At 54.5% G+C, this 60,948-nt stretch overlaps 1 protein-coding gene across 3 annotated transcripts; it reads right to left on the bottom strand.

Moving 5' to 3' along the window:
• Window positions 1–3,449: 3,449 nt before the first annotated feature.
• SRC (SRC proto-oncogene, non-receptor tyrosine kinase) lies at window positions 3,450–60,063 on the bottom strand. 3 transcript variants are annotated; one of them, XM_032605461.1, is made up of 14 exons: window positions 59,759–60,063; window positions 38,248–38,315; window positions 25,700–25,867; window positions 24,169–24,455; window positions 22,336–22,435; window positions 14,671–14,769; window positions 14,392–14,495; window positions 12,356–12,505; window positions 10,725–10,880; window positions 8,445–8,624; window positions 7,445–7,521; window positions 6,329–6,482; window positions 6,035–6,166; window positions 3,450–5,728 (listed from the first exon to the last, which is right to left on the bottom strand). In XM_032605461.1, the coding sequence occupies exons 4-14, from the start codon at window positions 24,449–24,451 to the stop codon at window positions 5,520–5,522; spliced, it is 1,644 nt and encodes a 547-aa protein (XP_032461352.1). In that variant the 5' UTR covers window positions 24,452–24,455; window positions 25,700–25,867; window positions 38,248–38,315; window positions 59,759–60,063; the 3' UTR covers window positions 3,450–5,519. The 3 variants fall into 3 exon arrangements, with proteins under 3 accessions (XP_032461352.1, XP_032461350.1, XP_032461351.1); XM_032605459.1 differs by having other exon boundaries at window positions 24,169–24,458; XM_032605460.1 differs by lacking the exon at window positions 59,759–60,063 and adding an exon at window positions 50,099–50,191 and having other exon boundaries at window positions 24,169–24,458.
• Between the last annotated feature and the right edge of the window lie 885 nt (window positions 60,064–60,948).

The raw sequence follows: 60,948 nt of genomic DNA on the forward strand, positions 1-60,948 counted from the left end.
TCTAGTTGGAATTTTAGGAGGTAGGGAGGAGATGAAAGGAGCAGAGGATGAGCGAAGAGACCAACAGCAGCACGGAGCCGCAGCCTGGAAGGACCAGCAACACGCACGTGCCCCGAACACTGCACACATCACACACCCATTGCACACACCAGAAGTGCAACTGGTGGAAGGGAGGTCAGTGAAACCATGGAGAAAGGAAGACAGGGAGGGGGTGCTGAAAAAGAGCCGGCACAGGGGGCCTGACACAGATCCACAGGCGAGCACGTGCACCCACCCGGACGAGCAGGGCTGCAGCAGGATGGGGCCCAAGGTTCACCTTTAGTGTAAGTTTTACATATGAATATGTGAAAGAATCGATAGGCCAGCAGCCTAGAGTGGCAGCCAGTAACTATGGGCCAGAGGAGGAGAGACAGAGAGAGAGACAAGGAGACACTGAAGCCAGAGCACAGGCGACAGGCCCAGATGGACACACACCCAGAAACATGCCCCATCGTTTCTAGGTGGGAGGGAGGGGGTAGAGAGCACAAATTACAGTCTTCTTGTATGTGCTTTTCTGTATCTTTCCTACACTACTATAAGGAATTGTTTTTCCCATGGGGGCAAACATCATCTTACTTTTCTCAAAAAGAAAAAAAAAATGCACGTAGAATGAGAAAAACCACTGAAACCAGGAAGGGAAGGCGGAGGGGACGAGGGGGGTCCCAGGGTCTCCAATCGCCTGAAGTGGGCTGGAAACTGAACAGGGCAGCAGAAGCAGGAGCGGGCAGAGGGGGCAGTGAGATGGTGGTCCCAGCAGAGGAGAAGTCACTCGCCTTTTCGCTCTTTCTCTTGAAGAGTCGAGCAAAAGCAAACTGAACAGGGCTTCCCTGGTGGCACAGTGGTTGAGAATCTGCCTGCCAATGCAGGGCACATGGGTTCGAGCCCTGGTCTGGGAGGATCCCACATGCCGCAGAGCAACTAAGCCCGTGAGCCACAATTACTGAGCCTGCGCCTCTGGAGCCTGGGCTCCGCAATAAGAGAGGCCGCGATAGTGAGAGGCCCGCGCACTGCGATGAAGAGTGGCCCCCACTCGCCGCAACTAGAGAAAGTCCTCGCACAGAAACGAAGACCCAACACAGTCAAGAATAAATTAATTAATTAATAAACTCCTACCCCCAACATCTAAATTAAAAAAAACAAGCAAACTGAAAGAGGGCCAGAGTGAGGAAGTCAAAACCAGCGGAGCCAGAGACAATAGGTGGGAGAGACAGAGCAAACTCCTGCCTCCCTTCTCTGATCAGACAGCACCCCGGTGTGCTAGATCTGGGTGCATCAGCCAGAATTTCCCCAGCCCCTCAAGCTCTCATTCTAGGGGGGGAGCTGTGTGAATGGCCGTGACCACCCTTGCAAGTTCCAGGGGGTCATGGAAAGCGCCCAGAGGTGGTCTGTGGCCTTTGAGATTTTTTTTTTTTTTTTTTTTTTTTTATGCGTTACGCGGGCCTCTCACCGTTGTGGCCTCTCCCGTTGCGGAGCACAGGCTCCAGACGCGCAGGCTCAGCGGCCATGGCTCACGGGCCCAGCCGCTCCGCGGCATGTGGGATCTTCCCGGACCGGGGCACGAACCCGCGTCCCCTGCGTCGGCAGGCGGCCTCTCAACCACTGCGCCACCAGGGAAGCCCCTTTGAGATGTTTTGAAGGATGAAGAGGAGTTTGCCAGGTTGCGGAGAAGAAAGAAAGGGCACTCTAAGTCGTGGAAACAGCCTGGGCAAAGGCACGGAGGTGTGAGAGGGTCTGGAGGAGAACCAGAGCCGTACAGAGATTGATAAGGGAATAAAATCTGAGACGGAGACACAGAGAGAGAGAGACTAGAGAAATAGAGACGGCCACGAGGCACAGAGAAAAAGAGAAACTAGCAACAGTGAGAAACAGACACATACAGAAACGGAGACAGAAAATCAGAAGCACACAGAGAAAGACCAATTAGTGCGGGGGGAGGGGGTTTAGGGAAGAGGAAAGAAACACAAAAAATTGTGAAGACAAGAGAGCCAGGGCCAGAGAGCCTGAGAGAGAGCTGAAGAGACACAGACAGACAGAGACAAAGACGGAGGAGGCAGAGAGAGAGACACACACGCATTGAATCACTTGGCGAGAGCGGCGAGAGATGGAGATAAAAGGGTCTCGGGGCTTCTTCCCCGGCTCGACCCGCGGCTCACCACCGCGCAGGCGCACTCCCGACCCGCCGCGGTAGCGCGGACGAGCGCTTTGTCCCAGCCGGGGCTGGGGCGCGTCCCCGGGCTGGGCTGCTCGCAGGTGTCCTTGCGCCCCCCGGTGCATGGGGGCCCTGGCGGAGCGGCCGACGCCCCGTGCACGCCCTGAGTCCACAAGCATCCACGCGGACACACACACTGCCCCGCGCAGACAAGCAGAGCCCCGCCACACACATCGGGGCCCGCGCCTCCGGGGGAGCCCACAGATTCAGGCAGAACCACCTAGAGTGGTGTCCCCGCAGTACACACAAATCTCTGCACACAGGGCCAGGAAAAACAGGTTCACACATCTGGACGTCCAGACTCACAGGCCACCTGGACACGTGTCCACACACCAACACAGACACCCATGAGCAAACAGGGCCACACGCATACCCCAGTGAACACAAAGGCGCACACCCACAAGCGCACACTCACACCCATGCTCCTACCTCTGCTCCCAAGACACATGTTCACCCATGGGGTCTCCAGGTGTCCATTCTGACCGGACATTGTGGTATTTGGCTTGTGAAAATGACAGTGAACGAGAAACATCCTGATTTTGAAATCTTTTTTTAATTATACAGATTAAACAGTGTTACTACGACCAGAGGTAACTTACATGGATCGGTGTGTGATCTGATATAAAAGACATTTCTTCCTATAGACTGCTGCAAATGAACTTCCCAGATTGTGTGCCTTGGTGGAGGGGAGAAGGGAGGAGAGGAAGGGTCTTTGGATTTTTCTCCAGGGTGCCCAGGGCTTTTGCTAACCCAGTCTCACCAACTCCCTACCCACCCAGCCCAGCACTCCTGGGAAACACACAGCATGCACACAACCGCATCTCCCTGTGAGGACATCCACAACTCCACAAGGGCCTGACAGCCCTGAGGGGTCCCCAGAGTGTCAACTGCCACCATCCACCCAGGGCAAAGAGTCTTCAACTGCTCACACTTCCTGCTCACAAGCCCTGGGCTTCGCCTGGTGCATCTCAGACATAAGCAAGGTTTCTGCCAGGCACAGTCACTCCCCAAACTCAGGGATGGATGTGCACACACAGGCGCATTCCAGAGATCTCCAATCTGATTATGTCCCTCTCTGGCCTCAAGCCCTCCAGCCACCAATGCTGCCTGCACAAAGGCCCCTCTGACACAGTCTGTCCTCACATCCCACCCCCTCTCACTCTCCAGCACACAATAGATACTCAAGAAACCGCTGACCAAACTCTGAGGTCTGTTTGTGTTTAATCAGACAATATGCAAAGTATTTACAACCAATTCCAAATCCCCCCTCCCCCCACAGGCCTCGGCCATGGAACGCAGGAACCCCAGGCCCTGCCCAGAGCCGGGGGTCCCCTAGGCCTCTGCATAGTCATCTGAAATCTACAAAACACTGTTTGTTTAAAAAAAAAAAAAGACAGTATTAGGACACCTTATACAAAGGACACTGGGCAGTCAGAAGGGGATTTGGGAGCGCGCTGGGGTAAGTGAGTCCAGATTCGACTGGGACGGAGACAGGACAGGAGAAGACTTGGGTAATAAACATGTATGAAAGGAAAAGTTGAAATTTCATAGGCAGGCACCACTTGGCCTCCCTCCCCACTGGCAGGGCCTGGCTGGCTCGAGAACCCCTGGCAGCAGGAACGTTATTGCTATGATGGGGGGCTGTGGGTGAAATGTACAACAGGTCTGGGGGACAGAGCAGAGGGCGTTTTTACATGTTAAATATGAACACACATGGAGGAACATACACGTGCACACACACACACACACACACACACACATGCACACAGGGGCCCTTGGCAAGATGCCTACAAACTGTTGGCTGCCCCATTTAAGAAGGACACACTGAGGTCCAGGGAGAAGCCACCACATAGCCCAAGGGCCAAAACACGGTCTCCTGATGCCATGGGCTGAGCTCACCACGTGATGCCAGGCCACAGGGTCTGGACAGGAGTGGAGCAGTTGCAGAGGGCATGGCCACAAATGGAGGCAGACAATGCAGCCCAGAGAAGGAAGCAGGGGCTGCCCGAGGGCACACAGCCAGTCCTGGTGTGTGACAATAGACACCCCAGTCCTCTCTCCTCACCCCAGTCTAGGCACTCCTTTCCGTACTCGTGAGTTAAAGGTGCCAACTTGGGGAGAAGAGCAGGGGCCAGGCGTTGAAATGACACAGGACAAACTGGGCGAAGGAGGACCTGGGGTTCCTTCCTGAGGCCAGAGCCTCCCAATCATATGGATCTTCTATTTCTGCTTGATTGCCTCCAGAGCCGGTGAGCTCACTCCCTTTCATGATTGGCTAGCTCCAAAGGTCAAATACCTCCCACCTTCTGATTGAAACCTGCCTCCCTACCCTTGTACCTTTCATTTCTAGCTCAGCCCCACATCTACCTCCACTCTCTCCCCCCACAATAGCCCACTGAGCAAACAGAAGCAGCAGGACTCTCTCTGCTATCTCTAACCCGTCCTCAGGCCCCTTGTCCCCTGGGCTGCCCCAGTCTGTCCACAGTGCCTCAAAGGACAATCCTGTTGGTTCCTGAGGAAGACAGAGGGAGCACCAGGTTCCAATCCCACCTGAACCCTGAACTGCCCTGTGGCCTTGGGCAAGTCACATCCCCTCTCTGGACTCAGTTTCCCCACGGGTAGTATGGGGACAAGGAATTGAAGATCTCTAAGGATCCCTCAGGTCTAAGAAGGGCAGGGTTTGAGGGAGGTGTCCACCCCACCCACCAGCAACAAGTCAAGCTAGGCCTCACCAGCCTGGGAGCCACAGCAGAGGGGGCTGGACCCAGCAGCCTCCACCAACAGGCGTTTCAGAAATGGATGGCAAGGAGCAGGGTGGCAGGCAGGCCGAGGGCCAGTGGCCCATCACTCCTCTTTGGAAAGGCTCTTTGGCTAGCTCTGCAGACAGACCTGGGGTGGCGTGGAAGTGGGAAAGGGCCAGTGCGTGCAGTAGGTCGAGGCTAAGAAAAGGGTGCCCTCAGCCCGGCCCTTCTTCCCAGTTCCTCCTGCTGAGACGCACAGAGCTCCAGGAGGGAACGCAGGGAGGAGGTGTGTGGCTGGCCAGGGGCTGGGGCACAGTCACTGCGCCAGCCTTGGACCCCGCCCCCAGGGCGGCCCCAGGCCCCAAGCCCTTCCATGCCACAAAAGAGGGAGGGGCCTCGTCACTGGCAATTCAGCCCCACAGAGAGGATCAACGGGGGGCGGACAGGCAGAGGCAGGCAAGACCCCACGTCAGGGGCCACCCAGCTCAGGATCCAAGCCAAGAAGGCAGTCTGGCCCTGTACCCCACGCCCTATAGGTTCTCTCCGGGCTGGTACTGGGGCTCGGTGGACGTGAAGTAGTCCTCCAGGAAGGCCTGCAGGTACTCGAAGGTGGGCCGCTCCTCTGGGTCCTTCCGCCAGCACTGGCACATGAGGTCATGCAGAGACTCGGGACACTCGGGCGGGCAGGGCATCCGGTAGCCCCTCTCCACCTGGTCCAGCACCTCGCGGTTCACCATCCCTGTGGGCAGAGGGAAGCGTGAGTAGGCTGGCCCCACTGAGGAAAGTGGGGCAGAGGGAGGTTGATGGGAACAACAGAGAGGGCTTCCTGCCTAGGAGAGGGTGGCTGTGACCGTGGCTAAGGCCCCCCCGCAAGGCTGGGAGCCCTCACCAAAGACAGAGCCTAAGATCAGATGGTCAACCTCTTTGTTATACAGATGGGGAAACTGAGGCCCTGGATGGGGTTTGACTTGCCCAAGGTCACCTGAGAGGGGTCACCAGGGCAGGGGCAGAAGGACCAAAGATGGGCTGTGGGGAGCCCTCTTACCGGGGTAGGGCACCCGTCCCTTTGTCGTGAGCTCTGTCAGCAGGATCCCAAAGGACCACACATCTGACTTGATGGTGAACCGGCCATAGAGGGCAGCTTCTGGAGCCGTCCACTTGATGGGGAATTTGGCACCTGCAGGACCAAGAAGGGTCGGGGGAGCTCAGGAGAACATCATGACCGCTCTGCCAGATAGGCACCATTCTCATCCCCACTTGACAGAGGAGGAAACTGAGGCTCAGAGAAGGGGTGTGACTGCCCACGGCCACACGGCATCTGCCGGGAGCCTCTGCCCACCTTGCCGGGCTGTGTACTCATTGTCTTCGATGAGCCGAGCCAGCCCAAAGTCAGCCACTTTGCACACGAGGCTTTCTCCAACCAGGATGTTGGCAGCACGGAGGTCTCGGTGGACATAGTTCATCCGCTCCACGTACGCCATGCCTGAAGCGATCTGTAGGCAGAACCCAGGAGCCTGGCTCAGGGGCCACCCCTTGCCCTTCCCAGATCACAGGGCACATGCCCAGGGGTGGTGTTATCCCCAGGAGTGGATAGCCAACCAAATGCCCCACCCTTCCCAGTTCTTCAGGCAATGACGTCAATTTACAATAAATACTGTTGGCACAAAAAGCAGGACCAGTGCCCAGCAGGAGGAGGTAGCATAGGGAAAAGGACAAAGGGGAGGCACAAGACTAGATGCAGCCAGGGAAGTGGGGTGACCATGCAAAAGAGGCCCCAGATGCTCCCAGAGACACAGATGAGTGTCAGGTCCTGCCTGTTGTCCCAAGTACCCTCCCTGAACCTCAGTTTTCTCACCTGTCAAATGGAATAATAGCCATCTCTACCACCTGATTGTATTAAGGATTAAATTAAAAAGTAGTTGTTGGGGCTTCCCTGGTGGTGCAGTGGTTCAGAGTCCGCCTGCCGATGCAGGGAACACGGGTTCGTGCCCCGGTCCGGGAAGATCCCACGTGCCGCGGAGCGGCTAGGCCCGTGCCATGGCCGCTGAGCCTGCGTGTCTGGAGTCTGTGCTCCGCAACAGGAGAGGCCACAACAGTGAGAGGCCCACGTACCCCCCACCAAAAAAAAAAAAAGTAGCTGTTGAGCACTGCCTACAGCAAGCAAGTACTAATACATGTTTGATGAGTGACTGACATTGACAGAGAAGAAAACTGAGGTCTGAGGTCCCATAGCAAGTCAGTGACTCCTGATGCCCAGGTAAGGGCTCTTTCTTCTGCCCGAACCACCACTCACAGCACCTGTAAGTGGTCCCAGTAATACATGGGATGAGATCAGTGAGCGTGGGGCAACCAAGACAAGTTCCTTGGAGGGGGCACTCAAGAGGCCAGACATGGCTGAACCAGGTGGGTCAGAGAGCTCAAGGCCAGGTGTGGGAGCGGGGAGGGGCTGGCTCACCTGAGCAGCCATGTCCACCAGCTGAGGCAGCCGCAGGTACTTGCCCGTCTCCCCCTTGAGAAAGTCCAGCAAACTCCCTGGAGAGAGAGAAAGCAGCTCTAGCCCCCACCCTGTCCTCCCTGAGCCAGGAAGCAGTGACTCCCAGATCTCGTCCACCGGGGCAGGCTGGCCTCACTTTAACCACACAGCAGATTTTGTGCAAACCCATCTCTGAATAAAGTCTGTGTTTGTCACTTAAAAGGCAAGCAGGATGGGAAACAACCAAATGTCTGCCTCTAGGCAAACAGAACTGTGGTACGGCTATACTACGGAATACGACTCAGCGACAAAAAGGAACAAACTACTGAATCACACGACAAGAAGGAAAACCCTCAGATGTAAAAGATGTAGCTATACGAAATTCTAGAAGAAACAACTCTGCGAAGACATTAAGCCCATCAGCGGCTCTGTGGGTTTGGGGCTGGAGAGCATTACCTGCAAAGGGGTACGAGGGCGCTTCTGGGGGTGACGGCCATCTATATCTCGGTTGTGGTAGGAGATACACAGCATAGCCATTTGTTAAAACTCACCGAACTGGACGCTTAAAATGGTGTATTTTATCCCATGTAAATTATACCTCCAAAAAGTGGAATTTTGAAAAATAATTAATTTCAAAACCAAGTAAAAGTCAAGCCAGGAACTTGACCCAGATGTGCTGTGGCTCAGCTTGGAGGATTCGGGGAGTTCTCCTTCCAGCCCCAGAACGGCAAATGGCTTTACAAAACCAGCAAATGGGGGGACGTAGATGCATCGTGGGAAATCATTAAAAACAAAATGAACGGAGAAAGGCAACCTTTGGTTTAACTTTCCATTGACATGGGAAGTTGGTTCTTTCCATTCATTCCACCTTTAAAGGCATATGCTCTAGATGTGGTGGGAGGTGAAGCACATCCCACCTGCCCTTTTGTGAGGACCCCAGCCAGGGGTCACCCATGTGTCCACGCCATCACGCAGGCCTCACCCTTGCTCATGTACTCCGTGACGATGTAGATGGGCTCCTCAGACACCACCGCGTACAGCTGCACCAGCTTCTCATGCCTCAGTTTCTTCATGACCTGGGCCTCCTGAAGGAAGGCCTCCGGAGACATCGTGCCGGGCTTCAGAGTTTTGATGGCCACCCTGGTGGTGCCATTCCAGGTCCCTGCATGGAAAGGGGTGCAGGCTGCCTCAGGGGAGGACCCCCATTCTCACCCCACAGGGACCAGGATCTGCCGGCCTGGGTACCAATTTCAGCTCTGGCCTCCCAGGCCACGTGACAAGCCAAGCCAAGGCCCAGCCCCTTTCTGGACCTCAGTGTCCCATCTGCAGATGGGCAGGACGCTCCTCACACAGGGCACGCTCAAGAAACAGGAGCTGTTGTTCGGACGCTGATTATTAGAGATGTCCCCCAAAGCAGCACCCTCGTCTGAGAGCTGGGGGACCATGGTTCCAACTCAACCGCCCTCTCCTGGGTAGGCATGTTCCTTCTGGTGGCCCAGGTGTTAGCAGATGGAGCACGTACTCGTGGGGGCGGGGGGTGAGGCAGAGCCGGCCTCAGAACAAGGCCACCAGAACAAGAGCTTGTCTCAAGCCACACTCCCCAAACAGTAAGGCATCACACTTAGAAGGGCTCGGACGTCAGTCTGGCAGGAGTTTGCCTCCCACCTCTGCCTCCTCCCAGCAGTGAGACCATAGGTGAGCCAGTTCCCCTCTCTGAGCCTCGATTTTCTCATCCGGAAAATGGGAATGCTGTAGTATCCACCTGTGGGCTGTCTGAGGATTAAATGAGATTTTAGCCACTGGGCCAAGCCCACTGTAAGGACACAGTTAATAATAGCTGCAGCTGTCATTTTATTATTATCTGGTTTTACATTGTGAGGCCTTAGGGGAAGCTGTGCTCTAAACCAGTGTGTTTAATCTGAGTTTTGTCCCAGCTGGGCCTGAGGCGCCTTGGGCCCATTCCTGCCCATCTCTGGGCCTCCAGGTGCGAGTTGGGGCTTGGGCCCCTGTCTGTGGCCTTCCCGGCACAGGCCCTCTGGGCATGCGTACCAGGCGCTTCGTGAGTCTACCTGGATCATCCAGGGAAGAACGGGAGCCTCCCCCACTGACTGTTCACCGCACGCCCAAGCCAGGAATGAGTTTTGCAGCCACAGGAATGGCTGACGCCATGGATTTTTCAGGTTTTGCTCACATCCTCTTTTTGTGCCTGTGCCTGGGAGCTGGCTTCTCATCCCCCTCCCCTCTCCCCAGCTCAAAGCCTCCCCTTCCCTGACTTGGCCTGACCTCCAGCCTGCAGGCCTCTGTCCCTGCAGTGCTGCCACCCAGGAACCCCCTCTGCTCTCCTCCATCATCTCTTCCTCTGAAGGGAGGGAAGTGGTGGTGGTGACGCCAAGTGAATACTGCGGCTCAGATGAAACAACCTTGAAAACAGCACACGGCCATCCACCACCCCCCCACACAACATACACACCCCCTCGCTGGACGCGCAGGCTCACAACAGCCAGGCCTGCCTCACCGCTGCCTCTGCAACTCCTGTGTCAGCAGAAACCAAAGCAGAAGGGGGCCTGGGTTTTGTCAGGGCTGCGTGGCATTTTGTTTTCAAGGACGGTTTGGCCGTCTCTCCAGAGTTAGACAGGAGATCATTAACAGGCCTGGAACACGCCAGACCCTGTACTCCTTCTGTGAGCGGGGGCTTCTCTTCCCACAGCTGAAGCTAACGTGTGGACCCACACGGGGCCAGCGTTCTCTCAACCCCACCAGGGTGTCCTATTATCACCAGTCCCATTTTACAGTTGGGAAGATCAAGGCTCTGTCCATGAGTGTGACAAAGGAGAGCTGTGCATGCAATAGCAGGTGGGCTGGGTGGCATCCTGGAAGGCTTCCCAGGGGAAGTGGCACCTGAGCTTGGATCCGCAGGAGGGTGAGTGGTTGACTCGGAAAAATAGCCCTCCAGAGTGAAGCCACCCAGCCCAGGCCACACGGCACGTCACTGGGACGTCACGATGCCCAGCCCTGAGCAGTTCTGGGTAAACAGGTACCACGGTGTGTGGAGGTGTGGCGGTCTACACCTCAACTTGCTGTCAGCCACCACTGGGGGAGCTCCATGTTGAAAGTAGGGCCCACTGTTCAGCAGAGGTGATGGGGCTCGTGGAGGCGAAGGCTGGGGGACCCATGGGGCCTTGAGCTGCCACTTTGGACAGACATCTGCCTGGTTCGCAGGTGGGCACATGGCGGAGTGTGCGGGGCCGGGGCAAGGCCTTACCCATCCACACCTCTCCGAAGCAGCCCTGGCCCAGCTTGACCTCCAGCCGCAGCGACTCCCGGGGGATCTCCCAGGCGTCCTTGGCCAGGCCCTGAGTCTGTGGCTTGGACATGGGGCACACAGTGGTGAGGCGGTGGCACAGGCCGTCAGCGTGTTCTGAAGACAGAGGCAGGGAGGTGGAGTTCAGGCCCGGCATCTGTGCTGGGGTCTCCGTGTCCTGCAGACTTACACACTGTATGCACACAGGCTTCGGGGAGGCACAGGACACCCCCAAGGCCAGGCATCCATACCTATGTGTACAGAACCGTCCCCAACACAGGCCCACACCGCCTCATGCATCTGCTCCCTGAGTCATTCATTCATTCATTCATCAGACTTTAAGCGGGGGCTACCTAGGCAGGTGCCAGGGACCCAGTGGAAACCTGCCCTCAGGGAGTGCATAGTTCAGGACGACACCCAACTTCCCTTAATCACCTCCGAGGACCATGAGTGTGACAGAGGAGAGCTGTGCATGCAATAGCAGGTGGGCTGGGTGGCATCCTGGAAGGCTTCCCAGAGGAAGCGGCACCTGAGCTTGGATCCACAGGAGAGTGAGTGGTTGACTCAGGAAAATAGCCCTCCAGGCAGAGGGCACGCTGCCTCATGCATGTGCAAAGGCCCTGAGGGAGAAATAAGCCCCTGGGTTGGAGGAACTGAAAGGAGGCCAGGGGGCTGCTGGAGAGTGACTGGGGGAAGGAGGGCCCCAGATAAGGCAGGGAGGCCAGCCAGGTTTAGACTACCCAAGGTCTCAGAGGCCACATGGGCGTCTTTATCCTAAAATTCCAAGGTAACCCCTGGAGGGTTTTGATCTGGGGGAACGGGGTTCAGAATGAAACCTACAGTGGTGGCCAAGGGGACAGAGCGGGGTGGCAGATCCTAGAGGGAGTCGGGAGGCCTCAGGAAAGGCCACACCTGCACGCGCAGGCCACAGCCACGTGCCACAGGCCCACAGACACCCACAGAGAGCTGTCCACGTGGGAGCACCCAGGCCATGATGCCTCAGTCCAGCGGGCAGCCCTGAACATCCAGATGGGTCGGCCACACTCCCGCACACTCGGCCTGGCCCGCGCTCACGCCCTGCGCACGTGAGCTCCCCAACTGCGCGCGCTCTCTCCCGCTCTCTGCTACAATCCAATCAATAGAGCCGCCCCTCCTTGTCTCCCGGTAACCATTCTAACTGGTCCTAAGGCTGCAGGGGCAAATGACACCGGCCTATGACACCGGCCCCCTCCTTCCCAGCTCACTCCTCCAGGCAGCCCCCTCCTCATCAGGCAGCTGCGGAGGAGGAGAGAGGTTAGAGGGGCAGGTTGGGGTGGGGGGAGGGAAGAGGGGAAACAGTGAAGAGAGGGCACAGGGAGGAGAGAAGGAAAACAGAGGGGGTGGGAGGAGGGAGAAAGGGGAGAGGAAGAGCTGGGGAGGGGAACAGGAGCCCACATCCCCAGGGTGACAGAAGTCCTGGCCCTTGTTGGCCCCAAAGCCCCCCTCCTCAGGGTCTGCAGCTCATAGGATAGGCGGAGACCCCCGCATGCTCTCCGAGGGCCTACTCTCCCCCGCGCTCCGCTGGCCGCCCGGGAGACCTGCCCGGCACTCACTGGAGTAGTAGGCCACGAGCTGCTGCAGGCTGTTGAACTGGGTGCGGGAGGTGATGTAGAAGCCGCCGCTGTCCAGCTTGCGGATCTTGTAGTGCTTCACGTTGAGGCCCTTGGCGTTGTCGAAGTCAGACACTGAGAGGCAGTAGGCGCCTGCAGGGCAGGCCGAAGAGGAGCCGTGACCACCATGCCGGCCCACCGATGGGCCACGACATCGAGCACACCTACCCAACACGGGACGGAAGGGAGGCACAGGCAGAGCCAGGTCTGGCCCAGCCTGTCTCTGAGCACCCAGTTCTGGGGCGGCCACTGGGGCAGAGCCAAAGGACAAAGGGGCACCTGACCGGAGAGCCTTTCCATGAACCCTTGGCCCTAGCAAGACCTCTGAAGCCCAGGTGTGCATCCCCACTGTGTGACCTGAGCGAGTGGCTAGCCCTCTCTGGGCCTCGGTTTCCTCCGCTGCACAATGGGGCTACTTCCCGGGCTGCTGGGGAGATTCAATGAGACTACATATAAGAGGGCCTGACACACAGTAGGTGCTCGATAAATGCTGGCAGGGAACCTAACAGGAATGGTCCCAAGTGGCTGTGTGTCCCTGGCCTAACTGCCTCCCCTCTGTGGGTCTGCCCACGGGCACACTGTCCGGGCCCTGCCCCTTCCTGAAGACTCCAGGCTCAGGCAGGAGCCAGTGGTTGGCTGAGGCTGGGGCGATCCTGGGCAGAAGACCACGTACTGGGTGTGGCCTGAAGGCTGCCAGAGCTAAGCTGGGCCAATCCCGATGGCCCCTCCCTGTTTCCCTTGAGCCTGGAAGAGCTCTGGGCTGGAAAAGTTTCCTTCTGCCCAACAGGCCTGGCTAAGCCTGAGCCTAAGAGATGCCTGGGGTGGCATCAGGGAACAAAGCTGAGCCCCAGGGGTAGGGGAGGAGGCTCCAGGGGCCAGAGAAAGCCTTTCTCGGGAAGCAGCACAGAGGCATCATGCTAGAAGCCCAGTCCGCACAGCCCACAAAACCTCTGGACAATCCTCAGGTGGGGGTTACAATCTCCAGTGTAAAGAAGGGAAAATGAGGCCCAGAGAGGGAAAGCAGCTAGCCTCAGGTCACCCAGCAAGTCAGGCACAGAGCTGGGACTTGAACCCATACCTGGGTCTCTAAAGCCTGCATTGGACAGCCATGACTTTCTACAGATGGCCAGGCCGTGTGCGTATAGAAGCCACAGGCCTGAGTCTAAGGCCAAGCCCTGACCACATGTGCACACACACAGGCATGCCTGTGTCCAGTGGCTGTATGATCACACAGGTCCACACTCCCTAGGCCCTTGGGCACAAGGACAAACCCATAACAATTCACTCCCACACAGCAACCCACAGACAACTCCACCCCCATGTGTGCACACACATGCCTGGACCCACACACGGCATGCACAGCCACATGACCTCTCATAAATGCACACACATGACACGGATGCTCTGCCTTCCCATCTCCCACTGAGCCCCAGGCCCACAGGAAGCGGGAGCTTCGTAGCTATGGTGATGGAGAGTCTGCAACCCACGTGCGGAGGGGCTGGAGAGAAAGGGGTGATCATTCTCTGGTGGGGAAGAAGAACAGGAGAGGAAGAGAGGCCAGGACTGTCGGGGGAAGGGCAAAGCCAGGTCGCAGCACCCAGTCCAGCCCCTGAGGCCCCTAGAGAAGGGGAAGGAGAGGGGCCCACTGCATCAACACCCTCCCTGGGAACAGCCTTTTGCTCTGTGACCCTCAGACTCCCTGACAACCTGTGCCCATTCCTCACCTGAGGAACCTGAGGCCAGAGAGGCTGGCCTCTTTTGCTGCACCTGTTGCGTCACCTTTTGCTGCATCTCTGGTCAACCCAGAGTGACTCAGTGTTCCTCAAATGGACCTCCCTGCCTTTGATCCTGTCTTTTTCTCTAGCTAGAGGGCTCTTCCCACCCCACTCCATATACCAAACTCCTATTCATTCCACAATACCCGGCTCAAATAACCCACAAAAGGCTCAGTTCCCACTGGTCAGCAGAAGCACTCATACCTTTCGTGGTCTCACTTTCTCGCACAAGGAAGGTCCCTCTTGGGTTCTCCGCATTGAGCAGTAACCGCTCTGACTCCCGTCTGGTGATCTTGCCAAAGTACCACCTGGGGAGGGAGGTGGAAGGATGGTGCTGGTGGTCCAGGCTTCCGCCCACCCACAGTGCCTCTTCCTGGGATGTGGCTGGGGCCCTGGGCAGCCAGACCTCCCACTCTAGCCCAGGAGAGAAGCTCTGAACTGGCAGCGATGGTAAGCAAGCAGGAGGCCAGAGTCGATACTCACTCCTCGGCCTGGATGGAGTCGGAGGGCGCGACGTAGTTGCTGGGGATATAGCCCGTCTGTCCTGTGCTGAGTGAGTGGGCCAGCCACCAGTCTCCCTCTCTGAGCAGGGGGAGAGGGAGGGAGCAAAGGAGAAGGGAACCATCAGCAATGGAGCCCGATGCCTGCAATCTTTATAGGTGCTGTGCTGGGGGCTCTTGAGGCTGAGTGAGGTGCAGGGAACAGTGAGATCAGGCCTCTCACAGCTGCCAGGCCGAGGCGGCCTGGGACTCTTCCCCTCCCTACCCCAGATGCCTCTTGGCCAAAGCTGACTCAGATGACAAGGCCCGAATTCACGGGGCAGAGTCCTGGGACAGGAAGTGATCTGCTTTCCTTCAGATAGAACAAGCAGTCTCAAGATGCCAAGAGCCGCCTTGGGATTGAGGGAGGGAGTTCCCTGTCTTTGGGGAGCAAGCAAGTTGTAACAGGAGAAGATTCCTCCTGAGATGGATGTCAAATCAGACCTTCAAATCCTCCCCAACTCCTGAGATTTGGAAGCCCAAGCCTGGGAGCTGGTAAGACCTGAGTGGAGGCAAGGGGTGGCTCTTTGGGGGCTTGGTGACAATCCAGGCGCCAACCCTGCAAACTGGAGCAGTGCTTGCCTTTGTCACAGATCATGGGTCACACCCACAGGGCTCCTTGACTGAAAACTACAGGCCTCCTCCTGCAGCCTACCCATCTATGGGGGAAACTGAGGCCAGAGGGGGCTGGGACTTGCCCAAAGTCACACAGCGAGTCGTGTCAGAGGGAGCTGAGGTGGCAGAGCCCCAGTACCCAGGGCCCTCTACACTAATTGCCCCATGAGGAGGAGGTGATGGGGACAGGGTGATGGGCGGGAAGAGCCCCCGGCAGGGCGGGTCCCCTGGGTCTGGGTGGGAGTGGGGAGGGGGCAGAAGTACCTTTGCAGCCATCTGAATGTGAACCAGGTCTGGCTGGAGCGGGGGTCCAGAGACACAGAGGAGGGAGGAGAAAGCGAGAGCCCAACAGGAAAGAAGAGGCAGAAATGGGGGTGGTGAGAGAGAGAGAGGCAGAAAGAGCGAGGGAGAGAGCTGAGCGCCAGGCGGTGCTGGGGACGGGGGAGGGGGGACAAGGCGGGGCAGCCACTAGGGCCTCGCATCCAAAGCAATCCAAGGGGACAGGGAGAGGGGTCTATGGGGAGGGAGGAGAGGCCAATGGGAAGGGCTGCCTGGGAAATAGGGTCCAGCCCCCTCCCATTCCCACTGTGCAGATGGGAAGACTGAGGCTAGAGAAGCAAAGGCCTCTGCTCAAGGTCACGTCACGCAGCCAGGCCCAGGTTCCTAACTCCCAGATGAGAAGGAAGCCTTCCCTACAGGGTGCAGCAGGGCTTGATACCTTGCTGAGCTTCTCAATCCAAGGCTGCCTTTGACCTCATCACAACCCTGAGAAGACACAAGCAAGCAGGATGTGCTCCCCCACTCCCTATCACCGGGACACAATGAGAGAAAGGCCCTTGCCCACAGCCACAGTCTGGACTTGAACCTGGATCCCTGGCTCCTGGTTTTTCTGAGCTGCCTCTGACCCATATTCTTCAGCCCATTTTGAAGATGGAGAAGTTGAGGCCGAGAGAGAGTGGGGCTGGGGGAGCTCTCTGAGAACAGGTGAGTACAGGTGAGCATCCCAGAGCCAGGGGCCCAGCCAGGTGGGCCGAGGCTCAACCAGAGAGTGTGGGTCCCTTCTGGATGGAGTGAGGTGAAGAGAGAGAGATTGGGGCTGTGCGGTCTGACTTGGCTGTGAGACCACCGCACGCATGCTCAGGTGGGGGCACAAGCTCACATGGGGGTCTCTGTGGGAGAGGGAGGGCCCTGGAGTAAGAGGGCGAGGCCCGCCTCAAGGAAAGAGTCTAAAGATGCCCAGGCCCTCCATCTACCTCTCTGTGTGCACCCACATGGGGTGGGGGATCCACACTTGTCTGTCCCATTTGACCCTCAAGGCCAACCTGCTAAGAAGGAAGGCAGGCCTCAGCCCCCCAGATGATGAAACTATGGCTCAGAGATGCCTAGGGACCAGCCCAAGGACACACAGCACCCAGGCTGGAGTAACCCAGCACTTTCTTTGTAGAGTTGGGGAAACTGAGGCACAGAGCGGGGCAGAGACTTCCCAAGGCTACACAGCAAGGACTCAAATCACAGGGAAGAGCTGAGATCTTCCAGTCCCAAGTCATCATTTCACCAAGGGGGAAAATAAGGCATAGAGAAGGGCGGTGATTTGCCCAAAGCCACACAGCGAATCAACAGCAGAGCAAGGGTGAGAACCAGGGCCCCTGTGTGCCCACAGCCAGACACAGCAGGCCTCCTGGACCCCTGCACCCTCCCCAGGCCTCTTAGAGGCTCAGAGACCCTCAGAGAAACCAGAGGAAGATGTAGGAGGAGGCAGCAGGACTGGGCCGAGGTCTAGGTCAGAGACTACCAAATGAGGCAGATTGACAAAGCCAGAGTGTGCAAGCTGGCTGGCCTCTGGGAAGCCCCCAGCCACCCACTCACAGTGGAAGGCCGGCAGGAGCTTGTGCCCAGGGGCCAACCAAGCAGGGCCCCAGAAGCAAGGGTGAGGGTTCAGCTCTGCTGACACTACCCAGACTTCTGCCAGCAGAGCCTCCACCTGCCTAACATCAGCCCATGTGTGAGTTTGGGCTCACAGTCCAGTTTGGGGGTTTTATATCACAAGGGCAGGGATGGAGTTGCACTGCAATCTCACTAAGGATCCAAGGTCCACCTTCAGCCTGGCCCCAGCTTGAGAGGTACCTCAGAGCCTGAGCGCCAGAATCAGAGCGTCCTGGCGCCAGCCCAGCTCACCACTTGCAGGCTGCATTACCTTGGCCCTGCGGGACCTTGGTCCTCATCTGCAGGAAGGGGATACTCATGCCTCCCTCTGAGGATGTAAAATACCGGCACAGGGCCTGGCACATAGTAGGTGCTCAGCATGCATGAGCTGTTAGTATCTTGATTTGGCTAAAAAAAGGAAAGCAATTAAATCTGCAACTCTGTGGTACTCCTCCCCACTCTCCAAAATGTTTTTAAAAACCAAAGCAGCTCAGTTCCAGTCTCCGATAAGGATTTGCTGTGTGACCTTGGGCAAGTACCCTATCCTCTCTGGGTCTTAGTTTCCTCATCTGTAAAAAGGAGATAATATTCACAAAATCTCCCGTGCAGGCAAAGTGTGTAAATCAGTCAGCTTCAGGCCAGGCTTTGGGTAAGCTGATTACTGTGATTATCATCTGAGCCTCAGTTTGCCCACCTGTGAAATGGAGATATCAAGCCCCATCTTCCCATGTCAATGGTCTGGGAGGCTCAAACCTGCCTCAGGTGGCTGTGAGCTGTCTCAGCCAAGGACCAGGGACTGCCCTCACAATGAGGGGCCCCACAGCTTCCCAGATCAGTCCAGTCTGGTGGGGATACCGATCTGCGCCCGGCTCAGAAGTAACAGCGGTGTAAACCTAACAGGTTGAGCAGATGTACTGCATCTGGCGCCTTCCCTAGGGCCTGGTTCCTATCAGATAGGCAGGAAGAGGGAAGGAAGGGAATCACACATTCCCTGCCTGACCCCTCACCTTCCCACATGTGGCAAGAGGAGGAAGCATTGGACCAGGAGTCCCCAAGCAACAATTTTACATCCCAACTGCTGTCACTAGCTGTGTGACTTCACGCTACTGACCTCACCTCTCTGAGCCTCAGGATCCTCTTTTTGGAGCCTAATCCTTGTGGGTAATTCAGGCTGGCGTGTGCACTGGGAGTGTGGCAGCTTTGGAACCTGGGACATTATGCCCCGTGGGTCCTTCTGTTTAACTCATTTGGGCTGTTGGGACTGGCCAGAGGAGCCGTCTGGGGATTACAGGCAAGCCAGGGCAGCTGGGTACGGCCCAGGCAGTCAAGTTTCCGAGCCCTGAGGCCTGGACCCATGGTTGGTGGGGAGAGAGCAGGGTGAGGCCAAGGCAAGTCGTGTGAGGAGGGCCGGAAGGGGTCCCTCACCCCATGGTGGGAAGTAGAACTGGAGTGCCCAGGGCAAGGGGACAGACGCCAGTGCCTGCTGGAGCACTGCCCCAGAGAAGCTGCTGGAATCATCTGGGTAGGAGGAAAGGGCAATTTAGGAAGCATCCCAGAGTCAGACCCAGAGGGGCTCTGACTCCTGAAGACTTAGACACCAGGGCAGGGGCTCAGGGCAGTCACACCTCAGACCCCAGTGGCTTCCTCGGACCCAAGACCACACAGCACCCAGGATTCTAGGAGCAGAACCGTTTGGCATGGAGATCCAGGGAGTGCGGGCTCCAGGCTGCTACTGTGAGGACCCCAACCCAGCCAGCCCTGGCCAGACTCCAACAGACAGGCTCAGCCTTAAGCTCTCCCTCCCCGACTCCCAGCCCAGTCACAGGTTAGACTCAGAAAGTCCCTCATTCCTACAGGGAGCGGGGTTGGAGCAGGGGGTTCACAATAATAGACCTTAAGCAGTAACAGTGGAAGGACATGCAGGGTGGTCCCTGGGTGAGGTATGAGACATGAGCACCTCAAATGTGGGTGGCCCATCTTCCACTAAGCCTCTCCCCCCCATCCCATTATCCCTCTTCTTCCTCTAATGCCAGCCCCCAACTCTCCCAGAGGAGCAGCTGAGCTTTGTGATGTGAGGAAGGGTTCCCCATCCACTCCCACCCTCCCCCACTCTCCAATCGGGGTGCCTCACTGCCACCCAAGGGCTTCCCACGGATGGAACTCCATCACTTCCTGGCAGCCCCCAGCCCATCATGGAAGGCAGGAAGAAGGAAGGGAAGGGGCTGGACAAAGGAAGACGTGAGGGCTGCCCTCTGACTCTGAGTGAAAGAGGCAGAATCAAAGTTTTGAGAGCTTTGCTCAAGCTGTGACCCCCTGAGACACTCTTCCTATTGTTGCTGGTTGAGATCCTCCAGTACTTCAAAGCCTCTAACCTGAGGCATCCTCCCCAGCTCAGGCCCTTCCCTCCTCCCGGCTCCTCGGCACCTCCACAGAGCTCCTCTTCCAAGGGCTCGGGGTCATGCCTACCCCTCCCAGCTCTGCCACTACTAGCTGTGTGACCTTGAGCAAGTCACTTCACCTCTCTGGGCCTCAGTTTCCTCATCTGTAAAATGGAGCAAGTAAGCATTTCCACTTTCCAGGGCTGTGGTGCTGTATAAATAAAACAACGCAACTGCTCTGCACGAGAACAGGCCCACACTCGAGGCACGAGAGACGGGGGCTATTTTATGACTGTTCACTCATCTCATGCAAAATCACCACCCGGGCACCCACAGTGTGCTGAGCAACAGGTGATGGGGGACCCAGAAATGTGGCAGGCCCAAGAGCAGCCCTCAAGGAGTTCCCAGTTTGAGGAGAGGGAGATACAAACAGCCGGAACCATAAGAGAACTGGAGCGGCATTGGGACTCAGACAGAAGCGGGTCGGGGGAGCTGGGAAAGCCCCCTCCCTCTGCGAGAGCAGCTTAAGGAAGGGAGAGAGCTGCTGCCCAAGTTCCAATCCTGGCTTTGCTACTTGGTAGCTGTGTGACCTTGGACAAAGGCCTTCACATCTCTGAGCCTCAGTTTCCTCATTTGCAAAATGGAGATGGCCCCTCCCCCATCACTACAGCCCTGGTGGGAGGGCAGCAGAGCAAATACAAGGACATGGGTAAAAATGCCTGCTACCTCTTTTCCCCTTTGCCTCACAAAGGGGGCAGTTCTGAACTGGATCTTGAGGGATGAATAGGAGTTTGCCAGACAGAGATGGGAGAAAGGGTGCTTTAGGCAGCGAGAACGACATGCACAAAGGGCAGGGAGGCATGAAGAAGCAAGAAATGCTTGGAGACGGTGGAGACGTCCGACCCCCTTAGCCAGGCCTTCGAGGATGCTCACGGATCGATTCTACTCTACCCTCTAGAACCTTCTCGCCCCCTTAGCCAGGCCTTCGAGGATGCTCACGGATCGATTCTACTCTACCCTCTAGAACCTTCTCGCCCTTCTGCAGCCCTGAAGGCCACCAGTCCCCTCCAGCGCTGCACCCTCCCACGAGCTGCTTTTCTGCGAGGGGAACCGCCTTCTTCCCCTCCCTCCATCCCCTCGACTTCACTGTGCTTCCTGCAGGGTCCTGCTTGAAACTCCCAGGCCCTGTGGTCGCCATCAGAGGGGGGTCACACAGCAGGGGCCCTAAGGCCTGAGCTGACCCCGGCCCCGCCCTCTGCCTGCCACTTGGCCTGGACTGGGGCTGCATCCCGGCCACACTCTGGCTCCAGGAGGGCATGGCCTTCTCCACCCAGACCTCACTGGGCCCAGCACTGGACCCTGCATGCAGCTGGCACTCAGTGTGGGCTGAACAGGGAGGGGATGGGTTAGCATGAGGTGGACGGGGAGTGACAGGGGTGATGGGAGGACCCTCCCCATTCGCAGCCTGGGATTAAGGTAGGGATCTGGTCAAACTATTGGGGGTGAGGACAGAAGCTGGGGAAGCGCAACCAAGGGAGCCAGAGACCATACGAAGCACATGCCAGCGGCAGCCCACCCCACCAGTGAAGCGCCCCTACCCGGCCCGCCGCCCACGGCGTGTGTACACACCTGACATCCACCTTCCTCCTAGGTCCAGCAAGAGAGAAGTAGAGAGGGAGAAGCTGAGAGAGAGCTGGAGGGAGGAAGCACGGGCCAGGAATGGGGAGGGATTCCCCGAGGCTGTTGGGGGGATGGGAGGTGGCGGAGAGGGGACACAGGCCCTCCGAAGGCAGGAATGCAGCAGGCGTGGAGCTGTAGCCTGCCCTCTGTCGGCAGCTCCACCCTCTGTCGGCAGCTCCGCCCCCAGTGTGATCACCCCAGCTGTGACCACCCCAGGGCTCATGACCCAAAGCCGGCACTCCCCCACCCGCCATGACAGGCGTTGCACCCCACCTCACTGCACTCTAGGCAAGGAAAGGAGGGGAGTGGGGAGGAGGGGAAGGACGCCACCCCATGGCCAGAGCCTCACCCACCCCTCGCCAGTTCACTATCCCTGTTCACAGGGGCCCCCAAGCCTGGCAGGGGCCCCCATCCCCCCCATACGCCAACTTGGCCCTAGGATGCCCCACCCCAAAGCTGGAGTCCCTGGAGGTGAAGCAGAGATGCCCACCAGGGTGCCCCGCCCTCCACACCCTATCGCACCATCTCACCCCCTTGCCCTATCCTGACTCCTCTCACACTGGGTCCCCAGGATGGGTCCCCCAACCCTCCCAATGAGGGCCCTCCCTCTACAGCTGCAGACTCTGGCTTTACTGGTTGCCCAGGCTCTCCAGCCTCTCTGTGGGCACAGCCTCCAGCTCCACAGGCCCTGCTTTTTGTAGTCCTGGGTCCCCGGCCCAGTCCTGCGCTGATCACACGCCCCTGTGCGGGTTCTGGGATCTGGAGTGCTGTGCCCTGCTGTCCAGTTACGGACCCAGATTGCTGTCCCTGGAGCCGTCCCAGACCCCCGACCACCGGCGCCTGCCTCATCACCCCCAGAGGCCCCAGGACAGTTCCCTGCACCTCAGCTGCCTGGACACCCAGTTCTGCCTGCTGCCCATGAAGCTGGCCCTGGGACGCTCAGAAGTGGCTCTATCCCAAGACCAGGCCCAGGGTTGGGGTCCTGAGGGGCAGTGGGGTAGGGAGGCACTCACGTGTTGTTGACAATTTGGAGCCGCTCCCCTTTCTTGAAAGACAGGTCAGTCTCTGTCCGCGACTCATAGTCATAGAGGGCCACAAAGGTGGTCACTCCGCCTGCACAGAAGGTGGGGCGTGTCAGAACAGCCAGAGCCATGGCTGGGGGGAGAGGTGGACAAGAGAGCCCTGTACCCCGGGCAGGGGTGGGGTTGGTCTCCCACCGCCTGCCCAGAGGCCTGGTCCCATTCACTGGGGGTGGGCCTCTACGCATGTCCCCCTGTGCCTGTGTGTCCCGCACGCTTGTGAGGGCGTGTAGGAAGCACGTGCGTCTCTCCAACTCTGAGTGCGCCCACTGGGCTTGAGGGGATGCTGGGTGTTGGCTTCTCTGTTTGCTATCTGTCTTCCCCACAGCACCAGAAGTCCCCAATAACAGACATCTTTGTTTTGTTCCTCGAGCCTGGTGTATAGTACGTGCTCAAGAAACAACCATTAGATGAATGAAGCAGTGAACGAAGGAAAATGCACCAGGGGACGTGGCTCTGTTCTGGGGAGGCATGACTCTGGATGCCTCTGTGTGTCAGGGAAGATCTTGGCTGCAGGTAACTGTCCCCTCCGAAGCCTTCTCTGTCCCCCCGTGTGAAGTTACAAGCTCCAGCCATACATCCACCAACACTACTCCCTGCCCGCTTTGCTCTTTCACAGCAGTTACCACCCACTAACACCCTGCACGGTTTACACACCTTGCCCTTTGCTTCTCTCCCCCACAGGGGTTTTGTCTGTTTTACACGTTGCTGTGACCCCCGCACCAGAAGAGACCTGGCACACAGAGGGGGCACCACAACTGTCTCTTGAACAAACGAATGGGTATGTTTGTGGGTCTGTCTCACTTGGGTGTGTGTCTGTGCCTGTGCGTTCTCACTGCACATCTGTGCATCTGTGAGTCTGTGGGTCTCTGGGATGGCATTTCTAGCTGGGCACGTGTGTGCTTTTGAAGGGCTTCTGACCACATGTGTCTGTCTCCATCTGGGAGTACGAGGTTTTTTGCATATGTGTGTTTGTATTTGTGTACATTTGCCTTGGGTGTGTGTCTGTGCCTGGAGGGTGCACATCCATGTGTCCCTGAGTGTGTCTCTATGTGCATGGTGTGTCTGTTTACGAAAGCGTCTCTAGCTCAGCACGTGTAAATGTCCTGTATGGGTGTCTCTGAATGAGTTGCTGACTGTGTGTGAGTGTGTTTATGTGTGTGTGGGGGGCTCTGTGTGAGGGTGTCCGGGTAAGAATGCACATGTTTGTGTGAGGGTCTTATATCTGTGTGCCTCCAGGACCACACCTGCATCTCTAAGCATCCTTTGCCTGGCGCTGCTATACCCACAAAGCGCCAGCAGAGGGTGCAGGGGCGCATCTAGGCATTGGGCCGGGCCTCTGAAGACCCCAGTTCTCTTTCTCCGTTCTAACCCGCCCCGCCCCCTTGGCCACTCACCGCCTCCTGTCCTGATCCATCTCTGGGCTGACCAGAGCAAAAAGCAATGCCTCAGACCCGTCCCCGTGCTTCCGAGAAACCCCCCGGCTCTCTGGCCTGTTTCCGCCTATAGTCCTATATCTCTAGGGCCCTTTATACGCTACATCGGATCCACCCCTAAAGGCAATGGAGTGTGCACCACACTTTCCAGTTTATAAAGCCTCCAGGAAACTCCCAATGGTCCCTAAAGCCAAGTAACCCCCAGACTCCTCCCCGTCACTGAGCGAAAGAAACAGCAGCCCAGAGAGGGGGCGTCGCTCCCCCAGGGCACACAGCCCTCCTGGGGGAGGGGCCAGGGCCACCCGGCTCCCACACTCCCAGGCGCACTGACCAGCCAGGGGCCCCGCCCTCTGCGGGGAGGTGACTGTGTCGGAGGAATTGAAACCTCCGAACAGCTTGGGCTCAGCGGCTGCAGGGGCGAAGGCCGTGCTGGGGCCCCGGTGTCCATCAGCGGAGGCCGGCTTGCTGGGGGTCTGTGAGGTGGGGAAGGCACCCCCGCCGCCGCCGCCGCCGCCGCCGCCGCCGCCGCCACAGCCGCCATGGGTGTTATCAGCAGGTTCCAGGCTGCGGCGCCGCTGGCTGGCATCTTTGGGCTTGCTCTTGTTGCTGCCCATGGTCCTGCTGGAGACGAGAGAGGACCCTGGGTGAAGGGCTCTGGGAGCCGGCAGGGTTGCCTAGGCCCCTTAGCCTGCACTCCCATCCATTCTACAGATGGGGAAACTGAGGCCCAAAGAGGTCTTTTTGGGTACGTTACCTTTCAGAACCTCAGTTTCTCCATCTGTAAAATGGGAATAGTGATGGCAACCATAAAGGGCTTCCTGGGTACAGGGCCAAGCACAGAAGAAACACATCATAATCAGAAGCCCTAACCTTCCCCACCTTCCTCTGAGGCACTGTTTCTGTCTCTCATGGGTAGGGATAGTATCTTGAGTCATGTCTATGTCCCAGGCATATAGGAGAAGGCTGAGGGTTTGTTGAGTGAATACATGACTGACTGAAATTGTCTAACACCAGGGGGAAAGGTGCTAAAAGTTGCAACTAGGGCAACTAAGGAGAGATGGCTGGGAGCTCACTCCAGGCCCAGGGCCTTTGCACATGCTGTTCCCTCTGCCTGAATGCTTTTCCCTGACCACTTGAGCAGAGTAACTCATGCCTCCTTCAGTTCTCAGCCCAAACGTTGCCTCCTTGGAGGCAGCATGTGGCAGGTGGGAGGGAAATGTTTAGGGGTGATGGATTATCTTGACTGTGCTGATGGTTTCATGAGTGCATCCACGTGTCAAAACTTATCAAACTGCACACCTTAAACATGTGCAGTTTGTGGTATGTCAATTATACCTCAATAAAGCTCTTAAGGAAAAAAAAGTCACCTCCCTGGGAAGTGTTTCCCAACTTCTTTCACTGGTTTAAGTCCCCTTGCCTTTTGTGCCTCTCCTTGATAACATGTGGCCCAGTTGTGTGTGTGTGTGTGTGTGTGTGTGTGTGTGTGTGTGTGTGTGTGATTACATGATTATCGTCATGGGCTTTTGTCTGTCTAGTTCACTGCTGTGCTCCCAGTACCCAGCACAGGGTATGGCACACAGTAGGTGCTCAATAAACAGCTGAATGAATGAGTGTGAATGTGTGACTATTCAATAGTTAAGAGAGTTCTAAGCCAGAAATCTGGGAGGGCTAGAGATCGGGAAACACAGAGAAACCCAAGTTGCAAGCTCCCCAGTGACGCCCTTAGCCCTGCCACCCCCCCCCTTTGCTCCCCACGTTGCCATCCGCAGGTCCTCATGGAGCCTAGCCAGGGTCTCCCCACACACCATGGCCGCCCCTCCCAGCTCCCTCATCTTGGCAGCCCTGATGGGTCATCAGCTCACCTGGTGCAAGGCAGGGGCTATCCCAGAGGACCTGGGAAGCAGCCTGAGGTCTCAGCACGAACACCAGGTGTAGAGTCGGTGGTCTCGGACTAGAGGCCCTGCTCTACCTCTCCCCGCTGTGTGACCCTAGGCAAGTCACTTCCCCTCTCTGGGCCTCAGCGTCCTCATCTGCAAAGTAGGGATAAAACAGATTTCTCAGAACTGTTGGGAGGATATGACTAGAAAGAGAAATCATCAAGGTTCTGTCTCTTGGGTCATGATTTATCAGGCTCTGACTCTGGCAGGCCCGATACTAAGGGCTTCCCAGACCTGAAATATCCTTCACTCCCCCAAAAGCAAGAGAGTGAGGCCGTGTATGGCATGGCATAGTCTGAAGCCAGACTCCCCAGACTCAGATCTTGGCTTTGCTCCTAATCGGCTGTGTGACCTCAGGCAAGTGACTTAACTTCCCTCTGCCCCACTTCTTCATCTGGAAATGACTGTGACAACTGAAGGAGGCAAGGCAGAGTGCTGGGAACACGGTAGGTCACCCTGCCACATCAGCTATTACCTATACTGTGATTCTGGACACACTGGCGATAGGAGCTCCGATTATTCTCCAGGGGATGCTGCAGGCCCTGAAATCAGTCCAGAACTTCCTCTGGGAACCCGTGAATGGGCAAAAGTCCCCTTGACTGGCTGGGGCCTCAGGCAAGACTGTTTGCCCTGAGCGCCAAGCCCAGCTCTGTGACACCCCTCCCTATGTGAACATTAGCCAGTCCCCGTAACCCTCTGGGCCTCAGGCTGCCCGCCTGCACAATGGGGGCGTGGCCTGCATGCTCCCTGGGGGTCATCCAGCTCAGAGAATGTGGGGCTGGGGAGGCCCTGGGGAGACCTGCTCAAGGGATATGCCAACAAGCCTAGGAAGGCCAATTTCTACGGCAACCCAATCCGTTGAGGTCACGATGCCCATCAGCGCTCATACAGTTGGTGTCCTGTGGGATCTACTAACCCGGTTACCCACAGCCCCAGGCTCGATGGAGGCTGAGCCCCAACCACCACATCCCCACCCACCTGCTCCCTGGTATAGTATTCACAGCACCAACTGTACAGCAAGCCCTCTGCCAGTCACCACAGGGAGACACAGAGATGAGCTGGCCAGGTCCTGCCTCAGAGGGTGCATGCTCTAACAGGGGACTTGTTTGTGGGACTTTGAGAGGAAATAAAAGTTATAAAAACACATTAAAAATATTTTTTAAATTTTAATGAAGAACTTTCTAAGAGCCCAAACTTTCTTTAGAATGAACTAAATGATGAAGAGTGAGCCCCCTGTCACTGGAGGTGATCAAGGACAGGAGAAATTATACTTGGCTAATGTGCCATGGAGGGGGAGGGAAAGCCAGGGCTGGAAATTGAAGGCCCTTCCAGCACAAAGAGGATGCATTTGCCCACTTGGGAGGGGGCAAAGAAAAAAGCTCTTGACCCCTAAGCTCTTACGCTAACCCAGAAGACCACTCCCCACTGAGACACTCAGAAAAACATAAGAGGTCCTTCAAGACCAGACTAAGGTGGCCCAGGGCCTCTGCTTGCAATGTTTGTTGGTGTGTGGGGTTTGGGTTTTTGTTTTGGGTTTTTTGGGTGTTTTTTGTCCTTGTGGTTGATCCTGATTATATAAGTACCACCTGTTTGTGGAGAGGTGGGCAGGTCGAGGTTAAGGGCCAGAGTACTGGAGCAGACTACCTGTGTGTGAATCCCAGCCCTACAAGCCCAGTGTGGGACCCTGTGCCTCAGTTTCCTTCTCTGTCAACTGAGGATAACAACAGTACCCATGTCATAGGGCTGCTGGGAGAATCCATGAGGAAGTACACGGAACATGCTTGAGATGCTGTGGCACGCCGGCAACCTGCCTCCAGTGGACAAGCCCCTGGGCATGACGGTGCATTTCCTTCCGGCATCATATGAACATAGGACTGTATACTGGGATCCATCTAGTGCCCTTGACTCTAAGCTCCCTGCGGGAAGGACCGGGTCGGACCCATCTCCATATCCCTACTAGGTGCTCTGAAATATTTGCAGACTAGACAAAAGACTAAATGAGCACAGACATGATTTGCATCCTGCTTTGTTCCTGCAATGCCATGTTGTAGAGACCAAGTATCATTCTGCAAAATTCAAACACTCCCAGAGCCTGGACCTTGTACTGGGCCCTGCTCTAAGCACTTTGCAAATATTGACTCATCAAATTCCCATGATAATCGAGGAAGTAGATACTAATAGTGTCCCTATTTTACTGATGAGGAAGCAGAAGCACAGAAAGGTCGAGGCACCTGCCTGAGATAACACAGTGAGGGTGAGAATGAAAAAAAGTGGGGACATGAAACCACACTGGGCGGCAGGAATCAGGGGCTGCTCACAGGGTCCACCTCCTGCCCTCCGGACCTCTCTTTCACATGAACAGCAAGATGGGGTGTGAGTGGATAAGGCAGCCTAGCCCCATTCCTACAGAAAGCCCAAGATTTCAAGCTTTGACATAGCAGAGTGTGCTAGAGGAGGGACAGCACATTTAGGGTGGGATCTAGTCCCTGCAGGGCTGCCGCTGTGCTGTGTGACCTTGAGAGAGACCACCCTTCCAGACCGTGGTCTCCTTTCTTGAGGCAGGACCCTGTCTCAGAGCCCAGACGCTAAGTCACCATGAGCTGCCCATTTGAGAAGGGACACACTCCAAGGCAGAGATATATCCTTGGGGTCCAAGAGGAAGTGGGGGGGCTCCATACTCGGGGTGTCTGAGGCTCCCAGAGGAAGGTAGCCCCTTTCCTCTGGGGCGCTGCTGCTGACCACAGGCTCCGGACAGAAGGCCTGAGCTATCGCTACCGTGAGAGGTACTGGGATGCCCTATGGCACCTCCCCATCAGTGTCCCCAGTGCTTCGTGCTCAGCGGGTCCCAAACTAACTTGGCATCTCCCTCTACGACTTCCCCTCACCCCATGTCTCCATCTCAGGGCTGGTTCACCCGTCCTCCCCGCCAATCTTCCTCAAATGCATCCCTCCCCACACCCCATCTCCACTCCCTCAGGCCAGGCCCCTGTCGTCCTGACCTGGGACAGCAGTGGGGGCCCCTCCAGGGCGCCCTCGTCCAGCACCCAGAGGCATCTCTGTAACGCACACAAACAGATAGGGCCCCTGCTCAACACTGCTCATGGAAAACTGGAAAAGACCTAAGTGTTTATCAGAGGGGGACTGGACAAATAAATGCTGGTCTGTTCATCAAGCGGACAGCTGTGCAGATAAACAACCAGAATGAGAGCTCGGTGTGGCCTGGGAAGATGCTCACAGCACACTGTTAAGTGAAGAGGAAGATGGCAGTGTAGAACGTCCTCTGGGCCACTCGGGGCCACAGTTTCCTCATCTAGAAAATGGGGGCAATAGTGCTACCTATGTCAAAGGGTTGGTGAGAGGATTAAAGAGAATGCAGACAAGGCCTTAGTGGGGTGCCTGGAACGTAGTACACATGAACTACAATTATTTCTGTAAAGAAAATTAGCATGTGAATGTGTGTGTGTATGTGCAGACGTGCACACACATGTGCTGTAAGGTTTAGAGAACATTCTGGAGGAGTCCAAATTCTTCACAATATTTAATCCAAAAGCTCCCCATCATCCCCCTCTGGATGAGGCCTAAACCCTTCAGCTGGGTCCATGCAGCCCTGTGGAGCTGGGGCTGTGGCCTCCTTCCGTGGGGCCCCTACAGGACGGCACCACACTCTCTCACCTCCTGGCCTTTGCCTAGGCTATGCCCCTAGGCACAGCTACTTACAACATCCAGAAGAGTCCAGAAAAAACTGTAGTTCAGTCAGGTCATACCCGCTCCTTCCTTCCGGACTCTGAAGAAGGTCACCTCCACCTCTTCTAAGAGTGGAGGGGAGGCCAGGAGCTTAGGAGTTGAGAGTGAGGACTCCAGTCAGACCTGGGTTCAAATCCTGGGTCCACTACTTACTAGCTAAATCTTCTTGGGCAAGTCACTTCACCTCTCAGTTTCCTTATCTTTAAAATGGGCGTAATAAAAAGGAATGAAATTGAGTTATTTGGGGCTTCCCTGGTGGCGCAGTGGTTGAGAGTCCGCCTGCCGATGCAGGGGACGCGGGTTCGTGCCCTGGTCCGGGAGGATCCCACATGCCGCGGAGCGGCTGGGCCCGTGACCCATGGCCGCTGGGCCTGCGCGTCCGGAGCCTGTGCTGCGCAACGGGAGAGGCCGCAACAGTGAGAGGCCCGCGTACCACACACACACACACACACACACACACACACAAAAAAAAGAAATTGAGTTATTTGTAGTGAGGTGGATGGACCTAGAGTCTGTCATACAGAGTGAAGTAAGTCAAAAAGAGAAAAACAAATACCATATGCTAACGTATATATATGGAATCTAAAAAAAAAAAAAGGTTCTGAAGAACCTAGGGCCAGGACAGGAATAAAGACGCAGACGTAGAGAATGGACTTGAGGACACAGGGTTGGGGAAGGGGAGGCTGAGACGTAGTGAGAGAGAAGCATTGACATATATACACTACCGAGTATAAAATAGATAGCTAGTGGGAAGCTGCTACATCGCACAGGGAGATCAGCTCGGTGCTTTGTGACCACCTAGAGGGGTGGGATAGGGTGGGTGGGAGGGAGGCTCAAGAGGGAGGGGATATGGGGATATATGGATATGTATAGCTGATTCACTTTGTTATACAGCAGAAACTAACACAACATTCTAAAGCAATTATACTCCAATAAAGATGTATAAAAAAATGACAGATAATAAACAGATAAAAAAATTAAATGGGGGTAATAATAAACTTAACATCTGAGAATTAAGTGAGAGTCCATGTGCCAGGCAGAGAATAAGTGCTTGATAAACAGCGCTCACTGTTGTTTGCTGTTATTACCGTTACAGGTGACAAGAGGAGCAACGCAAGAGGAAGCAAGAGTTAGTGGCAGGGCCTTGAATGCCAAGCACAGAACTGAGCACGTTGCATGCAGTTGATACTCAATTGTCCCCACAGCACAGTGAAGTAGGGACTATAACTACATCCACTTTACAGATGGGACCAAAGTTCATGGAAGCCAAAACCTTGCCTAAGGCCATACAGCAAGCGAGTGCAGCAGAGTTGGGATGCTCGAGGGTCAGGAGAGTACAGTCAGAAGGCACCTCTGGTGCCCTGCCCACTGTGCTGATACCCTCCCTGCCCCAGGTACCCCCACCATTCCACCATCTCCACCTCCCTAACACAGAGGCAACACAGGTCAGAGGTCAACCTCCGACATCACCATCCATATCTCTGGACCCTCCAAGGAAGAAGAAGCATCATGGAAAGCCTGGAGCCAGAATGCCAGGTTCAGATGCCAACTTGCCATTTCCTGGTCATGCAGCCTCCAAGGGGCCTCAGTTTACCCCTTATCAAAAATGGGAATCTGTGTAATTGCTCCTATATGATTGGGCTTGAGGGGAAAACATGAGGTAATACTGATAAAGTGCCTGGAACATAGGAAGTGCTCAATAAATACTAGCTATTATTATCATCACTGTGGAAGACCTCTCTTCAGATCCTTGCTCTCTTTTCTAACCACTCTTACAATTGGGCAAAGGCTTCCAAAACTCCAACTGTGTGTAAAGCCCTGTGCATGGCCCTGGAGAGATTGTCTGGTAGAGTTGATTGGAACCAAGGCCTACAAAAGCCACTTCACAGAGAAAGAGTCCAGAAAAGACAAGCATGTCCACTAGTTAACCTTGCTCTAAGATGCTTGCCAGTGCAATGAGCTAAGAAATGGATGGAATTGGAAAACAGAAGATGAGTATCATCAGTTGCAGCTGTTATCAATATAGATCTGAGAAATCCAAAAGAATCTTCTATAAAACTATTGAACAAAAAGTGAATTAAGTAAAGCAGAAGGAAATTAAATGTAATATCCAAAAATCAATAATGTAGCTATGTACCAACAGCAATCAGGAAATAAAATGAAAGAAAGCTTAGCATGGGAATTCCCTGGCATTCTAGTGGTTGAGACACTGAGCTCTCACTGCCAAGGGCCTGGGTTTGATCCCTGGTCGGGGAACTGGGGTCCTGCAAGCTGTGTGGCGTGGCCAGAAAAAAAAAAAGAAAGAAAGAAAGCTGAGCATTGCAAAAATATCGATTCTTCCTAAGTAAATCTACAAATTTAATGTGATCCCAATAAAACCCCAACAGGATTTTTTTCTAACTAAGCAGGTCAATTTTAAAGTTTATGAGTAAATGTATAAGAATAGCCAGGAATGGGACTTCCCTGGTGGCACAGTGGTTGAATCCGCCTGCCAATGCAGGGGACACGGGTTCAAGCCCTGGCCCGGGAAGATCCCACATGCCGCAGAGCAATTAAGCCCACGCGTCACAACTGCTGAGCCTGCACTCTAGAGCCCGCAAGCCACAACTACTGAGCCCGTGTGCCACAACTACTGAAGCCCACGTGCCTAGAGCCTGTGCTCTGCAACAAGAGAAGCCACCGCAATGAGAAGCTGGTGCACTGCAACAAAGAGTAGCCCCCACTCACTGCAACTAGACAAAGCCCGTGCACAGCAATGAAGACCCAACGCAGCAAAAAAAAATAATTTTTTTTTTAAAAAAGAAAGAATAGCCAGGAAAACCTTAAAAAGAAGAGTAACGAAGAGAAAATAGTCCAATCAGGTAGTAAAACTTACTATAAAGTCACAATGATTAAAACTGTGTGATATCACTACAAAAATATATAAATTAATGGAGCAGAAAAGAGGGTCCAAAAATTGTCCCCAAACATATGGAAATTTAATATATTATGAAAGGAGCATTTCTTAACAGTGAGAAAAAGGTAGACTATTTTTAAGACAGAGTTGGGACCAATGATCTGCCACCAGGAAACAAAGCTGTATCTCAATCTCACTCCACATGTCTATAAATTCCAGATCAATCATATTTAAGCCACACAAAAATAAAACCATAAAGCTCTAAAATAAGTTGGGAGAATAAGTTTTCTAATCCCAGAATGGGAAAAGCATTTCTAAACATGACCAAAAAACCTAAAAATCATTTTTAAAATAATACATCAATCTACATAAAAATCTAAAACGTCTGCATGGCTTGATAAACATCATAAGTTCACAAGACAAACCAAAAACTAGGAAAACATTTGTAACTCATAGATAGGCAAAGTTTTTTTTCCCTTAATATATAATGAGCTCCCATAAAATAAGAAATATAACCACAGATAGTTTACAGCAAATGAAATGGTACTTAAACATATGAGAAGATGCTCAATCTCACTTAGAAAATAAATCACATTAAAACTACACAAGCCACCCAGCAACAGCAGAATACACATTCTTCTCAAGTGCACATGGAATATTCTCCAGGATAGACCATATGCTAAGCCATAAAACAAGCCTCAATAAATTTAAAAGGAGTGAAATCATACAAAGTATGTTTCTGATCACAATGAAATGAATTAAGAAATCAGTAACAGGGCTTCCCTGGTGGCGCAGTGGTTGAGAGTCTGCCTGCCGATGCAGGGGACATGAGTTCGTGCCCCAGTCCGGGAAGATCCCACATGCCGTGGAGCAGCTGGGCCCGTGAGCCATGGCCACTGAGCCTGCGCGTCCGGAGCCTGTGCTCCACAACGGGAGAGGTCACAACAGTGAGAGGCCCGCGTACCGCAAAAAAAAAAAAAAGAAAGAAATCAGTAACAGAAATAAATTTGGGAAATTACAAATATGTGAAAATTAATACACCTAATAACCAATTAGTCAAAGAAGAAACCACCCAAAAAAGTAGAAAATACTTTGAGATTAATGAAAATGAAGACACAACTTATCAAAATGTATGGGATGCAGTAAAGTAGAACTTAAAGGGAAATGTATAGCTGTAAATGCCTATATTAAAAAAGAAGGAAGATCTTGAATCAGTAACCTAAACTTCCACCTTAAGACACTAGCAAAAAAACAAAAAAAAAAAGAAGAAGAAAAAGAAGAGCAAACTAATCCTAAGGCAAGTGAAAGGAAGGAAATAAAGATTACAGCAGAAATTAGTGAAATAGAAAATAAAAAACAATAGAGAAAAATCAACAAAACCAAAAGTTTGTTCTTTGAAAAGCTTAACAAAGTTGACAAACAAGAAAATTGTTCTGAGCAAGAAGAAAAGGGAGAAGACTCAAATTACTAAGCCCAGGAATGAAAGAGAGGGCAACTACAAATCTTACAGAAATAAAGAAGATTTTAAGGAAATGCTATGAACAATGCCATGCCATGCCAACAAATTAGATACCTTGGATAAAATGGACAAATAGCTAAGAAAACACAAACTACTGAAACTAAGAAGAAATAGAAATTTTAAATAAAGCTAAAACAAGTAAAGAGATTGAATTAGTAATTTTAAAACATGTCACAAAGAAAAACTCAAGCCCAGGTGGCTTCACTGGTGAATTCTACCAAACAGATAAGTAAGAATTAATACCAATTCTTCACTTGGGAACACTTCCCAACTCATTCTATGAAGCCAGTATTACCCTAACACCAAAGCCAAACAAAGACATCATAAGAAAAGAAAACTACAGACCATTATCTCTTATGACTATAAGATGTAAAAATCTTCAACAAAATACTAGCAAACTGGATCCAGCAACATATAAAAAGAATTATACATGACCAAGTGAGATTTTCCCCAAGCATACAAGGTTGGTTTAACTTCTGAAAATCAATCAATGTAATATACCATACCAATAAAATAAAGGACAAAAACTATACAATAATCACAGTAGATAAAGAAAAAGTATTTGGCAAAATCCAACACCCTTTCATGATAAAAACACCCACCAAGCTAGGAATAGAAGGGAATTTCTTCAACCTGACAAAGGGCAGCTATGAAAAAGCCATATCTAACAACATACTTAATGGGGAAAGACTGAATGCTTTCCCCCTCAGAAACAAGACAAGGATGTCTGCTCTCACCAGTTCTATTCAACATTGTACTGGAGGTTCCAACCAGGGCAATAAAGGAAGAAGATGAAATAAAAGACATCCAGATTAGAAAGGAAGAAGTAAAATTTTCTTTATTTGTAGATGACATAACCTTGTATATAAAAATTCCTAAGGATTCCACTAAAAAATTATGAGAATAAACAAGTTCAGCAACTTGCAAGGTACAAGATTAGTATATAAAAATAAATTGTATTTCTATACACTAGCAATAAACAATCCAAAAATAAAATTAAGAAAATAAATTACAATATCAAAAGAAGACTTAGGAATAAGATTAACAAAAGAAGTGCAAAACATATACTCTGAAAACAACAAAAATTGTTGAAAGAAATTAAAGAACTAAATAAATGGAAAGACATCCCATGTTCATGGACTGGAAGACTATGCATTATTAAGATGGCAATAGTTCCCAAACTAATCTAGAGTCAACACAATCCCAAACAAAATCCCAGCTAGCTTCTTTGCAAAAATTGACAAACTGACCCTAAAATTCATATGGACAGTCAAGGGACCCAGAATAGAAAAAACAATCTTGAAAAACAGAAACAAAGCCTGAGAGCTCACACTTCTCAATTTCAAAACTTGCTGCAAAGCTCTGGAAATCAAGACAGTGTGGTACTGGTATGAGGAGAGACTTATAAATCAATCCAGCAATAAACACTCACATTTATGGTCAATTGATTTTTGACAAGGGTGCCGATATAATTAAATGGAGAAAGAAGAATCTTTTCAATGAATGCTGCAGGAACAACTGGATACACTCAGGCAGCAGAAGGAAGTTGGGCACCTTCCTCAGACCCTACACAAAAATTAACTCACAGTGGATCACAAATCTAAATGTACAAGGTAAAACTTTAAAAATCTTATAAGAAAATACAGGCATAAATTTCCCCACTTTGGATCAAAATAGTTTCTTAGTCATGACACAAGCAACAAAAGAAAAAATAGATAAACTGAACTTCATGAAAATTAAAAACGTTTGGACTTGCCTGGTGGCACAGTGGTTAAGAATCCACCTGCCAATGCAGAGGGCACGAGTTTGAGCCCTGGTCCGGGAAGATCCCACATGGCACGGAGCAACTAAGCCCATGCACCACAACTACTGAGCCTGTGTGTCACAACTACTGAATCCCACACACCTAGAGCCCGTGCTCTGCAACAAGAGAAGCCACGGCAATGAGAAGCCCGCACACTGCAACGAAGAGTAGCCCCCACTTGCCACAACTAGAAAAAGCCCATGCACAACAACGAAGACTCAATGCAGCCAAAAATAAATAAATAAAATAAATAAATTTACAAAAAAAGATTAAAAACGTTTGTGTGTCAAAGGACACCATCAAGAAGGTAAAAAGAATCCACCAAATGGGAGAAAATATTTGCAAACCATATATCTGATAAGGGACTTGTATCTAGAATATATAAAGATCTTTTACAACTCAACAAACAAAAAGAGAAATGACCCAACTTAAAAATGGACAGAAGATCTGAATAGACGTTTCTCCAAAGAAAATATATGGCTAGTAACTGCATGAAAAGATGTTCAACATTATTAGTCATCAGGAAAATGCAAATCAAAACCACAATGTGATACCACTTCACACCCACTAGGATGGCTTAGTGCCAACAAGTTGTTGGCAAGGATGTAGAGAAATTCGAAACTTCATACATTACTGGTGGGAATGTGAAATGGTATAGCTGTTTTGAAAAAACAGTCTGGCAGTCCCTCAAAAGGTTAAATATAGAGTTACCATATGACCCAGAAGTCCCACTCCTAGATATAGACCCAAGAGAAAAGAGAACATATCCACATAAAAACTTGAACATGAGTGCTCATAGAAGCATTATTCATAATAGCCAAAAAGTGGAAACAACCATACGCCCATCAATTGATGAATGGGTAAATAAATGTGGTATATCCATGTAACAGAATATTATTTGGCAAGAAAAAGGAATGGAGTACTGATACATGCTACAACATGGGTGAACCTCGAAAACATGCTAAGTTAAAGAAGCCAGACACAAAAGACTAGGTATTGTATGATTCCATTTACATGAAAGTTCCAGAATAAGCAAATCTATAGAAACATAAAGTAAACTAGTTGTCACCTGGGGCTGGGGGAGGAAGGTTTGAGGGGCAGTGGAGACTGACTAAATGGGTTACACAATTTCTTTTGGGAGGTGATGAAATTGTTCTAAAATTGATTGTGGTGACGGTTGTACAACTCTGTGACTACACTAAAAACCATTAAATTGTACCCTTTGGGGGAGGGATAAATTGGGAGGTTGGGATTGACATGTACACAAGACTATATATAAAATAGATAACTAATAAGGACCTACTGTATAGCACAGGGAGCTCTACTCAATACTCTGTAATGAGCTATATGGGAAAAGAAGCTAAAAAAAAAGTTTACATGTGTATAACTGATTCATTTTGCTGTACAGCAGAAACGAACACAACATTGTTAATCAACTATACTCCAACAAAAATTCAAATAAATAAATACGTACATACATAGATACATACAAAATAAATAAACTGTACACTTCAAATGGGTGAATTGTCTGGTATGTGAATTCTATCTCAATAAAGCTGTGTTTTAAAAAAAAAAAAACACTACACCAGAGGCCACTGTTCATCTATTAGATTGGCAGATCCCCAAATTCTAGATCCACCTGTGTTGGTGAGAGCGAGGGGAAGAAGAGGATGCAGTGTGAAGGTACATCAGTGCCACCTCCGTGAAGGACCCTCTGGCCATATCTAACAAAATTACAACTGCACACGTTCTCGGACACTGCAATTTGGGATTAATCCTAGAGGTATCCTCACACGTGGACACTAAGCACACGATGGAAGATATGCATTGCAGAATGTCTGCAATAAGCAAAAGGCTGGAAACAACCAAAAGTAGTCTTCTCTAATGAAATAAAGCACGGTCTCCATCCACACAACGAATACTACACAATCAGGAAAAAGAAAGAAGCAGCACTAAATGATCTCCAAGGCACACTGTCGAGAGCAAACAGTCACATGTAGAGCAGAGGGTACCATGCATGATCGCTTGAGGTTTTTAAACTATTTTTTCTAATATCCATGCTTACATATGCCTGGACTCCCTGGAAGAACACACCAGAAACTCCTCCCATGGCTGCCTCCAGCAAGGAGACCTGGGTGCCAGAGAGGTTTACTTTTCCCTGCCTTCTTCTGTACTGTTGGAATTATTTTTTACTGTGTGTGTTAATGCTTTTTCTTTCCTTTTTAAGACAAAAGTTGACATATACACACTACTATATATAAAATAGATAACTAATAAGAATCTACTGTATAGCACAGGGAACTCTACTCAATACTCCGTAATGACCTGTATGGGAAAAGAATCTAAAAAAGAGTGCATATATATATATATATATATATATGTGTGTGTGTGTGTGTGTATAACTGATTCACTTTGCTGTACAGCAGAAACTAAAACAACATTGTAAATCAACTATACTCCAATAAAAACTAATTTAAAAAGAAAGAAAGAAAGAAAAAAGACAGGTTTACCTGGTATCAGATCCTGGTGCTCTCTCTCATAGCTGGGAAGTCACTTCACTTCTCTGAGCCTCTGTGCTCTGCAAAGAGAGGGATAATAATAGTATCTGCCTTGCAAAGTTGTTGTGAAGGATTAAATAAGACAAGGCCCCGCACGCACACACGCACAGGGCTCCCCACCGTGTCTGTGTCTGGCTCCTAGCAGTAGGTGCATGGTTCGTGCTGGTTATTAATACGTTACTACGTACACCAAGGTGGATGGTTAACAAGTGCCACCAGGGAGACTTGGGACCAAGTGTTCAGAGCATCAGCAAGCCCCTCCAACTGGGAGGAACTGGGAAAGGATTCCTGGGGGAGGCAGCATTTGAGAAGGGCTTCAAGGTCGAGAAGGAGGTCCACAAATAGAGATAACTGGGGGCTGTGCCTCTGGCAGAGGGAGCTGTGCAGGCAAAGGCCTGGAGGTAGGAAAGCCCTGGGTATTCGCTCAGTCGTTCATTCACTGGCTCCTTCAACAAAGCTCAGCTGAGCACCGACTATGTGCCAGACACTCTCATAGGAAAGACAGACAAAGCCAAGTAGCTGGACCATCGAAGGGAGGAATTACAGAGAGTGTGAAGACAACAAGGGGCTGGGGCAGAGCCTCACCCAGGTCCAAGTGTTCATAGAGCAGACCAGGAAAAGGAGGCTCAGAGAGGGAGAGAGGCTACCTAAGGTCACACAGCACCTTCTCAACTTCTGGAAAGGTCCTCTCCCAGCTCCACCCTTCCCATGTCCCACAAGCCTGGAGAAGAGAAAGCACACAAGGGCCGTCCCAATGTGCACTCATCAGAAGGTGCATAAAGATGCCATCTAAACTGGGGTCCCCAACAAAGAGGAGGGACAACTGGTTCTCGGATGATAACAGCACCTGGCTGATGGGTAGAGAGACTCCTGTGTGCCAGGCACCATGCTGAGAAGCGCACTACATCTGCGAGCCCCGGTGAACCCTCTGCAGTCCTATGTGATCAGCCCCATTTTGCAGATGAGGGAACTGAGGTCCAGAGAGGTCAAGTTACTTGCCTAAGGTCACACGGCTCATAAGAGACAACATCGGCAGGCAGACTCGGATTGTCTGGGCTCCGTAGCCTCAGGTCCCAGGGCCCATCGCCCAAGGGAGCCACTGCCAGGGCCTGTATCAGCAGTCACATCCCTTCTCAAAAGCACCCAAGGTGGAAGCTGTTCTCAGCCAGTCCAGGAATGTCTCCTGATAACAGTGGCCCAACCGGGGGTGGGAGGAGTGGGTGGTGGTGGTTGTGTGGGGAATGGGGGGGAGGGGGTGGCAGGAGGGACACAGCCCATTTGAGTCCATCTGTCCTGCCTCTGGAGAGGAGGAAGCAAAAAGGTCCCATCAGGCACCCATCAGAGTCAGGTGGGTTGCAGCATCCTGGTTAAGGGGGATCCTGCTGTGGTCCTGGGAGAACTCTGGGCAAGGCAACCAAAGCCTCCTTCAGTACCATGGAGACATCCATAATCACCCCAGACAGTTGCAAGAGCAACTGAGCTAACCACATGTGCCCTGGGCACGCAGGCCATGCTGGATAAAGGTTGGGGATGGGCGCGACCACCACTGCTACCTTATTATTTCCATTGTTATTGTTTAGCTCTCCAGTTCCCACCAGGACCCTGCTTCACAGGGAGGATCAGCCCCCATCTCCCAGAGAAGGCAACAGAGAGAGGCTCAGAAAAGCCAAGTCAGGTGCCCAGGCCACCATCCAAGACAGCAGAGGACCAGCTGGGGATTCTGGCTCTCCTGGCCCCGGGCCACTTTGGCCCCTCTCCCCAAGGGCACCGTCCCAGCTGGGCTCTCGCAGGGAGTTATTACACCAGGGACTAAGCAGGGCCCTCAGTCAGTCCTTTTTCTACTAGGGTAATGGAGGTCAAGATAGGGGGAGTGGCTGGCCCAAGGCCACACAGCCCAAGAAGGACCACTTACGGAATGAACCTGTCACCCTTCTGAACCTCCAAAGCTAGGTCCCCAGCTGATGCCCCACCCTCCTTGCAACAGCCCTAGGGGGCAGGTACCACCAGCACTGGCCCGTGTCCACAGGGGAGGAAGTTGAGGCTGGAAGAGCGTGGGAGAGGGTGCTGGCCCATCATGCCCATCCCAAAAGTGGGGGCTGTGACCCTTTCCTGCCTCCCCTGGAGCCTCCCACACGTAGGCAGGAATCTTCTGATTCCCTTTCTTCCTTCAGACTCTCAAAAGAATGACGTGCTCAACTGAGGTGTTTTTCTACAAGTGGTTTCGGAATATAGAAGGGAGTCCTGCTTCAGAGCAGGGGAACATCAATAATGACAGTGATAAGAATAACGGCAGTAGCAACAGCTAATATTCGTTTAGCGCATTTTTTTTTTTTTTTTTGGCCGCACCGTGTGGCATGCAGGATCTTAGTTCCCCGACCAAGGATCAAACCCGCACCCCCTGCAAGGGAAGCGCAGTCTTAACCACTGGACCGCCAGGGAAGTCCCTACGTGCCATTCTTTTTTTTTTTTTTTTCCTATGTGCCATTCTTATCACCCCATTTTACAGAAGAGGAAACGGAAACACAGACAGCTTAAATGATGTGATTAAAATCCCACCTCTTAGCAGCTAAGTGACAAGTTCCTCCCTCTCTGAGCTTCTCCCTGAAGGGGGGCTGCCACCCCTTGGGCCACTGGGAAGGACCCAAGGAAGAAGCCAGGGCCACGGCCAGCTCAGCCCCCTCCCCAGAACTCAACACCATTGGCTGCTCCAGTGCAGGCTGGTGGGGTGGAATGGGGCATGCTGATGGCGGTGTGGAGACCACACCTTTCCCCCTCATGCCCTCCCACCTGGGGTTCACACTACCCCTTCATGCTCCCAACAGCCTTGGAACAAGCTATGGCCACAGTCATTTTACACATCAGCACACAGGCCTCCAGGAAACTGCCCCAGCCAGGAAGTGGAGTGCAAAGGCCCTGAGGCAGGAAGGTCAGATGTGCAGGTCTGGACTGAGTGGGTTCCAGCTTAACTGGGTCGCTGCAGGCTTTTGGTCCAGGCACGAGGAGGTTGGAGGGAGGCCCCGAGAGGGACCCATCCAGCAATTTAGGTCAGAAAGACCTGAAAATTTGAGAGAGAAGCCCATGAAGATTTTCTCAGGCCCCTGAGTGTGCTGGGAGGGATGGGGGCGGGGGGGGGGGGGAGGTTACTGAGGCTTCATCCCACAGTGATCTTATCAGAGCGCAGTGATCAGCTTCAGAGGAGACACCTAAACCATGGTGGACTTCCCAGAGGAGGGGACATCTCAGCTGAGGTCCAAAGGCTGAGCAGTTTGTGAAAAGAGGAAGGGGAAGCATGATCCAGGCAGAAGGGATTACTTGGCCAAAGGCCCAGAGGTGGGACCATTTAGAGAAAGGCAAAGAGCCAGGTCAGTTTAAGTCATGTAGTCTCAGTTTCTCCAGCAGCAAAGTGGGGGGAAAGACAGGCACACAGTGGGTGCCTCCATCTCCCCCACACCCACTATCTCCCTTCTCCAAGGCCCCCACCCAAGAGGAAGGGCACTGGGAAGCTGGCTGCTGGGTCCTCCTGCCATGGAGCATCTTTGGGGCTGGTGAGGTTGGCAGGGTTGGGAGGTTTCACTGACACCCCACCCCCCGACACCCTCTACCCCAGAATCCAGGCCAGGCAGCCTGGCAGGTGGATGGGGAGGGCAGCTCACAGGCCAGGAGGCCACAGCCCTGATCTCAGAGAGCTTTGTGAGATCTCCCCCTTCACAGATGTGGAAGTGGAGGCTCAGAGAGGAGAGCAGTCAGCCTCAGGTCACACAGCAAGGCGGAGGCCAGCTCTTGAATGAGGGTGTGAGACTGGGACCCGGACTGAAGATAAGATTCTTGGGGCACCAGGCCCAGGAGCGCTGGGCTGAGGAGGAGCTAGAAGAGGAGATGCTGGCCCCAAAGGACCACAGACTAGGCAAGTCTCAGGGACCCAGCCAGACACCACCTGGCCCGGCCAGATGAGGGCTGGCCACCATGTGGCTAAGTGGAAGGCCTCCATCAGAATCTCCATGTGACCTCGGCAAGTCACGCCCCCTCTTGGGCCTCAGCATCTGCACCTGGACAAAGGCCCTGGCATGCCAAGGATTCCTTAACAGACCCCCAGCAACAGTGGTTACCACAGGGAACACTAAGGTGACACGTTTTGCTCTCTCCCAGCCTCTCCAAGGTCATGTCTCCCAGGCCTCGCCCCTGTGGTTCCACCCCCGCTGGCTGATGGCCGACAGGCCTTGGGGGGACAGATGCCAGCCGGCCCCTGCCCACAGTGCCCGCTATTCCTGCCAGCAGCTCTGCCTGCTTCCCTGCTCTGGGAACACACAGTGCCCCCTCGTCCCCGCCCCCGCCCAAACCCACGCAGGAGCTCCGTCCAGGGACACGGGTGGGCAGAAGCACCTGGAGGCCAGGCCCCTTGACACTGTCGGCCCTGTGCTCAACCCCACACACTCAAAGCTCACAGGTTCCACCCTGGACATGTGACCTCAGGAAGGTCCAGGCCTTCCTTTATTCATCCATGAAATGGGGGCTCTGGCAGGTCTCTGAGGGAGAAGGCATCCAAGCCTGAGGTAGAGCACAGTGGTCAGCAAGAGAGCCGAAACCCTTAATGCTCCTATGGGCTGTTCATGGGATCAAGGCCAAGGGTGGAGGGGCGTCTGCTGTGCGCTCCCTCCTCCCCACCACTTAGCCCTCCCTGGACTCGTAATTACCCTGTAGCCTCCAGCCCTCTGCACACGCTGTTTCCTCTCCTGAGGCTTCACCACCCACCTCCCCATGCCCCCCATGAACTCCAGGGCACCCTATGGGCCTGACCACAGGTCATACTTGACCTTGCCTACCCTCCAACTGAGAGAGGTACCTCTCTTTTTCTGGGCTCACATAGCCTCCATCACATGGGGACTAAGAGTTGTACTGCTTGGGGACTTCCCCGGTGGTCCAGTGGTTAGGACTCAGCGCTTTCACTGTGATAGCCTGGGTTCGATCCCTGGTCGGGGAACTGTGACCCGAAAGCTGTGCGGTGCAGCCAAAAAAAAAAAAAAAAGTTGTACTGTCTGGGTTCAAAACCTAGCTCTGACCCTTCCTAGCTGTGTGACCTTGGAAAAGTTACTCTACCTCTCTGTGCCTACATTTCCTCACTTATAAAATAGGGACAAAAATAATAATTACCTCCAAGGATTGTTGTGAGGATTAAATGAAGTCATATTTGTAAAGGGCTTAGAACAGAGCCCAGACCTTAGCAAATGTGCCGTAAGTATTTGCCATTAACCAATAAGAGTAGCAGCTGATACCTGTTGAGCACCTACTGTATGCCAGGCCCGGTGCTCAGTATTTTACCTGGATTATCTCACAACAGCCTGGGAGGAGGGGCCGTTATGAACCTCGCTTTAAAACGGCAAAGACAGGGAGGCCCGGAGGCATCAGCTTCACCTCAAAATATATCTGGGGACGAAGGGGATTTTGCTGATATTAAGGAACTACTGTGCATTTCTTTCAGGTAGATTATGGTTTTTGTGGCTACTTTCTCAACATGAGTCTTATCTTTTAGAGATACATACTGAAAGATTTACACGTGAAGGAAGACATGCGTGCGGGATTTGCTTTAAAATGACACAGGAAGGGGGTGGCACAGAACAGGTTTGGAGGGGCCAGGCCTGGCCATGGGTGGTGCTTGGGGCTCAGTGACAGGTTCATGGGGTTTGTTATACTAATATGCTTCCATAATAAAGAGTTTAAAAAGGAAGATGAAATAAAATAATGCAAAACAATGTTGGACCCCCTGCAGCCCCACCAACTGCCTTAGCCTGGGCCAACCATTGTCACCCCTTCCCCTCGCTAGACCAATGCAGTTGTCCCTCTGGTCCGCCTGTCTCCACCCTCAGCCCCCAGTCTGCTCGCCACACAGCAGCCAGGTGCTCTCAGAAGGCCTCCTGCGGCCCCGGCCTCACTGGGAGGTAAGAGCCAACATCAGAAGGGTCCAGAGGCCCTCCCTGGACACCCCCGCATCTTACGGCCCTTCCTCCTGTCATCCTCCCTGCGCTGGACACCCCCTCATCTTACGGCCCCTTCCTCCTGTCATCCTCCCTGCGCTGGACACCCCCTCATCTTACGGCCCCTTCCTCCTGTCATCCTCCCTGCGCTGGACACCCCCGCATCTTACAGCCCTTCCTCCTGTCATCCTCCCTGCGCTGGACACCCCCGCATCTTACGGCCCCTTCCTCCTGTCATCCTCCCTGCGCTGGACACCCCCGCATCTTACGGCCCCTTCCTCCTGTCATCCTCCCTGCGCTGGACACCCCCGCATCTTACGGCCCCTTCCTCCTGTCATCCTCCCTGCGCTGGACACCCCCGCATCTTACGGCCCCTTCCTCCTGTCATCCTCCCTGCGCTGGACACCCCCGCATCTTACGGCCCCTTCCTCCTGTCATCCTCCCTGCGCTGGACACCCCCGCATCTTACGGCCCCTTCCTCCTGTCATCCTCCCTGAGCTGGACCCCCCCGCATCTTACGGCCCCTCCTCCTGTCATCCTCCCTGCGCTGGACACCCCCGCATCTTACGGCCCTTCCTCCTGTCATCCTCCCTGTGCTGGACACCCCCGCATCTTACAGCCCTTCCTCCTGTCATCCTCCCTGCGCTTGTTCTGTTCCCCTGGCCTCCTCGCTGTTCCTCCAGCCTACCACTAGCTTCCGATCTTTGCACTGGCTGTTCCCTCTACCTGGGTTCTCTTGCCCCAGGGAGCTACATGGCTCCTCCCCTCCCTCCTGGGAGGTGAGCTTCTGGGAGAGGTCTCCCCTCCCGCCCCCCTACCCCCAGGCCCGCCATCCTATCTAATTACAACCCATTCTGTACAACCCAGCCAGTCTTTGACCCATGACACCTATCACGTTGTAACAGACCACGTGCAGATTTTCCTTATTTGTTGTGTTTTTGTCTCCCCCACCAGAATGTCAGCTCTGTGAGAGCACAGATTTTCGTCTGGTTGGTTCCTTGCTGTATCTCCAGCCTCTAGAACATTGTCTGGCACATAGTGGCGCTCAGTAAATATTTGTGGGAGGGAGGGGTAGATGGAGGGAGGGATGGAAGGAGGGATAGAGGGATGGAAGGAGAGAGGGAGGGAGAAAAGGATGGTGGGATGGATAGAGGGAGGGAGGGAGGAGTAGAGGGAGGGATGAAAGGAGGGGGGGAGGGATGAATGGGTCCTACCCAGGGCCCCAGGAGATAAAGAGATACAGGCCTCAGCCCCAGGTCTGCCGAGCCCCACAGCCTATGCTCCGACCACTGCACTCTCCTGCCACTGCCTGGCATGTCCCTGTGGCAGAGCCTCTGACCACCCTGGTTACATGGGACAGTGTGCAAGTCTGAGACAGCTGTAGACCCCGAGCCTCACCCGGCACGGCCGCAGGCATGGCATGGGTAGCGGGGTTGCCTGCTGTATGAGCCAGGAGTGAGTGAAGCGTGAGCCAGGGACTGTCCGTGTTCCAGGGCAACCAGAACGTGTCTGGTCCCGTGTTCCCGGTGCGAACAGACTCAGGGCTGGCGGGCCTCAAACCGGCTCTGCCAGTGCGGCCAGGGCGGGGCGGGCGCTGCAGGCTCAGGCTGGCATGGCGGGCAGATGAAGGGGTGCCGCCAGAGCCGGGACCCGCCACTCGGGGAGGGACAAAGCTAAGCAAGTGGACGGCGCCGCTCCCACTAATCCCGGCCCCGTGCAGACAGAACTGTTCTGGCCCGAGCGGCTCTTGGGTTTCTTCCTGGGCAGTAAGGGGATCCCTTTCCAGACCCCAGGCCCTGCCCTGCTCTGTAAAGGGCAGGATCCCTTCCCGCTAGGATCCGTCCACAGGCTAGAAGCCCGAGACAGAAGGGCAAGGCCGGGAAGTGGCCGGCGCCGGAGCAGGACAAGGCAGCAGGGAACCTGGTGTAAAGCCTGGCTCTGCCCCACGGTGCTGCACAGCCCTGAGCCAATCGTGGCCCTTTCAGGACCGTTTCCCCAGGTGGAAAGCAGTGCTGGGCATGGATTCCAGGGACCCTCCATCCCAAGGTGCCGATTTATCTAGAAGAGGCCACCTCGGTGACTCCAGCCCTGCCCCCAAAGCCCACCTCTGAGGATAGACATGGCCAGAGCCCGGACTCACACACGTCCTTACTCCCCACAGAAACAACAATGATAAAAAATACCTGCTGAGGGCTTCCCTGGTGGCGCAGTGGTTGAGAATCCGCCTGCCAGTGCAGGGGACACGGGTTCAAGCCCTGGTCCGGGAAGATCCCACATGCCGCGGAGCAACTAAGCCCGTGCACCACAACTTCTGAGCCTGTGCTCTAGAGCCCGTGCTCTAGAGCCCGCGAGCCACAACTACTGAGCCTGCGTGCTGCAACTGCTGAAGCCCGAGCACCTAGAGCCCATGCTCCGCAGCAAGAGAAGCCACCGCAATGAGAAGCCCGCACACTGCAACGAAGAGTAGCTCCCGCTCTCCACAACTAGAGAAAGCCCACGCGCAGCAAAGAAGACCCAACACAGCCAAAAATAAATAGAATAAAATTTAAAAATAAATTTAAAAAAATACGTGCTGATCACTGAACACTTAACTCTATGCCTGGCATCCAGCTCTACACGCACTGTTTCACCTGGTCCTCCCAACAGCACTGTGAGGTAGGGACTGTTACTGTGCCCATTTCCCAGCAGAGGAAACTGAGGCCTAGTTGAGGCAAGTTGGAGTTCAGGCCCCCCACCCCACCCCTGGGCAGCCTCTATCTCCCCAAGACAGTTCAGGGTAGGAAAGAAATCTCAGGTACCCCCTGAAATGGCAGGGCCCATATTCCCCAAATCCATTGATCTTCCTGAGTCCTTAGAGGCCAAGCCCCAACCCTGCCCCCACTGTGTAACCCAGGCCATGGGTGTACCACTCAGAGCCTCAGTTCTCTCATCTGTAAAATGGGTAGGATCCTGCCGGGTTTGCCTAAGGGATACCGCTGTTTAAAGCCACGGGAACTGGAAGACTCAGTCCAACCCTCAGGACAAGGTGGAGAAGCTGCTGGGCCTACGTGCCTCGAGATGGATTAGGGGGAGGGAGAGTGAACATGAACCAGAAGCCCAGTGGTCTGTGGCGGAGACTCAGCCCCTCATTACCAGCAGCCCAAGAGAGGAAGGATGATTCTTCCTGTGCCCCATGTAATCCAGTTCCAAGCCCTGTCAGTCTCACCTCCAAACACATCCTGAATCCACCTCCTTCCCTCCCACCACGGTCACCCCCTCGTCCAGCCCAGGCTGGCCAATTGTAGGCAGAGAGCCTTTCTGAAATGTCCATCTGAACCCATCACTCCTGCTTACACCCCTCACAGCCCACACTCCAAGACAAAAGACAAAGTCCTTGCGGGGGGCCTCCGAGGTCCTGCAGTGGACACTCCCAGCCCCACCCCCTTCACTCCTGCTCCACCCACACTGGCCACTTCCCCTTTCCCTGAGAACCCAATACACTTCTGCCTCGGAGCCTTTGCACTTGCTGTTCCCTCCACCCAGAGCATACTTCCTCCAGACAAATGCCTGACTCCCTCACTTCCTTCAGGTGCTTTACTCAAATGTCTCCTGCTCAGAGAGGCCTTTCCTGACCACCGTTTTAAATAGCAACACGCCCAGCCAATTCCGCTCTCTCTTTGAGCCTCATTTCAAAGGCTACTTCCTCACGGGAGGTCTCTCTGACATCCCCCAGCCCAAGTGAGAACCTTCAACTTCTTCCCAGCATGCACCATGGCTCTGATGACATAACATACCGTATGACTACATGTCTGATGAGGACAGGGGCCACTTCTGTCTCACTCACAGCTGAATACTCTGCAGTGGGCGTAATATTCAAAATAGTTAACAGCTGGGATGCTGCGGCGCCATCTGGTCAGAATAGACACTGGCCCAAAGTACAGGGCCTAGCATGGAGTGGGTACTTGGTAATTACTGAATGAATGAACAAATGAACAAAAGGATGAATGGAGGGATGGATGGATGGATAAGATGGACGGATAGATGGATGGATGGATAAGTGAACAGGGCACACACAGTGGGCCTGGGTCTTACCAGGGATGCCCGGGGCTCTGAAAAGGTGGCCCGGAGAAGGGAAGGGTGCATCCAAGCTCACCAGCCAGGCTCTGCAACTGCAGCCTCTCCTCCTGCACAGCCCGACTTTCATTTCCCATCCTTTCGGTCTGAGGAAGCTCCTTCCCCCAGGGGAACTGGGTGAGAAGGCGGGGCAGATGGCCCCCTGGTCCCAAAGAGGGGGGGCTCCCAGACTCCATCTGTCCCACCACAAAGGAGCTTTGTCCTCGGTGCTGAGAGCCCGGGGCAGACCGGAAGCTGCCCCTCAGTCTCCCAACAGGTCCCGGCACCCCCGGTCAGCTGGGCCAACAGCTCCAAAGCCAGATCCCAGGGACTGACACAGTATTGGGCACAGCCTTCTAAAATCTCATTAATCCTCCCTGGGAGCCCTAGGAGGGAGGTTCTAGGACGACCCGAATTTTTACAGATATAGAAACTGAGGCAAAGTTATCTGGCCAAGGTCTCCCAGCCAGTAAAGAGCAAAGCTGGGATTCAAACCCAGGCCCACCTGGCACCAGAGTCTTCAGCCACAGCTCTCAACTCACCATGTCTGGAGTATAGACCCTCTGGGTTCAGCAGGGTGGAGGGGCCTTTTGGAGGTACAAGTGGGCAACCATGCCTGACCCTTCACGCTACCAGGAGACTACCACCCTGGCGAGGTTTACCCAACAAGGGAGGGAGGTCGGGCCCTAAACCCCGGAGCCCTCGCCCCATGCCCAGCCCGTGCCCCAGGTGCCTCTGGAGTCTGCCGGCCCCAACACGTCTCCACCGCTTCCTGCCGGGCAGGCGTGCACAGGGAAAGGCTGTGCGGGCAGGCAAACCAGGGGGCAGACACCCCCCACCCCTCACCCGCCTCTCCCCTGTCGCTCCCAGACCTGCCACCTGCCTGGCCGCCACCCACCTTCTCTCCAGGCCCATCTGCTCTCAGGGCAGTCACCAGAGCCACTTCACCAAAGCCACACTGCTGACGGGACACCTACCCTCAGCTGGGCACTACCCACAGCACCAGACAAATCAGTTCTGTCCCCCCTCCTCCGCGCCTCTCCTCGCTGCCCGAGGGCAGTGTGTAGTCTCTCCAGGCAGGTACTCCCAGCCCTCCATTGATTGGCATCAGCCACCTCTCAGGGCCAAACTCTACCACTCCTCTGAGCGCCAACAAGAGCAACTATTCACACTGCATCTTCAGGCCTTTCTCAAGCTCCACCTGCTCCCAGAGAACCATTCCATTCTTCCAGGTATGTCATATGTACCGCTTCCTCCAGGAAGTCTTCCCTGACCCACTCTCTCCAAGACCCCAGACCAGCCCCTACCTTCTGTCCCAGATAGGGGTTCTTGATCCTTATCTTAAACCCCAGCCTCTGTGGGCTACCTTCACTTGGCAACAGTAACTGAGCACTTGAGCCCGGCCTGATCCTTCTCTCTGTCCTCCCTTTACACCTTCAGCAGGAGGCCTGCCCTGCTCCCAGCAGCCCCAGGCCAAAGCCTTGCCTGGTCAACTGAGACATCGTCTAAGTACCTTGTACTTGACCTACCGCTCCCCACCTCCCCAGGCTACGTGGACACACATCAGGCTCTTTCCCACCTCCAGATCTTTGCTCATGCTTTCTCTTCTTCCTGGTAGGCCCTCACCCTTCTTTTCCCCTCATGAGCTCCTGCTCACCCTTTAAGCTTCAGGCCAGGTTATCACCTCCTCTGCAAAGCCCTTCTGGCATCATAATAGCTGCCCCAGTTCATATGGTTCCTACCTCATGGTAGGGCAATGATCAGGGTCTGTGTCTGGCTCCCCCAGGTTGTAGGCTGCTCCCAGAGTGAATCTTTGGGGTCCCCAGCACCCAGCACAAGGCCCAGACCTCACCAGCAGGTAATCAGAAGTCCAGCTGCCGACTCCCTGCCTGGAGAGCCCAGGGGCAGAAGCCAGGAGCAGCTCCCAGAGGCAGTACTGAGTCCGATTTTGCCCACACTGCCCACAGATCTAAGGTAGGGGCGGAGTGGGGGAGAGGGCTTTCCACCAACGGCCAACTGGTAACCAAACCCACGTCGTTTCTGAAACTAGGGCACAGGAGAGAAACGGGAACAGCAGAATTGTCCCCAAATAGAACTGTGGCTCATCTGGTTCCAGGGCCTCCGGGAACACCTGGCAGGGGTGGGGGAGGGGAGGGCAGGTGGCTGCTCCAGAAGCTGTGAAAGGAGATCTAAAGTTTGGAGGGTGGGGAGGTCGATACCACCGCAGTCGGCACTGACACCCTGCCCACCTCCCACAGGGCTGGTCCAAATCCTGGAAGGTGGGGGGTCCTCTCCCACTTTCCCCCACCCACCCATGGGGCGCTCCCTAAACCATCCCACCTCCCAGCCTTTGCTCAGCCGGGTCCTCTGCCTGGAACGCTGCTCCCCTTGCTGCTAGTCAGAATCCTGCCAATCCTTGTAACCGTAGCCACGGACTGGGCACTTTCTATAAGCCCGACATGGGCAGGCATCTGGGGAGAATGAGCTTATCACATCTTCCCAACAGTCCTGTGAGGAAAAGACTCCTGCCCCCATCTCACAGATAAGGAAACTGAGGCTCAAAAAGAGAAGCCATTTGCCCAGGACACAGAGCAGAGGAGGCAGGTGGACCAGGTGATGTGGTGGGACCTGGGTGGCGGCAGCCAGAGGGCACCCAGAAGGCCTGGCAAGGCCTGGTTCAGCTTCCTAGGCAGGCCCAGCCTTGGGGACTTGGCATAACTCAGGGCCAGAGAACACAGGGCACAGCCCCACGGGGCACAGGGGACAGAACAAGAGCCCCTACATCCCTCTGACCCCCATCCTAGGGTGGCTGAGGACTGAGGAGCCACACTGGTACAAAGTGATGGAACTATCTCCCCCCAAATATGCACAGACCCACTGCACAGATGAGAAAACTGAGTCCTGGAAGGGGACAGTTTCCCCATCTGGAAAGTGAGATGTGCCACAGGAACCTTCTGGCTATGACATCCCCCTGTGGTCTGGTGGATGCTATTTCCTTTCTCTGGGTCTCAGTTTTCCTATCTGGAGAATGGGGCTGTGATTCCCTTCCTCCCCAGGTTGAAACAAATTATAAAACAGTTAACATTTATTGAGCATTTACTACGTGCTAGCATTGCTCAGAGCATCACGCATAGTGCCACACTCGATCCTTAGAACAAGTCTGTGATGTGGATACTGCCATCAGGCCTGTTTTTCAAATGGGGAAACTGAGGCAGAGAGAGGTGAGCTGACTCACCAAAGTCACACAGCTAATATGGAGGTAGAGGAGAAACCCGTGGGGCTAGGGGCGGGGTGGCTTCCCAGAGGAGGCTCCTGGCCTTCACACTGCCCAGAGAGGTGCGGCCGGGAGGGGCTGGAGGAGGGGTCAGGGGTCAGGCAGGAGGCAGAGTGGGGCTCAGCCCAGAGGAGGCAGGGCAGGCCTGCGGTGCTGAGGAGGCCCTGGGTCCAAATCCATGCACTGGGTGGCTTCGGCAAGCCTTTTTGCTCCTCTGAGCCTCAGTTTCCTCTTTGGTAAAATGGGGCCAGAACTGCTGCCTCGCAGGGATGCTGTGGGGACCAGACACAGCCATTCGCCTGGCACTGGGCAAGGGCTCAACTATGTGCTCAAGGAACGGATGACAATGGAAGGAATCCTCAGGGCTGGGCCACTGGGCTCACTGTTCCTTTAGGATCCGGGTGGTATCCGACTCTCCACTCCGAAGGGGTGGGAAGGGGGGCCCAAACTGCCTCTTCTCTAATTCCTAGATAGAACCCTCCCAGCTCTGCCAGCTTTCCAGGCTGTGTGACCTCAGACAAATCACTTCACCTCTCTGAACTTCCGGATCTTCCTTTTGATAATAAGTCGAGGCTTCCACAGGGCTCTGAAAGAGGAGTTCCTCACTGGAAGGACTAAGGGCTTATGCGGGGAGGGTGGTTCAGTTCCACCTGCCCGAGCAGAGAGAGTAGTGTCTGGCATGACCCTGCCTTGAGGCCTCAGTTTCTTCATCTGCCAAAGGAAGATTTTTTTTTTTTTTGCCATGCTGCGTGGCTTACGGGATCTTAGTTCCCCGACCAGGGATCGAACCCGCACCCCCTGCAATGGAAGCACAGAGTCCTAACCACTGGACCGCCAGGGAATTCCCCAAATGAAGATTTTTATGATGGTCTGTCTCCCTCCCAGCCCTGCTGGGGATGGCCAGAGGTGATTGAGGAAAGTGCTTTGTAAACTGTAAATTGTGGCACCCTTGGGAGTGATCACTATCACCGTACTCCCTTAGAGGCAAAAAGAATCCTATGACTTGCCATCTAAGGCAGAATGTGCTAGAGCCATGAGGGAGGGCAGAGAATGGGCAAGGCAGGTGCAGAAGAGGGGAGCGTGGAAAGTATGGACTTGGGTTGGGGCAGAGAGGATGGTCAACAAAAGCTTTCCGGAGGCAGAGGCATCTTAGCCATGATGGGTGTGGAGAGGGAGGGCACACCAGGCAGCAGGACCCACAAGGTAAAGCACGGATGCTGGAAAACCCGGGGCCAGCAGGAAGGCAGGTGATGGTTCAGAAAGGCTAAAGGGTCACCTGAGTGAAAGGGAGGTGTGGGAGGTGACAGAGTGAAGCAGAGGAAAGAGCTCGGCCCAGACCACCAGCACCCCCAGGGGCCCTTGCTGGGGACCTTCCCCAAACCACAAGAGCCTCCAGGCCACGTGGGCAAAGACGCAAAGCACCCAGTGCTCAAACGGCAGCCACCTTCAGAGAGATGGACCCATTCAGTGAGGGGGGCCTTGAATGCCAGGGCTCAGGGCACTGGGAAGCCTTGACAAGCCACAGAAGGGCAAGGGCTGAGGCGGGAGGTGGGCTCAGGGAGGCTGGCTGGAGATGGGGGCTTCCAGTAGGTCCAGCCACCAAACTTGTCTGTCTCTAGTTAACCTCCCCACCAGCCCCACCCCATAGGACTAGCCTGAACACAGGCGTCCAGTCTCAGCCCTAGCGTTCCTGGATCAATTGACCTGCAGAGACCCAGAATTCCCACCTCGTCAGGGAACTACCTTCATAATCACAGACACTCAGAAATCGTAAACACTTACTGTGCGGGGGCCCTGCGCCGGAGCAGACACAAATTCGCTCACCTGACCCTCATGCCACCTTGTCAAAGCTGTACTGGCATTGTTGTCCCCACATCAGAGATGGGGAGACTCAGGCTCAGAGCAACCATTTTCCCACAATCACACATAGCAAACAAGTGGCAGAGCCAGGACTCGAACCAGAACCAATTCGCTCCAAAGGTCTGGCTACTTCCACTCCCTTTAGTCCATGAGCATCCATGGAGCACCCATTATGTGCCAATCCTGGAAGCTGGGGATCCCAGCAAGATCCCAGTCCTCCAGATCTGAGTGTAGATCCACCAGCCAGAGGTGGAAGTCCAGAAAGTCAGGATCTCCTGCCCGCCCAGCAACACATCCACCCTCTACCCGGGGAAAGAGCTCAGCCAAGCTGAGCGCACACCCAGTGGGACTCAGATGCCTCACATCAACCAGAAGCCAGAAGTCTGGGCTCACATCTCACTCCCCTGGGTGATTGTGGCCCCAGCCCTTGGCCTCTCTGAGCCTCATTTCCCTCTTCTATGTAATAGAAACAAAAATTCCATCCACCCCAGGGATGGGACAAAGAATGGAATAAGTCACCTTGCTATGACCCGGCCGGAGAGGGCACAAGTGAGGACATCGACATCAGACAGAGTAAAAGTCAAGGCCACAAATTTGGATAAAGCAGCGGGAGAAAAGATAATCAGACCTTGACAGGGAGGCTGAGCTTCCCGACACCACACTTACCCCAACTTCCATCCCCCCGCCGGGAGACCACCTGTGCCGGCCTCACAGCCCAGCAGGTCTGAGGACTCCAAGGACCCATCCCCACAGTCTCTCAACAGCCACCCACAGCCCCGCTGACATTGCCAGGCTCACACGGCATCAAAGAGGACTCAGCCAGGCCAGCCCCTGGAGAACTCCGGCTAATATCCCTGTCGCAGAGCCTCAGGAGGGAAGATCCCATGCCGGACAGATGAAGAAACTGAGGACCAGAGGAGGAAAGGACCTGGGCAAGATCACCTGGCTTCTTCTCCTCTCTTGCTTCTCATTTTATACTGGAACTTCTCTGGGTAGTTTCAAGAGGAGGGGAGGTACTGGGGTTCAGGTTGGAGGGGAAGTCACTTGCTCAAAGTCCCACAGAAAGGGGTGGGGAAATCAGGGTTCTGGCTTCCACCTCTGGGATCTTCCCCAATCATCTACTCTTTGACTCAGCCCCCCATCCCCTGCATTGTATTGTGGGAAGGAACAGGCTGGCTGGGTGGGGAGAGCCCTGGATGAAAAGATAGGAGATGGGGCTTCCCTGGTGGCACAGTGGTTGAGAGTCTGCCTGCCAATGCAGGGGACACGGGTTCGTGCCCCGGTCCGGGAAGATCCCACATGCCGCGGAGCGACTAGGCCCGTGAGCCATGGTCGCTGAGCCTGCACGTCCGGAGCCTGTGCTCCGCAACGGGAGAGGCCACAACAGTGAGAGGTCTGCGTAACACACACACACACACACACAAAAAGATAGGAGATCTGCATTTTTCTCCCTGCTTGGACAATATGTTCTGGGTCTTTCTGGCCTCAATTCCCCCATCTGTGAAAAGAGGAGGTCAAAATAGATCAGGAACGACAAATTCATGGCACACATACAGTGATGTCTAATCCTCTGTCTGAGGCAGACATTACTAATCTATCACAGCACTCTTTCCCATGAAGCCAAGAATGGACCTCAGAAGGTTTTTCAACACAGCAATCTTGGTCTGGGTTAGGCCTAACCCTAACCCGAGCCCTAATCTTAACCCTAACCCTAACCCTAACCCTGGGCCATCCCTAGACTGGGTAATATCTGAGTCCCCGCAAGGGACGGGAAGGGGGAAAGAAAGACGTAACATTTACTGGGCATCCAATAGTTTCAAGCTGCTGGGAGACATTCTCTGATTTAATCCTCACAAGGGAGGTGTGCAGAAGCTGAGGTTCAGGGAGGCTGAGTGATTTGCCTTTGGACAGACAGCTGGGAACAGGGCCTTGAACACAGGGGAGGTACCTACTGGGTCACCCACCCCAGGAACAGTGATGCAGAGCCAGCTACCAGGTGAGAGCCTAAGGTACAGCTTCACGCCATCCTCCTTTTGGCCATACTAAGTGCAACATGCATGCCCATTTTACAGCTTCACAAACTGAGTCACAGAAAAGGGGGTGTCAGCTGCCAGAAAACAATGGCCTCGAGCAGGTGTCTGGCTGTTCCCCACCCCTATCTATCGAGCTAATGTGTGCTAAACGCTTTACTTCAGTCCCCTTGGGACATCCTGAGAGCCATGACTCATACTACCCCACTTCATAGATGAGGAAACTGAGATGCCCCCAAAGGAAGGGGCCCCCACCCCTCTAGGGGCTCGAGTGGAAACCAGAGTGGTTTACCATGGAGATAAGGTGGTAGGAGCAATGGAGGGGAAGTAAAGGGCTGGGGGAACCCAAAGGGAGATAGAGGCTCGGGGGCCACACAGCTCAGGCAGGAAATGAGGCTCCGCTCAAAAAGCTCAGGGCAGTGGGGTGGAGGCCTTTGAAGGGGCTGTAAGCCCTGCAGAGACACGGGAGGCCCAGCCCTGGAATAGGAGCCCAGAGCCCCACAGCCTAGGTGTGGCCCTGTCACTTGGCAACTGGGAGACCCTAACAAGTGTCTTCCCCTCTGGGTCTTAGAATTTACATGTGGAAAATGGGGCTAATCTCACCAAAGGCAAGCTTTCAAGAAGTTGGGATGGGCTACACCAGCGGACCTCTCCCAGCTTAGCCTCCTCACACACAGAGGGCAAGGCAGGACTCAAGTCGCCCGGTATACGGGTGGCCTTGGCCGCCAGCATCCTTTCCTAGACCAGTACCTTCAGAATCAGTGGGAATCATCCACTCAAATCCTTCACCGGACAGCTGGGGAGGCCAGACCTATTGGATGAACTGACCCGCCCAGTGTCACACCATACAAGGCAGGTCCCATTTCCTGAGCACCTGCTGGCTCCAGGCACTGGGCATACGGCCCTCCTCTAAACCTCACCTGATAGGAAGATATTTACTGTTCCCATTTTCAATACAAGGAAGCTAAGTCTCAGAAAGATAGAATGAATGACCCAAAGACACACAACAGGCGGGCACGGTCAGAACTTGAACGCAAGCCTGTCTGAGTCCTGAGCCCTTACCCTACCTTTGTCTCCATCTCCCCAGCCGACCCCTCCCTGCTCCCCACCTCACTCCCAGCCTCCAGCCACCCTGCGTGGCACTGCCCCAACCCCTGGCTCTCACCCTCTCCTGCCTTCCTGCTACCGAACTCCTACGCTACTTTCAAAGCCCAGCCTCAAATGCCTCCTTCTCTTGATATCTGATCTAGGTCCTCACAGAGTACCTGGAGTCCGGCCCTCACAGAGTACCTGGAATCCAGCCCACAGATCTTTTTCCACCAGGTGCCTTGGTCACCTCTGCACCCCTGGTCTCCAACATGGGGCTGTTAACCCCGGGGACACCAATCAGCCCCCTGTGGGAAGATGAAGGCCAAGCTCCTCCTCAAGGCCTACATGGCCCCACATGGCCCAGTCCTGCTGACAACACCCCCTCACTCACCTCTCACCCACTCCCCTTAATTTTCTACGCTCCAGACTCACAGGCTTTCTCCTTGTTTCTCCATAAGAGCACACGCTTCCCCACCTCAGGACATTTGGAGTTCCCTCTGCCTGGTAAGCCCTACCCGTAGCTCCATGCCTGGCCAACTCCTCCACGCTTCCTTTGAGATTCCTCTGCACCCCACGCCTCTCCCTCTGAGCTCTTATCACATCTGTGATTATGTATTAATTTATTTGGTAACCTGTTTGCTGCTTGGCTCACTCTCTAGACTTAAATTTCTGGGCAGCCAGGGACCTGTTCACAATTCCCCAGCAAGGACCCACCCAGGCTGACCACTCCTCACAACCCCAGGGGCCCTGGGGCGCGTCTGAGCTGAAGGGAAGAAATAGCGCTCTGCCCCTTCTTTGTTGAGGGAACTGCTGCCCCCTCCTGTCACCACCTCCTGGAAGCCTCCTGAGGCCTCCTACGGCTCCCACTGCTAACCCATCACCACACTGCTCAGCCCAAGTTCAAAGCTCCTAGAACATTGTAGGCGCTCAATACAGGGCCATGGATGCTTGTATCTCGGCAGGTTTGGGGAAACGGGGTCAGTTGAGGACCAGGGATGGGCGGTCTGTCAACAGGCCACTGAGCCATCTCCTCCCTGGCTCCTGGGGCTTTGGGGGAGCTAGACAAGCCCCCCTCCCCACCCCGCCAACCCCAGGTCACAATCAGGGAAGAAGCCAAAGCAGGAACTAGCTATGAGCTGGGGATACTTCATGCTCTGGGAAGAAGCGAGGGGAGGAGAGGAGAGAGCTGGGTGGCCTTCCTGGGAGAGGTGAGCCTTAAGCTAAGCCTTAAAGAGCAAGAGTAGACAAGCAGCTCTTAGAGGAAAGGGCACTCCCAGCAGGGACACCAGCAAAGGCCCAGGAGCCGCACAGGAGGGCCTAGGCAGACAGTCAGCTGAAAGGGGTGACACACTGTAAATCATCCCCCTGGGTGGAAAGGCCACATCACCACACCACCAAAAGGGCCTCGTGGCTTCCACCCACTCACTCACTCATCAGCAGAGTCTTTTCCAACACTGTCTCGTGCCTGGCCCCATAACGGGAAACCACAGTTCCCCCACCACTGGAAGGGTGCAAGGGCAGCCAGACCAGGGACTCTGAGGTCTGAGGTCTAGGCTCTCATTCCAGCTTCAAACTGTGTGGCTTGGTCAAGTCACTTCCCCTCTCTGAGCCTCAGTTTCTTCACCAGCAAAATGGAGATACACGAGAGTCCCTACCTCATAGGAGGTGCTCAGTAGATGTTAGCAGCTATCATTATCATGGGCCCATTTTATACTTAACAAAACTGAGGCCAGAGGGAGTAGTGAGTTGTCTCAGGTCACACAGCTGCGGGGTGGCAAGACTGTGCCGGGGCTGTTTCTTTCTCGAGGGTTAGGAGGTGGCTTTGGGGGCACCAATCCACCCCCCTAGGACCAGCCATCTCACCTCCCACCCATCTTTTTTAGGCAATTCATCCAGTGAAGTGCTCATTTATTGAACACCTACCACATGCTAAGCCCCTCCCTGCAGGAGTGCCTACAGTCTTCCCCTGAGGATCCCCACTGCACACATGTGGACTCAAAGGGGTAGTCCCTTGGCCCAGGTCACCCAGTGAGACGAGAAGCCTAGGTCTTGTCTCCCCAGCCAGGAGGCCAAGATGAGGGTCAGCAACAGAACCAGCCCAGTCCATTCTTGAAATCGTCTGGTCTCAGATGCACTATGGCTGGGCCCGGACTCAGCCCAGGTGACCCAGAGAGCACTGTCCCAATTGGACAGAGTCCCTGAAGCCCGGGAACCTTCACCCAGGGCCACGCATGGGCTCCGTCCACTCTCAAGTCTGCCTGAAGGCCCCAGAGGCTGAACTGCTACCCCACAGGTGACCCCCTTCTGTTCACCCCAACCTTCCACCAGCCCAGTAAGCCCAGCCAGGCCCGCAGTGGGGCCTGATGAGGACCCCTAGCTCAGAGAGGGCAGGCAGCTGTTTGAGGACACACAGGAGGGCAAGTAAGTGGTGGTCCCTGTCGGGACTCAAACCCACCACCAAGCCCAGCCCAGGCGGACAAATGGACCCAGCCTGGTGGGGAAATCCCCAAACTTTTGCCAACTTCTGAGCAGACAGGCGGCTGGGCCTGACGAGAGGCGAGGCTGGGGGCTGTGGGCAGCAGGGACCAAGCACAGTTTGGCCAGTCCCTTCCAGGCCGGCAGCACCAGGCCCTACCCGAGGCCCCACGAGGACAGGGAGATCCTGGTGCCCCGGCCCGGCACCCCCAACCCGGCGCCCCCAGGCCCACCCTGTCCGCCCCCTCTCCACCCCCCATCCAGGGCTGGGGGCGCCAGGCCGGGCAGCCGCGGCCAGAGGCGGCGCCGACTGGCTCAGATTTCAGATTTGGCCTAGACCTGGCCCGGGGGCTCAGGCCCGGCTCGCTGCTTGCTCTCAGGGGGCCCGTAGAGGGACGGTGAGCCGGAGGGGGTCCCCGCACGGACCGGACCTCTACACCCCCGCCCACCCAGCCCCCTCCCCCGGCGGCATCACAACAAAAGGCCGCGCCAGACAAGTCCCGGTGCGCCCGCCCTGCGCTCCTGGATCGCTGCTCAGCCCGGGGGGGTGGGGGTTGGAGGGGGGGGCCAGGAGCCCCCGCGGCCCGGAGATCCGACGCCAGGGTGGTCCCCGGGCGGTGGCTCCCTCACGCGGGCCGGGACTGGGGGCCGGCGGAGGGCCGGGGGGCGCTCACCTGGGCCGGCGGGCAGGCGGACGCACCGGCAGACAGACGCACCGGAGGACCGACCGCCGGACGGCCAGGGGTTCGGGCACACGGCGGCCTGGCCGCTCCGGCTCCCAGGCCGGAATGGATTCCGGGCCGGGAGAGACAGATCGAGAGAGAAAGGGAGGAGGAGGAGGAGGCGGCGGCGGCCTGGGGAGGGGAAGAGGAGGGAGGAGAGCGCGCGAGCAGGGAGGAGGGGCCCGGCAAGCCGCCGGGAGGAGGAGGAAGGAGGAAGCGCGCCGGGACAGTTCCCCGCCGGTGACCTGGGAGAGACCCGTGCGCGGCCTCCCCTCGCCAAGGGTCCCGGCGGGCCGGGGAATGGGGGGCGGAGGCACCGGGCACAGAAGCCCCGCCCCCACCCCGCCCTGAGAGCGCTCCCTACCCTTCGGGGCACCCATCAGCCCTCAAGCCAAAATGCCCTCCCTAACTCCCCCCCAGCCCACCCACCCCATTTACCCCAAATCTACCTCTCCCGAAATTATTAATAATAATCAACAGCAACACTGATGGAGCGCTCACTTCTTGCCAGGTGCCAGGCTAAGCGGTTCAGGTCAATTTTAGGATCTATTCCTACCAACCAACTGGGCTGGGCCGGCCAACGATTAGACCCATTTTACAGATGAAGAAACTGAGGCACAGAGAAGGGAGTCACCTGACAAGAACCGGACCTTAGACCCCTGGCCTTGATCTGAGTTTCCCAAAGCGGGGACTGAAGCAGGAAGGACGGTGTGTTAAAGAGCAACATTTATCTAAATAGATATGCGTTCATTTCAATGTGCATCAGAAAGAAGAAAAGTAACTAAGGCAGCCCAATCGAAGTCAGCAAGTTCCAGATACTCCTGCTTAGGAGGGGGCTGAAGCAGGTATTTAGTGGCAATTACACTTCCGAGTAAAGAGGCTGAGTACATCTGGACACAGGGGGCAGGGAGTGCAGCAGAGAAAGGAGGGGACGTTGAAGAAATGCTGGTTTAGCCACAAAACCTCCCAGCACCGCTATCTGACCCCTCCCCCCACTCCCACCATCTCCCGACCCAGGCTTCAGGGCTGCCCTATTGGGGCTGGGTGCCCCACCCTTGGCTCTTCACATGTCTTCCTGGAATTATGGCACAGGGAAAGGTGAGCCTGAATCCGGCGTTAAATGCCACCATCTGCCTCTACTT

The sequence above is a fragment of the Phocoena sinus genome, chromosome 15, assembly GCF_008692025.1.
Source record: "Phocoena sinus isolate mPhoSin1 chromosome 15, mPhoSin1.pri, whole genome shotgun sequence".
Classification (NCBI taxonomy): domain Eukaryota; kingdom Metazoa; phylum Chordata; class Mammalia; order Artiodactyla; family Phocoenidae; genus Phocoena; species Phocoena sinus.

Excerpts from the sequence above, each read along its gene's own strand:
- SRC (XM_032605461.1), bottom strand. The coding sequence starts at position 24,451 with ATGGGCAGCAACAAGAGCAAGCCCAAAGATGCCAGCCAGCGGCGCCGC. Across the intron at positions 7,522-8,444 it reads CACGGAGTACATGAGCAAGG|GGAGTTTGCTGGACTTTCTC; the intron begins GTGAGGCCTGCG and ends CTCTCTCTCCAG. Across the intron at positions 6,167-6,328 it reads TGAGTACACAGCCCGGCAAG|GTGCCAAATTCCCCATCAAG; the intron begins GTGGGCAGAGGC and ends TTGGTCCTGCAG.